Raw genomic sequence first — 71,076 nt, 5'->3', positions numbered from 1 at the left:
GGAGCATGCCTTTTCAACAATAAACAGCCTACATACCATAGCATAGGACACAACACATACTCATGTCTTGACTTGGCGATTGGCTCCGCAGTTCTCTTTCCTCTCCTCGAGTGGGCTGTGGGCACTGACCCATACGGTAGTGACCACTTCCCCACCTCACTCACATACATAGGTAAAGGCCCATGCAGTCCATCTTCCCATAATAGGTTCAATGAAGCACGAGCTAACTGGAATACATTTACAGAGACATCCAAACTACACCACACATCCATAGGACACCTACACGTCGAAGAAACTACCCAACTCCTCACGGCGCACATCCTCGACGCCGCCGAAAAGTCTATTCCCCACGTCTCTGGTGCCCCGCGCAACCAGAGGAGGCCGTGGTGGAATGAGGACTGTAGGCGGGCGCGAGAGGCCCAGAACAAGGCGTGGGGTATCCTGCGCCGGTACCCCACGTCGGGAAACCTTTTATTGTTCAAAAGGGCTAAGGCGATGGGAAAACGTGTGCGCCGTGAGGCAAAACGAGAGAGTTGGCGCTCATTCGTAATATCCATAAACTCTTACACTGACTCTCGCAAAGTCTGGACACGAATACGCAAACTAAAAGGACAACAGACACACAGCCTGCCCCTGGTTAGTACAACAGGGGACAAACTGGAAGACCAGGCTAACACACTCGCACAACACTTCCAACACGTGTCCAGTTCAGCACACTACACTAGAACTTTCGTTAAACACAAACAATTGGCTGAAAAGAAGTCTTTACTTGATAATGATAGGTCAACCTCCTCTTATAACTCGGAGTTTTCACTTCACGAGCTGAGGACCGCTTTGAGCACTTGTAAACCCTCAGCTCCAGGCCCAGACAACATCACATATACAATGATACAGCACCTACACTGAGACACTCTTCTAACACTCCTCCACCTATATAACAAGATTTGGCTTTCGGGGCACATTCCTCGCTCTTGGAGGGAGGCCATAGTAGTGGCTTTCCTAAAAGAAGGGAAGGACTCTTCCTCTCCTTCCAGTTACCGGCCCATTGCTTTGACAAGCTGCCTGTGCAAGCTCCTCGAGAAGATGATAAACCGTAGGCTCGTGTACTTTCTTGAGTACAATGGTCTTCTCGAGAGCTGCCAGGCAGGCTTCCGGGCGGGGCGATGCACAAATGATCAACTGGTTTCTCTAGAGGCCTACATAAAGGATGCATTCATTCATAAGCAATACTGTATGACAGTATTTTTTGACATTGAAAAGGCATATGATACAGCATGGCGCTACGGCATTCTTAGAGACCTAAAAGCTTTTGGTATCTCGGGTAACATGCTGAACACTCTTTGTAGTTACATGTCTTCACGAACATTTCGTGTCAGGGTCGGTTCGGCACTTTCAAATGTTCACGTGCAGGAGAATGGCGTGCGTCAAGGTGGCGTATTGAGCTGCACCTTGTTTATAGCTAAGATGAACTCTCTCCGAAAGGCACTGCCGCCAACCATATCCTGCTTGATGTATGTAGATGACGTTCAAATATCTTTCAAATCATGTAACATATCCATTTGTGAACGTCAGGTCCAGCTTGGGGTAAATAAACTTTCTCGCTGGGCAGATGAAATGGATTTAAACTTAATCCTTCTAAAAGTACCTGCGTTGTATTCTCAAAAAGGCGGGGCATCCTGCCCGATCCCGACGTAAAACTCTTTGGTGACTCGATTCCAGTAAAAAGAGAACACAAGTTTTTGGGTGTGGTGTTTGACGAGAAACTCTCATTCATACCCCACATAAAACGACTTAAACAAAAATGCCTAAAAACAATGAATATTCTAAAAGTCTTGTCTCACCAATCGTACGGTGCAGACAAACAACTCCTGCTTAGACTTTATACCGCGTTGGTAGGGTCACGGTTGGACTACGGAAGCGTTGTGTATGGTTCAGCCACAAAAACAGCACTTAGAATGCTCGACCCAGTGCTTCACTTAGGGCTTCGCCTGTCTTGTGGGGCGTTCCGTACCAGTCCTGTCCACAGTCTTTATGCAGAGTGCGACAAATGGTGCTTAGCGTACCAGCGAACTTATGTTGACGTCCTATATGCCTCCAAAATCTCATCAATGAATAACCATCCCTTTAAACCGGTTTTTAATGATACGTCCACAACTAAACTCTTTTTAAACTGCCCATCCATTGCTGCTCCTTTCTCGCAGAGAGTGAGGGACGAGGTGACTATTCATAAGGTCTCCTTCTTAGACACATTCAAATCATCTCACACTGATCTTGTAGCGCCATGGCATCTTCGTCCTGTAGCATGTGACTTGTCTTTTGTACAATACACTAAGAACAGGACACCAAGAAGTGGGATTTTGCAGCATTTCATGCATCTGCAGAATAAATACAGGGCTGCAGAGTTCTTCAGTGATGCATCTAAAACGTTCACTGCAGTGTCGTGTGCTGCGCATGGTCCCAATTTCGAAGCATGTAGGACAATGAATGCCAATACAAGTATTTTTACGGCAGAGGCATATGGCATATTTCTGGTTGTAAGTCACATAGTTGAACATCATATTCCTACATCTGTCATTTATACAGATTCGTTGAGCGTCGTCCGTGCATTATCATCCGGAAAGTCATCAAAAAACCATGTCATTAATCTTGTCTTCAAAACGATTATGGTAGCTTATTCTTCAAACCTTGGGGTGACTGTGTGTTGGGTGCCAGGCCACTCTGGCATTGGCGGTAATGAAGTGGCGGATGAAATGGCCGCCAATGCTGCACTCCGAAACACAGTCGACATGTCAACACTACCTTACACAGACCTCAAGCCACACATTAGACAACAACTCCGTAAAACTTGGCAAGCAGACTGGAGCGAACAGACAGACAACAAACTACATGTAATAAAACCACACTTGGGACAATACACTACTGACTCACACAACAGGCACATTGAAGTTACCTTAGCTAGGTTACGGATAGGCCATACGCATGTAACGCACTCGCACCTGCTCACGGGATCTCCAAGACCCCTGTGTAGCAGGTGTGGGGAGGGCCTATCCGTAGTCCACATACTCATACAATGCAAGGCACTTGACACAACACGACACAAACACTTCAGAGAACTCTACAGACAACATATTCCCCTACACCCATCGCTGTTTCTAGGTGACGATGCCATGGTTTCTGTGAAACGCGTTTTTAAATATTTGTCAGATGTTAAGTTTTTAAACCTCATTTCCTATCATGCGTAATCACATCTGGCCCTTTACACCAGCCATCACCATTATCTTTATTGATCTTATGTACAGTTTACACATTTTATACCTACCTTTTGTGGTAACCACTTGTTTTCATTAAATAACTTCTCTGGCGCTCTTTGCCCTCGTCGGCCTTGCGCCATTAAACACCAACCATCATCATCATCAACTCTCCACGAGGGGGGACTCGAGTCGCAAAATCACGAAAGTAATAATTAATATATGAAAGAAATAATAATTAATAGTAATAAGCAATAATAGTTAACACATTCACTACCACCCCCCCACCACCCCCAAACACTAATGTTAACGCAATACACCCACCGCCTACGCGACGCATTTACTCGAGTCCCCCTCGTGGGGAGATGGGCCGAATTTTTTTTTTCGAAAGTTTGCCCTGCGGCATAACGGTGCGCGATTCACAGGTAAACGCTTATTATGATCATTGTTGTTGTCATTATTGATGACGAAGAGCAGGAGGATGAGGCTTCTTCCTTTATTACATAAAAAAACGAGAGGTCCACGGCAGATATCAGCGCCGGCTACTCCTTCTCACGTAAGGTGAATGTTCTTATGAAGACATTGCAACGCGCCCATAGTCATTGCACGGTTGTGCAAAGGTGAACGCTCCTTAAAAAGTCTTTGCAAAGTTCAAAGAGTTTTAAAAAGTCTTGGATAGGGGAACAAGGCACTGCAAAGTGCACACAAGACGCTGAATACACCAATTTGTCCCTTGAAGCAAGTGAGAGGATATAAGTTTGAAGTGTAAGAGGAAGGAACGGGTCAGACGGAGTTCGTATAATAACAGATCACAAATGGATTCAAAGTAAAAAGAACACACAAGATACGATACGATATACCAACGATATACCATGAAGGTTGAAAAGGGAAAGAGACTGCGCAATCGCAAACACAACAAAAAGTAATGGTAACTAGTAGTGTTTGTAGAGGAAGCTTTTACGCTTACACCTTAAGCCACACAAACGTAGATGTCCTCTGCAACTCGAATCAAGCTCTCCGGGAATAGCAAATACCTACAGAGGTGTATTAATTGGACAACGGTTTAAAGAGGCCACGACGACAAAATAACGGTTTGAGTAACTGAAAAGACTGATTTTTCCCGATAACAATGACACCAACTTCATCACGATATTTTAACAAAGGGTCGAGACACTAAAGAAAGCATGCGAAGCAGTGGCAACTCCCCAGCATCTTCCCGGCGATTTCTATATGACGTCACGGAATCTTGATTGTGCTACTGGCGGCAGCCGACCGAAGCCACCGCCAAGAAACATGTCCGGGCGATTGTAGCGGGGCCTCGATTTGCATTTGATCGTATCACTTGAATGCCATAGTGCAGTTAAAACAGTGATGACTATTTTAAGCGGTGGTCCATATTACGCTCCTGCTCCTTTTAGGTCACCGTGGCTCAAACTTTGAAAGTTTTTTTTTTATTTATCAATACTGTAGGTCTTCTGAAGACCCATACAGGAAGCGGGCATACAACATCCCAGGTATCTAATTAGATACAAAGTCAAGAAAATACAATATTTTGAGGGACGATGAGCGGAACACTTACAATAGCGAGTACATCAATAGTACATTGGTGCTCTTCCCATACACGAGAAGAAGAAAAAAAAAAAATAGAAACCACGTGCTACGCATGAAAAACAATAAATGTACAAAAAAGAACAATACACCACTGCAAAACACGTTTTTCGCCATCACAACAAGAACAACAACAAAAAATAACTATACAGGCTTTGTTACCTGCTCCACAAATGAACAAAATTGATCAATATTTGTAATATTAACATCTTCAATTGGTAGCGCGTTCCAAGCATTCACAGGGCGAGGGAAAAAGGAATATAATTCAACACATTGCTATGCGCACTGAAGGGACGTATGCATTTATCGTGGTTCGTCAACGGCGGCAAGGCATGTGAATATACTGTAGTCGTCTTTACGGATTATAAGGTGACTGTGAAAATGGAGATAAAAAAACTTCATGGAAGCAAATGACGCCGGCAAGACAGAGTTGTTAGGTGCGCTTGATTGCGCATGTCTGTTGCACTGTCGCGCCAAGAGTATTTTGAATAGATAAACCTCAGGGCCCTGTCTGCAGTCTTTCAAGTTTGTCGCGAAAGTAGTTTTGATGAGTGTCCCACACTATACTTCCGTATTCTAGAATGGGCCTGACCACGGTTTTTTAGGCGGTTAATTAACTGCTGAAGGCGCTTTGCTCAATTTTCTACGCAGAAATCCCAGTTGTTTAAATGCCTTGGCGCATGTATTGGTAATGTGCTGTTCCCATTTTAAGTCTTGCGAGAATGTTACGCCCAGATATTTTACTCTGTCAACTTTACTAATATTAAAACCATTAAGATGGTACACAGACAAAGGTCGTTTTTTCTTAGTTAGGCTTATGAACGCGGTTTTAAACACACTTATTTCCATTCCCCATATCTTGCACCATTAGGAAATGTTTAGTAAAGAAGAATTGAGCTTTAATTTGACATCAATACTGCGTATTGTAGTGTAAATGACGCAGTCATCTGCGAAAAGTCGCAATGTTACACCTGGTTCCGCACAAGAAGAGATGTCATTAACGTAAATAAGAAATAATGTTGGCCCCAGAACAGGCCCTTGGGGTACACTGGACAAAACACTGAGGAAGTCAGAATCTACGTTGTCTAATGTACATAATGGGAGCGATTGGTTACGTAAGTCGAGATCCATGCAATTGCTTCGCTATTAATTCCAAAGGATTCAATCTTGGCTATTAATTTGGAATGAGGCACATGATCGAAAGCTTTCTCAAAGTCTATGAATGTTGCGTCAGCGTGAAGTTTGAAGTCAATTATGCCAGAGAAGTCATGCGTTATTTCTGCAAGTTGCGTTACCGTGGACAGACATCTACGGAATCCGTGTTGCTTCGAGTACAGCATATTATTAGACTCTAAGTAATTTATAATGGCTTTGTTTACGATATGCTCCATTAATTTACAACAGTATGTCGTTAGCGATATGGGTTGATCTGTTACCACTTTTATGGATCGGAATTATTCTTGCACGTAGCCAGTTTCTTGGAAGTGCACCAGTTTTCAGTGAAAGCATAAATATTTTAAACAAAACAAATTGGCGACAATCCACCCTGTGAACGTGGTTGGTAAGCAAAGCTGTAAATGGCCCCCACAAACATTACCCATGTGACTCCCTTAAATTCACTCACGAAGCTCTACAAGTAGTGAAACCGGAAAGAAGTGAACTGCACTTAACCACACCCTTTATTACTTCAAAGAGATATTTTTGGTAATTTTAAATTAATGCATGATGCGTGAACGGTGCTTGGTTGAATTGTATTGGTGTAGCACATGAGTGGAAACTTTTATAAAATTAAAGCTCAAGACCAGTGTTAGACGATCTCGATTGTCTGTCTCTGCCGTGGCGGGCGGAGGCGACGAGGTAGGTGGCAGAGACGAAGGAGGAGCAGGAGCAGGAGGACGAGTAGGAGCCGGAGGAGTAGCAGGACGAGGAACTAGAGGGGGGGGAGCAGGAGGAAATACTTCTATTCAGATTTCTGAACGGCCCACAGTGGGGCCCAGGGGAGTGGTTGCTTCTTCACTGTAGCCCATATTCAGTCCGTGGCGCCTGTGCTCTGGCTACCAGCTCAAGCTGGGTAGGCAGAGAAGGGATGGATAGCAGCATCTCCCACTGCTCTTGTTGGGTAGTTGACGGAAAGAGAGAAGTGTGCTCATGGCTACAGTCGCACAGCCCGATTATGTGGCACAGTGTTCCTACCTTTGAACAAAATTTACATTCATCGTCGTAGGGATTCGGGTGCATTAAGTGAAGACGCGTAGGGCATGGGATGGAGCCGGATTGTATGAGCAGTAGCCGGAGCCAGATTGTAGCAGTAGCAGTAGCAGTAGCAGTAGCAGTAGCAGTAGCCGGATTGTATGAGCAGGACCCGGATTGTATCAGCGCTTTGTTGTTCTATGCAAAGGTCAGGGTAAGGTGAAGGTAGTGTCTGTCTCGGAAGGCGATAATGCTGGGTTGTGTCCTTGAACGAGACAAGCGGGTTACTGTCCTCGTGCAGCTCCGTAGCACGCGGGGTAAAAGTGCAGGCTTGGTGGGCGCAATCGTTTCCCTTCATGGAAGCGTGAGCGGGTTTCCAGATGAGCTGAGCAGAACCATGTGAGGAGTTGTTTTTAAGCACACGCAGTGCAGATCGGGACATCAATCCCGACTGGTAATCCCGGTAGGCTTGTTGGGAATCGGTTACTACCTTACGTACTCCTGATTGAGTGAGAGCCAAGGCGATGGCTGCCTCTTCTGCTGCCGTCATATCTTCGGTCTTGAGTGAGGAACAAGCAAGGAGGTTGGTTCTGGAGGTAGCCACGATGTTGACGTACTGCTGCTGTCAATGTTGGGAGGCGTCTGCATAGAAAACTTCATGATTCCCACCGAGGATGGGGTCCAGCGCTTGAGCCCGTCCTAGTCGGCGACCCCCGTCATGCGAGGGGTTCATATATTTAAGCAAATCGAGAATCTTTAGTTCTTGTCGCCAAGAGTCCGGGAGTAGATCAAGCGGATGTACATTCAGTGCTGGGCATCAAGGGGTATTTGAATGTGTTCATTGATGTGTCGTTTGGTGTGAAGGCGGATGACAAGGAGCTCTGATTTTTTTAAGTGACCACTGGAGATCACAGGATTTAGGACATTGGCGGACTAGAAGGGAGATGCCTTCAGTTGGTGTGAGCGTCCTTTAATTTTCGTAAATTCTATCACACCCGCAAGGCGCGCGCAGGGCCGCTAGACGTGCCGTGGGCGGAGCGCACATCGGCGCGAGAGGTAGCGTGACGCTATCACGTGGCATTCAGCGAGATTGCAGGGGGCGATGCTAACATGCACTGTACATGGACTCTCGCTATCACCTGCTTGTCACCACCGAGCAAAAAAGCCAGGCAAGGCTGCACCTCGCAAAAACCTGGCAACGGACTGTAGGCCTTCAGCGTAAGCAGCAGGATGAAAGCGTCAACCAACCTGGCGCAATCACCGCAGTACCAGAAGGACCCGAAGACGCCTTGGAAGCATTTCTAAGGGAAAGGGAAGCAGAGGTCGGTGTGCACCGCATTGCTTCAAGTGAGCTAGGCACACTCGACATTGCGGGCGCACTTGAAAGGCTAGAAAAGGAACCACATCTTCCGAGAACCGCAAATGTATTGGCATTTTGGGAACAGCGCAGAGAACGCCAACATGAACTGCACGGTTTAGCGCAGGTAGCTCTTGGCATTCCAGCCACCCAAGTCAGCATGGAGCAAGCATTCCTGTTGCTAAATTTTATTTTATCTGACCAGCGGTCTCGCTTTTCACCTAGTACACTTGAGGACGTGCTGCTTCCGAGGTCATATTCAGTTCCGTAAGATGTGTCTGAAGAAGTGCTTCAATTTTTGTGTGCACTTGTGAGTGACATTTGAGGACGTGCAGCTTCTGAGGTAATGTTCAGTGCCATAAGATGTGTCTGAAGAAGTGCTGCAGTTTTTGTGTGCAGTTGTGAGTGCTCTTTAACCACTTTAATTTTTACCAAAAATCAATAAACATCGCTTTTTGTTTTTCTTTTTAATTTTTGTTCTCATTTTGTTTTGCGTTAAAATGAACCGTTATAAACCGTTACGAGCCGTTGTATTTTTCGTTCCGGAACTTAAACGAAACGGAACTTTTCTCCATGGAATGAAACAAAAAACAGAACGAAAAACATTTCATTCCGACACTGTCAGGAACAGACAAGGAAAGGCTTATTAAAAGTTCTGCACAACGATTCTGGCACTATTTTTTATGATGCTGGCATAAGTACGGAACTTTTGGTTCGCTAATTGGGCTTGGTGCAAGCTCACTGCTGTACAAGGGCAAATTTAAACGAGTGAACATCACCTTGATCACCTTCGCCCATCTCTCGAAACTTCGCCAAAATTCTGACGGACTTAATGCTAATGAGCCTAAACTTGAGACTGGTCTGACATCTGCTTCAGTTGTACTATTCTCCTCAAGCTTGCCATTAGCAGATCAAGTGATCTGCCCTTTCTCTTTTTGCCTCGATTCTCTCCAACAGAAGCAAGTTGCCGAATATGAGCTTTCAGCTGCTATTCAATACGCGAGGGCTTTGGCATGCGTGGTGCAGTGGCGATTCAAAGAGTGGTGTTGTATTTTGTTCATGTTAGCTAGCTTGAAAGTTTTTGTGGACCATGACAGCATTGATGACCAACACTGCAAGATATTTATGGCTGGTTTATTTAGGTACCAGTGCCTAGTTAGTATATTTAGGTAACCAGCTTGTGTAAACTGCCCTGGTTTGGTGAAGTTAACCACAGAGAATCCTTTTATGAGGTTCTTTATTGGTGCATAGCATTTCATGCCATGTTGAAAGTGGTGTACTGTGACACAAGAGGTGCGCCCACTTGCATTTGCTGTGCCTAAATTTCCCGAAAGTTGCACACATGAAAAAAATTATTGAACTTCATTTTTTAACCTAGAAAAAAAAAGAAACAGCCTCTGAGCAGTTTAGCCACATCTCAATGGTATTGAAGATCGAGTTGCGGCTACCAGCAATAAAAAAAAGATTTTTCAGTAAACCTTTTTTTTTTTTGACGGGACTACTGCAAGACATGGGGTCACACTACACGGCTTATTTTACTAAACCTGGATCTCTTCCCATATTTTTTCCGAACCTCTAGTTTTCTGCTTGTATTTGATGTAAGCTTGCTGAAGCCTGGCTGGAGTTCTGAAAGCTTGAGGTCATACTAGAGCCGAGCGAACGCTGAACTGAGAAGTACTCGACCAGTTGTCGAAAAACTGCGCAATTCAACCCTGTGAACGTGGATATGACCAGCAGAGCTGTTCGTTGGTCCAGAGTTGGTTTTCCCACAGCATGTGTGGAAAAGCCTGTTTACAAAGACCAAGCTTCTACCAATCGCCTTAAAGTCAGCTTCACCTCTAAACACCATTGCATTGCTGGGAAGAGATGATATTTCCAGGGGCAATATACGCCACTTTTGGTCCACGTGCACAACAACAACGAAAAAAAGCGATTTGAATTCTTTTTTTTCCTAGTATTTCATATCTTTTTATTAATCCTGTTCTTACCCCAGAACAGTTGCACTAAGAATGCAGTGCTGCGAATTAAATTTTGCAAGCGTGTTTACCTACTTTCCAGATTTGCAGCAGTCGATTTCACTTCCCACTCCATTCTTTCAAAATGTTTTCCATTCATTTAGTAGCCACAAAACAAGCGGGCTTCTTTCTGCCAATCCAGGATTGTGATTCCATAAGGTGGGCTGGGAAACCAAGCTACCAGCATGCAAAATCCACGTTCTGTGAAAACAGTCAGACAAAAACACCACGCTGCAGTCGACATAAGGTATTTATTATGAATATAGGTTGTTTCTTTTTCTTTTCATAAATACTACTGTTTGGAATTCGGGTTTGCTATATGACTGGCCAAAAGTCGACATGCAATCGTGTTTCACGGCAGCAAACAAAGTTCACAGCAGTGCAAATTCTTTGTTTCAACAGTCAGTTATAGCTGTGTGGGTCAGTTATGGCCGGGAGGACATGCCATAGGCCACTGTTGAGAATACACTTCAAATCAAGCCCAGGCAGTGAAGCCTCTAAGAGATCTAGAGATTCAGTCAAAGCAGTCAAACATTTGTGACCCCTACAAGCGTTTCAACAAGGTTTTGTTGTTCAGTCTTTCATCCACTTTTCTAAAGATGAGAGCTTGGATGCATTTAAATGATTCTTTATTTCCAAAAGGTTCTGATTTATATGGCATTGACCCATAATCTGCTCAACTTATATTCACAGTCAGTAACATCAGTTGCACTTCTCTACCCGCTTCAGTTTGCTGTGAATATGACTAAAGGCAGTCAGGAGCATAAGTTATTTAAAGGGGCCATGCAGACAAAACACAAGTTTGGTTCATTCGAAAGATTGCTTCGTTAGAATCATGCGGAAACCACTTTTAACGCACACTTCGCTCGGAAGGACACAGTTACGAAAGGACACATAAACATAGAAGTACTGATGCGTACTGCGGTTGGTACTGCGCGCACTATGCTTGTTTCAGCTGTACAGCAGTACGGCGCTTTGGGGTTGTCTCAGAGGACACTGGCCGTCTGGCGTAACCAACGGTGTCTTACGTGACAATATTTGTCGAGCGAACATGTTTCGCAAAACGATTATTTTCTGCCTTATCAAAAACAAGCCAGGTGTAAATATGCTTGAAAACAAAAGCAGTCAGAAAGCGGCACGCCGTGGTATGGTGGCGCCATCTAGGTTGACAAACTGTAAACAACGCTTTGCATCAGCTTGTGATGTCATTGCAGACATGAAAATACATGATTTGGCGGGAGAAGCAAAATTTTAACCTAAATTGATTAATTTCTCAGTGAATAAAGCATTGTTTGCTTTTGGACAACCGCTGGGGGCACTATAAAACACGACGTCTTTCGAATAAAACAAACTTGTATTCTGTCTGCATGGCCTCTGTAAGCATAATTTATACACAAAGTACAATTTTGCCCTTTCTTTTTTGGCTTGGTCAGAGATGCACTACAGTTTACGTTTAGCAAATGCAACAGGAAACAGTTGAGTAAGCTGTTATTACTAAATTTTGCAATCGTTTTATGAAGCAATTTGAATGACACGCTTATGATAGCACAACCATATAGTGTTTAAAAAATTCCACAGGTTGACTGCAAATTACATCTCCACAAGAGACAACAAACGTAGCAGCTATGACAACGGGCTTGACCATATACAAAGCATAGAGATTGGATATTTGATACAAGCATGACTTAGAGACTCTGGTGCACTAGCAGCAAGGCCATTGGAGAGGCAATTTCCTAGCCATGCTAGCAAGGCAGCTGCAGTGTAGAAGCAATGGCGCTCGTCTTATTTGGTCAGCAGCGTTGTTTTGTGAGGCTCGGAGTCGTGGAATTCTCTGGTGGGAATCAGAGGAAAAAAGAAAAAAAGAAAGGTGCCCATAACTACCACATATGGCCCTTTAATTCCTGTGATTCTTAGGCAAAAGTGGTGCTAGCTATGTTTCCCACAGAGCACTACGTTCCTGCGTCTAGTTTTTACAAGTAGCAGCAGTATGAACAAAGCTATTTCAGAAAATTATGACACCTACTGATTCGTTTCTAACATACCCAGCACTGATCCAAATTCAAGGAGATAGTTGATACCACTTTCAATTAAAGCTAAACACTTCCCAAAAAGATTGTTAACTTTGTGATTCGAATAGGATTTCTTTGGCATGACTTTGTCAGGCACAAATTGAACATTTCATATTATATTGTTATTGCTAATCGTGCTGGAGTTTATTTTTTACAAGCCTTTGAGGAAGTGGTATCAGTACCACTGTTTTCACAACCACTTGCAATGACAAAGGTGGACACATCAGCAATAATAAGCACAAACAGGGGCTTAGTCAAGCCACAAAAACTTTCACAGTAGATAAAAAGAAACTAGCAGCAGAAAAACTCGAACAAATGACCAAGAAAAATTTTCAGAACCAAGGTTTTTAGCTTGCATCCCATCCACAAGAGGTTTGACCAGCACGCACGCATGCAACCACAAATTTCATATACCCTCGAAACAGGAATACGGCGCGTCACAATCAGCAGATTCAACTTGGGGCCTCTTGTCAGTGTAGAAAGTTGCCTCTGCTGCCTGAAACCCCCAGGAAGCCAGCTGACAAATGAAATTAAAAGCTCCAAACGTTGCAACCCAAAAAATTCACGGAAATTTTCTCAGTTGCGCTGAAATGTGAAACGGCATCACACTAGTACCCCTTTCGAAAGCCCTTACAAGCATAAATTCATACCCACACATCTTCAGGAGAATAAAAAGATAAAATCGCTGCCCAAATATTCTTCCACTTTCGCCACTCCACCAAAAATTAACAACCAGGTTTTCAAGGACGTATTGCACAGCACTCACTTGAAGCACCGGCGACAGTAGAGGTCATCGGAGCACCCGTGGCAGCGCAGGTATGCATCCTCGTTGCAGATAACACACCACGGGAGCTCCTCAGCTCCCTGCACGCACACAATCAATCAATTAATCACTGCTTTAGTCACAAGCATAAGTACAAGAAGACAGGAAGAGCTCAGTGCGAGAGGTTTTAGCAGACAGCTTCAGCAGAGGTAAACATTTGACGGAGATCTGTCTGGTTGGGAAGTTACGACTCTGAAATATACTAATTAAACACTCCAACCAGAGTACGAAGATGGAGAACCCGACATATTGGAACCAGCTTGGTTCCTTCCTCAGGGGTGACTGGGGCCATGCTGCCGTGGCATATTACAGCTCACAAAGTTATTCACTTTGTAAGTTTCCCTTTGTGGAAATGTAGCAAAGCTATTCACTTTGTGATGCTTCGGAAGCAAGCTGGTTCCAAAACATCGGCTTCTCAATCTATTGTACCTCTGCTTGGAGTGTGTAATTATATTTCTCAGTTTTAGCAAAAAAAAAAAAAAAAAAAAGCGTTGCAGCACAGTTTAAAAATTAAAATCTGTCAGCAAAGCCAACTTTTTTTCTTTGTATTATTTGTAACTTCAAGAAAAATGAAATGTTTTAGAACAGTAATGAGCACTGCGAATAGAATTCAATAGCAAATGCTGTTCACGAAGCATTCACAGCTCCAAACATCCATGCGAAGCCTTGAATTCTTCCTCCCCTAAAGCTTGAGGTATGCGGCCAAAATTGAAGCGAATCGAACCGACCACTCTGGATGTTTGAAAGAAGGAGAACTGCGGCCACATATGGTGCTCCTCACCAACCTCACCATCCTCGTGCAAGCCGAGCTCATGCAGTTCCGCTGTTTCCTCCAACCTGGCCTCCTTGAGAACCTGGGTCAGTCAGGGCAGCAGAGAACGAGAAGAAAAAGAATGCAGGCACAAGCATCGCATTTACAACAGCAACAACAACTAACACGTACACATGGCTCATGAAAAAAATTTCTGAAACTGGGAATTTTATTCTAGTATACACGCCATCTTGCCCACAATCAAATGACAAAAAAAAAAAAAAAAGTCCCGGGCCATCTCCACGAACGTGAAACCTGAGGAGGGGTGAAGCATGCAGTGTATAAGTTCATTCTTGGCGCCTTGGCGTTTTTGCTTCGCTTCGCCCCTAAAACATTCCAAGTTCTCCCATTTTTATTTTGCTTAACAGCAAACTTGAAGAAAAAAAAAGAACAAAATTCCACTTCGAGACATCCAAGGAATGAACAAAAGGCCAACTAACTCCTCCACAACAGTTTCACCTGAAATAGCATGTGGCCCTGTGGCTACGTACAATATAAAGCTGAACTACCTGGTTGGCGTTGTGTTTGTGATGGGGGATTTCAATGATGGTTGGATTTGTATGGCACAAGGCCAGCTGGGGCAAGGAGCACCAAACAGAAACAGAAAGAAAAAAATGAAAAGGTACGTACTAAAGCCCATAAGCTAGAATAACTGTAAAATGAATTAAAGGCAATGTTCGTAGCTGGTGTAGAGAGCCAGTTTTTGATTATGGATGATAAGAAATGAGGTTTAAATATTTCAATTCTGATAAGTACTCAAACACACACTTAATGGACACCATGGGGTTGTCACCCAGAAACAACGAAAGGAAAATGTATTGCCTTTATGTTGGTGAGATAAAGAATTAAAGATGTTAAATGTTACAAAAGGTGGAAGAGTATACCAAAATAAACTAGCTTCCAGCGGAAAGCCAGTTCACTCAGGTTGGACAACAGCCTCTGTTGTGAACCTAGGAAGCAAATTACCTGAACTTTTTATCTCTAGAGTCACTGACTGTCAACTCGCTCTAATATCTCTACTAGACTGTCCAGTTTCTATCAAGCAGCAGCAGCCCGCGTGGCCTACATTGCGTCCAGAAGCGGAATAAGCTGCATTAGCCTAGAATGACCTAAAAAAATTTCTGGGAAGGCAACACTTGGCAAATAACCATAAGCAGAAGCCGGACAGACATAGAAAGTCCCAAACACTGACACTCACGTACACATGATAATATTGGAAAGAAAGAGATAAAGAAAGCAAAGAAGAAAGTGGTGGCTTTCTCACCCAAGCCACAACAGCATCTGCTTCGGCACTCAGAGTCTGAGCCCTCATCCCGAGTCTTTTTGTTTGGAATTAGGAAATAATTTTCATCATTCCCACATTGCCAAAACATACAAGTGAAAGAAACCTCAGTGAATGTGCAAGGAGCCAGCTAGAGAAGCAAGGCAGCAGAACACAGCAAGTAGTAATCTACACACTTACATTCTACAGCGAGTAAGTCACAGCAACAAGTACTATTCCTTTAGGAGTGGTTCCGAAACTGAACGAAAGTTATGGCATGCTCGACAATATTGTAATGATTTGCAGAAATGACAGCTAGTTACAAGTGTAAACTGTGGCCAAATAAGGAATGCAATATTGTGAAAACACTGAAATTTGTAAATTGTCCCGTGCCTCAAACAACCCTTCTGCAAAGGAATAAATTAAAATGTGCTAAAGAACATCATGGCAGGATTGCACATGGGCTGTTCTGAGAGGTGCGTGTCTGTTGAATGCGAAAACAAAGTGTGCAGCAGCGCGAGCATGACGAGAGAGAGAGAGAGAGACTAAACATGTTTATTATTTCTTATTAAAGAGTCCTTAGGGTGGCCTCCTCATTCCAGGAGCCCATTGGCACGGGCCGCGTCTTCTGCCCTCTCCACCAACTTGCGCTGGACGTCGAGGGAAGAGCTGGCCAAGGCGCTCTCCCAAAGCTCATAGGTCTGGAAGGGATTGGGCGGGTCAAGTGGGCTTTGTGTACAGCTGCCGAGCATGTGAAACAGTGTTCCAAACTCCCCGCAGAAGCGGCACAAACGGGGATACAGGGTGGGGGCTATGCAGTGGTTTCTGCTAGGGTGGGGGTAAGTATTAGTTTGCAGGGCATGAAGTATTCTATCGTGACCCTTGGGTAGTTGTTTGTGCGGTGGGGCGTACGCAGGGTGTCTAGCAAATTGCGCAATTCAATTTCCCTGACTTTTCCAGGTTTTCCATGACCATTTTAGTTGAAATTCCCTGACCAATACAACACGCGCCATTTTGTGGAAACGGTCCGTGAAGCATATAAAAAGCGTAGAGAAAACACATTCTATCATACGGAAAAACACATTTGTTGCAAGTGCCCTAATTCTCAAAATCCACTGATTAATTTCAGTTTGTTGTTTGAGGTTTGCTTGCCTTCAGTTACGGCTTCAGATAGTTTATTTCATCTTGCGGGATAGAAGCTTCAAGTTGTGCTTCAGCAAGCACCTTTTGCTTTTTTTCTTGATTGTCCTGGCTTGACATGCGACGTGAACCGCATGGTGCGTTGTGCGTGCGATTTTTTGACGCCCGCGTCGACAATTCGCGCGCGCGGCAGCTTCTGCCTCGCTCAGAAAATGACGCGCGTCGCGCACGGCAGCGGGAGGAGCCTGACGACTTGCGCCAATGGGGAGCCGCGCGCCTCATGGCGGCAGTTTCGAAGCTCTCGAGGCAGCCGGCTGGCTCCGCCAGAGATGTTAAGGCTTACCACGCCGGCAGGTATTGCATGGGCCCTTTCAGTAGCGGCGCGGATGATGTTTTATTGTACCGTTTTCTCCCACATTATAAGCTCTTTTACCTCACAAGCAACTTCGTGCGTGCCTTGTGCGGCATTATAGAGAGCGCTTAGAAGCGGTCGCTCGAACTCCCGTCACCACTTCGCGGTCGAAGCCGCCGCCATGTTGCCGCCGCCGGCAGCACCCCGCGCAGCGTGCAGGCAGTTCCGCGCAGAGTTCCTCTATATAGCTATATATATAAGCTATATATATAGCTATATATAAGCTATATACATAGCTATATATAAAGGAACTCTAGTTCCGCGGCAGCGTCAGCGCGCCTGTGACGTGCGCGGCGCGTTTTCGCGAGCAGAAAACACCCCATGCGGTTCACTGGGTTCGCGCTAAACCATGTTCCTTTTTGATTATGTAATTCTGGCTCCTGATGTCATAAGGAAGTTCTTTCAAGATTAGCTCCCAAAAAGCACTGCCTTTTAAAATTCGCTAAAAAAAAGCCCGTTTTGCGTGCGATTTGGGCACCACCTAGACGTCCCTCTGCCGCAAATGCACCCAGCAACCTAAGCCAGCTGCGTGAACCGCAAGGCGAGTTTCTGCACGCGATTCGTGCGCGGTATTTTCACGGCCGCGTCGACGATTTCGTGCCTGCGGTGGCTCCTTTCCTGCACAAGCAAGTGCGTTTGTGCCTCGAGTAGCATTTTAAAGAGCGGTTAGAAGCGGCCGTTGGAGCTACCGCACGACTCCGCGGCCGGTGCTGCCGCCATGTTGCCAATGCCTACTGCTCGGCACGCACCGTGCGGGTGGTTTGCGCGGCGGCATCAGCGCGCCTCGGGCGTACGCGCCGCGTTTTCCCTTGCACAAAAACCAAAAAGCGTTTCAGGGGGGACACTGCTCTTAAAAAAACTTTTTTAATTTTTAAGTAAACTCTGTGAAACTTGTCAGTCTTGCTGCTTTTCCTCCGCTGATTTCAAATATGGCATTATTTTTTTAGTTGGTCAATTACGTCCCGAGATAATTAGAGGTAATTAACCATTTTTGGAGGAACAATAGACAAAACTGTGTTGGTAAGGAAACTGTAATCTTTACATTTTCTAATACTATGAACACTGGTGAGTGCAATAAGACAATTAGTTTTTTGATGCGTCGCTTGGAACTAATTTTACAGCTCGTTAAACCTTGGTGGCAACACTGGCAAGGAGCCATTTTGAGTGCCAACTTCAAACACTGAAGTTTAATGAGTGGTAAAATCAGTTCCAAGCGATGAATAAAAAAACTGATTGTCTTATTGCACTCACCAGGGTTCATAGTGTTGGAAAATGTAAAGATTACAGTTTTCTGACCAACACAGTTTTATCTATTGTTCCTCCAAAATTGGTTAATTACCTCTAATTATCTCAGGACCTAATTGACCAACTAAAAAAATGATGCCATATTTGAAATCAGTGGGGGGAAAGCAGCAAGACTGACAAGTTTCACAGAGTTTACTTAAAAATTAAAAGAAATAGTTTTAAGAGGAGTGTCCCCCCTTCATGCGGTTCACGCTTTCATCGCGCGCGAACGTGTTGTGTTTGGTAACTTCTTGGGGGCCTCCAACACTGGTTTCCCCTATTGTAAAACTGTGTGGGCTGGCCCCAAAGTGGTTTTCCCTGACTGGTACTACTTCATTAAAAAATTCCCTGACAATTTCCTGACTTTTCCCGGTGGCTCAAAATTCCCTGACTTTTCCCGGTCGCTAGACACCCTGGTTCCCAAGGTTGACTCTGAAGAGCTATTAGGTGCTAAGCGAAATGTCGAACTGCTGTCAGACATGACACCACATTCCGCCATCAACCTGTGCATTTTTATTGTGTTGAACCGCAGCCACCGACAGTGTCGGTTGGACCAACTACTTAAAAAAAAAAAAATGGATGCTGTGCAGCGAAGTCGAAAGATGCATATGCCTTTCAGCAAACCAAGCTTTTAGTTTTGTATTATTTGCAGTAGTTTTTGTAAATACAGAAATGAATAAAATAAAAGAGCATTACTTAGGAACAGTAAGAGTGCACTGTGTAAAAAAAACGTGAGGTTTATAACCTGACTCCAACCACACCTGTAGTGCAGAAATGGCTTTTTTGCATGAAGTTCACCCATAGAATCCTCCTGGGTTGCATGTGTGCAACTTACCGTGACATGGTGTGTGCTCCAACTTTTTATGCACGTCGACAAACGAGGATAAGGAAATGAACTCAACTGTGCCCATGTGAGGCCCTGCTGCAACTAGCTTATAACAGCCGGTATTGCCTCCTGTTCACTCTCTGTGACTTATCAGCCTTTTGCAGTCATGTAAGGCAACTGCGTGACAAGGGAAAAAAAGGTCAAGACCAGCCCAGCCTCACCTTCTTGGCCTTGATCTTGCCGAGCTCCTCCATGAGTTTGTCACCCTGGAGCTCCTGAAGGCCTGTTCTCGCCGCCACCGTTGCTGCCTTGAGCTTCCTGGCCAAGAAGCATTGCCACCTCGTCGACGGGTGGCTCTTCCGTGGCTTTGGCTTCTGGTGCGGATTGGTCGAGCTGGGCCAGCCTCATCACTTCCACCTCACCCAGCTCGTCTGGGCTGGCCTCCTTGTTCCCTCCCTGGGTGCAGAAAGGGGGCAGTGGGAGTTACTGTATTGTTGCGCATATAACCTGCACTAGTCTGAAACATCTTAGATAAAGTTGCCTGCTACACGGGCATTTTGAAGGCCTTTCAAGTGAATGTCATTTGATTCAAAGGCCACCTTCGAGCTGATACACGATGTTTTTCAAAGGCATTGGGTGTAAACGCCTTAAACCAAAGGAGCACCATCAACGACCATTCAGTTTCTCAAATGCCTGTGAAACGAGAAAGTTTGTACTCTTGGACGCAGTTATCTGCGTGCAACATTTACAAAAATAATTACAAGTAAAACTTGGTTTCCAAAGGGCAAGCTATTAATAATTTGTCACTGGTTATTTGATTGATTGTAGGGTTTCACGCGCCGACGCAACGCAGGCGATGAGGCGCGCCATAGTGGAGGGCTCCGGATTAATTTTGACCACCTGGGGATCTTTAACGTGCGCCGAAATCTCGTACACACGGGCATTTTTGCTTTTCGCCTCCATCAGAAAAGCGGCCGCCGCAGCCGGGAATTGAACCCGCGACCTCATGCTCAGTAGCGCAACGCCTTAGCCACTGAGCCACCGCGGCGGGTGTTGTCACTGGTTATTGTTTGCTATCAAACAATCTATGATTACAAGGTAACTTGCTATTCTCGTTACCAGCTGCGAAAAAAAAAAGTCTCATAAAACCCATTTTTGCCCACTCCTTTCTCTGCATGTATCGTACATACTTGTATACATTACAACCAATTTTATCACTCACAGCGAAATTTCCTTTCAAATGTCTGCGTAGCAGGGGTATACGGATACAAGAATTTACCTAAAAGAGCAGCTTCACAGCAATGTTCACATGCCTGGCAGATGTGCCTTTCTGGCAGCTTGGTAGATGTGCCTGCTGCAATCAACTTGGCAGATGTGCCTTTCTGTACAGCAGTACAGTTCTTGGCATTGTCTTCCTTGTTTTTGCTTAAAAGAAGGGGTGAACGCACTCTTTGTGTGTGGGTAAAAAAATGACAGTTGATGACCACTGTCATGTTCATCGTCCAAGTAAAGTGACTATCACACAATTCTCCCTTTTCATGAATACTGAAAGGTCGTACAACAGTCGACACTGAAAGAGCACCCAGTGCGCACTGCGGGGCTTACTATGAGGGTGAGAAACGAAGCAAAAAAGGCAACAATGCCCATGTGTCTAGATTTTGGTGCACGTTAAAGATCCCCAGGTGGCCAAAAATTATTCCGGAGCCCTCCACAATGCCTCATAGCCTTTTCAACTCCTCTCCAACCAGGTTTTTTTTTTGCGCATTTTTCTGCATAAATGGGACCGGTGGGTGCAGCAATGCCCATTGGGCCATTATGCCCATACAGCAGTAATAGCAACTAAGCCACTGTTATCCCATTGACAGTGCTTATTTTGCCCACACAGCTCAACAAATAACAATGTATGCGGCAAGTAATCTAGTTACGCAGTCAGCTAGGCAAGTTCTTTTGCATAAGCAAATGTGTAATGTTGCTTGAGTAGTAGCTTTGGTCCATCCTTTTAGTATATAAAATATGAGGGCAATATGTGGGGATTATAATTTTTTTTATTCGTCGACGGAAAGTGGGGGTGCGAGTTATATGCAGGGGCGGGTTATATGCGCAAAAATACGGTAGATGGAAACCCACCGACCTGTGGGTCGGCACCCTCAGTGGACTCCCTGCTGGTGTTGCGCAGTCGCAGCAGGCGGCGCTCCATCTCGTCGGTGGTGGCCTTGATGACCTGTTCGCGCCGTTTGTCGATGGCCACCTGCTGCATCGTCTGGACAAACAGGTCGTGGGCCGTCTCGACGCTGGCGTACACCTGTCAACGAGAATAGGGCAGTTTACAAAGGGGCTTCAGCAAGTGTGGCACGGGACTTCTTGCAAAGCACTGTCACTTCTCCACTCACAGCAGGGGAGAAAAAAACTTTCCCATCCCTCCCTAAGGAAAGTCGATAGAAGCACAAAAGCTAAAAGTACGACCAACCTTTGTAATTGATCGTCAGACCTTCTAAGGTCAAAATTGCAAACGAACAACGAACTAATGCAACACTTTTTCACACACTATGTACCAAACGCATCTACGAAAGATTTAAATGTACACTGACACGTGGCATATGTGGTAAAGGTGTGCTATTGTACTTCTCCATGATTGGTCCGCGTATTGTCTCATCTAAAACCATTCCTTGTTTGCAATTTTCAAGTAACCAATTTGGCACAATGGAAGTCCAGTTTCACGCATACGCCATGTGTCCAGGGATCTCATCACGGCTTTTCGGTCGACCAACCAGTCTATAGGGAAATGCATCAGTTTTTTGACGGAAGGCCATCGGTCCCACTAAGAAAGCTTCTGCTTTAAAAATTAGGGTAAGTCATCTTTTTGAGAAATTGGTAAGGGTGCAGAATTACGGCAGAGAAGTATGACAAACTCTCCTTACAAAACTCTTCAGCCAAGACCAGCTGTCGCTACTAAAGCGCTAAGTTGGGCGAGTTGGTTACTTTATACCAAGGAATTCATCGTACTAGCGAACATTAAGACAGGGACACAGCTAAAGAGAAGACGAAACACACGCTAGAACTTCAACTCAGTTTATGCCACATTTGCCTCAGTTTATGCCACATAAACTGAGTTGACGTTCTAGCGTGCGTTTCGTCTTCTCTTTAGCTGTGTCCCTGTCTTAATGTTCGCTAGTACGATGAATTCCTTAGTACCAGCTGTCGCTATATAATCCTGATGGCAGCTTCATCAAATGCCACTGTTTTGGCCTATTTGAAGAATTATAAAATGAGATTCAATGGTCTAACAAGATACAATTATCCAACAAAGAGTTCCCACTATCAGCAAGAAGTGCTAGGAGGCATCATTGACAGCTTGTTTTCTAATGCCACAGCACTTACAGTGCTACTGCTCCCACTTAGGATTGTCTGACCCAGCTTATCTGCTCCACAGTTCAGAGCTGGATGGCCGGAATACCACTTTCCTGCCAGTTTCCTGCGGTTCGGAGTAGGATGCAAGCGCAATGAGGGGACTGCTATACTTTACTTTGTGAAGGGGAGTTCTTAGTTACCGTATTTACACGATTGTAAGACGACCCTTTTTTTCAAATTTGTCAATCCAATGTTGGGGGGTCGTCTTAGAATCGAAGTCGAACCATGTGCCGCTTGCAACGACAAGAGAGACAAGAAATCAGGGGTGCTTCGAGGTGTGAACAGCTTTGCACGCTCATTTCCATGGTTACTGTAACCATTTCATACATTCTGGCGTCAATAAAAATGATGCACCTTTTGTAAGTTGGACCTAGAGCGACTAACCTCCCACTATCGCGTTCGGAAGTGTACTAAGCAACGTGATATGATAGTGGCTACGTTTGCACCGTGCATTGAATAAAGGGATTCGCTAATACTCATTTTGTTTATTAGAGACCACGACGATAAAGCCGGTCGTGTTAGAGACGAACAAAATGCTTCGTGAAAGCGAGTAACGTGCTCACGGAAATTGCGAGCGGCTGCTTCCGTCAGCCGCCATGTTGTTTTAATCACGATCGCGCGTGGCTGCTGCCGGTTGCTTCGATTGTCATCTCGAATAGTTTCCCGCTCAACCCAAAGCGCATATTTTCCGCGTGCTTATACAAAAGCTTTTCTTTTTTTAGCATCTACTGCGCGCATTACGAGTGCCTTTATGACGAGCGCACGGCTCTTGAGGGAGCACCGATAATCGATGGAAGAGCCGCCGTAGGGGGGTATTGGTAGTTGACGGAAGAGCTTCTCTTTGTGATACAATTTTCTAAGCGGGCGCGTCATTTCGTCAGGAAGCCGCGAACTTACGCCAAGCGGGCGTGTGAGGAGAGCCTCCCTGGCTACCGTGTGCGGGTGGGTCCTCTCCGCATGGGCGGCCGTACCACGCGATGCCGTGGTGCGGTCGTTCGCGAAGTGTGGACTCACACTTGACGACGACGTGCTGTGGGACTGCAGCAGCACCAGCGAGGACGACTCCAGCGACGATGAGTAATCCTCCGCAAGCACGTGAATAAATTTCCCTTGTGTTGTTGTTGTTGTTCCTTTACGAGTGGCCTTGTGTAAAATGCGCACGTTTTCTTTCTTTCTTTTTTTTTTAGATGCGATTTTGGGGGGGTCGTCTTACATTCGAGTCGTCTTACAATCGTGTAAATACGGTACCACTGGGATGGCTCTAACAAAGTTTCAATGGTCTTTGACAAAGCTACTCCAACCATTGGTCTTTCCAAACACACGAACAACACCATACCTTCACCCAGCGGCATTACCACATCCGCTTGGCAAGAGGCTTCGACTAAACATCGCACAATTCCTTGCCTATGCAGTGACACCTCTAGAATTGATTGTACATTTTGCTCTCATGGGTAAGACTCTTTTGGTGGTGTCCTAGTGCTGCCTCTCAAACCAGCTGCAACAAAACGACCGAGCGGGCCGATGTGACACTTCAGCGCTTACAGTGATTGGCGTCTTCCGGTAGACAGAGACATCGACTTCTTTCAGCTAGGCCAGTCTCTCCTCAATGTCTGCCTGGACGGGAATGGTGTCAGCAAAGCAAGGTTCAGTCACCCCAAAAAAGCGTCTAAACCAAAATTCGAGGCAAATTAAACACACTGTGCGAAAAAGATGATTTGGGAAAGCTCAAAGGGTTGTGTTTTCACTCCCTGACAGAGCCTACAACGGCCCTAAAGCCACAGCACTGGTTCCCCTTCTGTTGCTTTTCACAGAAAACTTTAGGCTTTGGTAACAAATGCACTGTCCCGTTACGAGCCTTCAAACATGTTGCAGTTATCGTCAGCATAAATCGAAAGCACAATAAACCGGGGCAGTGTAAAAATAAAAACGTTCTCACCCTTGCTTTCCTGCCGTAGCTTCTTTAGGCGGCTCTCGATCGCTTCAATTTTGGGAGCGAAGCCATCACCAGGGCCTGCAGGATCCCTGCCCTGCGGCTGCTTGTTCATCCGCCTGCATTGGCCGAAGCGAGAGGACATTTCTCACCATAGTATCACATGTGGTACTAGTAAATGTGTGTGCACTCACAAGTACTTGTACTCAAAGGCGATGTTAACCTTGGCGATGTTAACCTTGCCTTCAAATTTTCCAAGGCTGGTACACGCACACACAACCTAGTGATCTGGAAACTAACTGGAAGGGCCCAGTTCATGTTCCGGGTCCTGTTAAAAACACAAGGAGACACAAAAAACCCATAGCTGTTTCCCCCACCCTTGGGGCACAGCATGCTTCGTACACTGCTCCACAACTAAAGATAACCAGTCGGTCTAACCGTCCAATCCAGCATTATTTCTGTTCTCTGTTACGAGGCAATTACCCGCACAAAATGAAACAGGTGTTTCTTTGATCACTACTGGCAGTATTACTGAAATAAGCAAGCTGTACACTTAACACTCAAGTCTATCGCAACTACTGCTGAGGATAGCTACCGCTTGCAATTGCTGCCCACCATGTTCAAGGGTTAACCACTTTCTTTACACACCAGACACAAAATAGTCCCTGCCGGGAAGACAAAACTTTAAGGGTCCATGAAGATGGAAGACCAGCAAAGCTGTACTGGTGAATAGCTGCACCGAGTTATGTAATGTTATGGTCGTCTTAGCGGCCACTTCTCGCGCAATTTGTTTCGCGACAGTTTGGAAAAACAAGAGTAACCACTCTCCCTGTAATGACAGCGGACGAAAATTCTGTAACGTTTACTACTCCACTGCAAACAAACCATTCAACACAAGTGACAGAAAGTGGGCATAATGAGAGAGTCGTCTTAGCGGCCAATCGGCATGCAATTTGTTTTGGGATAGTTTCAAGAAAACACAGCCGTTTTCCGTAACCATGCTCTTCCCACAGACAGCCATGTTTACAACTTCACTGTGGACTAACTACTAACGACCAGCAAATGAGGTTCAGCATAACGATAGAGTCGTATTAGGCATAGAGTTTCTCACCAGCTCACCTAGAGCGGAATCTGGCGCTAGCGTCAACGTGATTCGGCGAAAGCGCTCTACACCTCCATGGGTGCCGCCACAGTGTGCAGTTCGGCCGGAAGCATGGCCGGCAACGACTTTGTGGCGACGCAAGTTGAGTTTTTGTCTTGAAAAACTGCTGCCAAAAGTGCCGCTGTTAAGAAATTTTATTTTGTGTAAGACACCGTGTTAGACGTCTCATGTTGCGAAACAAACTTGGGGGTTACAAAGAAAAAAAAAAAAAGCAGAAGTCCTGCCTTTGGCTCGGGCCGCCAGATACCGCAGGCCGTTCCGGATATATTTCAAATTATTGCCACCTGTAACTTTTGCCCTGTTGCTGGCACCACGTGGTATGGGAGTGCCAATGGACCCCCACTCTAACCCCAAATACCAACCCTACATATGAGCAGTGGCTGGAGCAGCTGACCAGCGCCGAGCTCTCGGACCAGCGCCGACTGGTGGAACAGGCCCGGACAGCTCCAAGGCATCTTGGAATAAGGATGCCTCTCACTGGCCCTAAGGACATCCTCCTGCTCATCACTAAATGTCTCTCCCTCTCTCAAATTATTACATACTCCAAATTGGGTGAAGTTTTCTATGATTTTTTGCAATGTTTAGCTGAAAAAAAATTTCTTTAGATTGTCTTAAACTGTTTTTGCTTCCTCTCCATACAGTATTATTATTGTAAGCTATGCGCTTTGGCAGGTGAAGCAGATGCAACAGAGATGCAAGAATGATGCAATCACGTCGCATTTATTTGTTTTGTTCAAGCAGATATAAATAAACTTAGAGGAAAGCCTATTACCGCAAGCAAGTCTGCAAGCACGCGCGCAAAGCATTATAAAATTGCATGAATGCTTCAAATGGCAAATAAATGCTGGCTTGTCGAGTAGCTATGTATGTTGCCTCATTGCACCTGCCCAAGGCAGTGCATGCTTCAAGGGGGTAGGTAAACGCAGTGACGGCAACGCGAAAATCGCAACTGAATGTGTGCAGAAAACAGATAGTGTGGACTATCGTAGCTTATTTAGTGGCTGTGGTGCGGGCGACGGCAAGCGGTATGAAGCGGTATAACACGCCGCTGGGACCCTCGCTCGCTTTCTGCCGGCCAGAAGCAGCCCACAAGCGAGCGGCAGCAGCGATGCAGTGAACTGCAGCAAAGAGTGACGACGACAGAGGACACTGGCGGCAGTGCATTAATTTTTTTCGCTCGTCGCTGTCACCCAGTGCGCTCTGCTGTTGTACCTTTTGTATCGTCACTGTTTGCTGTATCGTTTGCTGTTGTATCGTCACTGCATGTGGTCACCCCTCAAGAAACTCGCCGCTAACGCCAGCACATGCGTTAAGCGCTAATCACGTTGTACTTTAGACATCTGTGATAGCTATTGAATGCCAGAAATTGGCATCCCGAAAACGGAAAAGCACACCGAAAACAGAACTAACGAGCTCTTCCGAGCAGAGAAGCCTAATCCATAGCCCTTTGCACTAGCCACTCGCTGCCAATCCAATTCCCACAGTACCCACAATTCCCGTGGCGGCGTGCGCTCGCAGCGACACTTTCCGCTCCAGGCAACATTGAGAAACTCCATGGTATTAGCGGCCCATTGTCGTGTAACTTTGGGGGATAAGTTTTTATAAAGCATGGTTTGCAGCTGTTTTCCTGCCGAGCTTTCACAACAGAGTAGGCCCAGCCGCAAAGCAACTTGCTCTCGAGAGGGGTTTTGACTGACAGAGAACCGAAATTCACGAAATCCCAGCCGTGCACAGCTTAGCTGCAGTGCTGTGCTCTTTAAGAAGAAGCCAGCCACACTGACCTCCCCCAAGAGGTCGGTGGTGGGGTATTGCCGGAGAAGCAGCTCGCCCGCGTTGTACTGCTGCATCAGGCGGCGGCACAGGAAACGGCTGAAGGGCCCACACTTCGCTGGAAGGTTCAGAAGCAGAAAACCAAAGAAGCGGCACTTTTTTCTTCCGGGGAAGCCGTGAACAGACAAAACGTGACCACAAACAAGCCAGGAGAGAAATGTGCGGGCACTCAAACAAGCCACTTTGCCTAGCGCAGTGCACACACTCACAACTAACTGATCCCCGGGCATTGGCACTGGCCACGTGTAGAAAAGATTGTTTTGTATGAGACAATAAAGGGCTCACCCCATTTTCATTCGACTTATTTACTGCAAAGAAAATGCATAAATCGCAGATCTCCATAGCCATATAGACAGAAAATAAAACAGGTAGTGCAAGTTTTATTGCACTTATCAATATGGCGGCTCGTGAGGTCTTCAGGCAGGTAAAAATGTCATTTGCTTGTTTTCCTTAAAATTCACAACCACACAAGCCTGCGCACAAGCATGAAACTAGTAGCGTGTGTATTTATGGATTCACAAGTGCAACACTAAAACTCGGTATTTTCTACCCGCACTGTTTTCTACCCGCACTCTTCACTAGCGCTTAGTCTTTGTAGCATCCAGCTCTTCCAAAACACAACAACGGTCATGTCGACTGCAATGGACATCCTTAAGAGCTGTTTCCCACAAAACTGCAAGCTTTGGCTGCAAGAAGGTTAAAGTTAACATGTGCAAAAACATCACAAACACTGCCACCACTGAAAACAGAGACATTTTAATTCAATTCCGGTTTATTTCCCCCAGAGTCAACTGGCTAAAAGCTGCTTGAAGAGCTTGACAAAGGCAGCGGGAAGCTGTTACGAGGCACAGCAGACAAGGCACACAAATACAGCTGGAATACGTAAAGAAGCAAGTTTGGCGAAGAAAGGAAAAGAAACAAAGTTTACAAACCTCCGTAACATACAGCCTTGGCCACTGAGCCCCCACAGCAAGTAGCCTTTGAAGGAAGGCAGGAACGCCACAGCCCACCAGCAATGTTCCAAGTTTAGCGGCACCAGCAATGCAACACAGCACACTCTGCCACCATGCAGCAAACATCCACCCACCATTGCGGCAGACGCGTAGACCCAGTGCTGCGAGGCGCTTGCTTCGTCGCCGGACCTTCCCAGCCGCCGCGTCCTTCACGGCCTGGTCCGTGCAAGCTGCGGGATGCGCGACAAAGTCTCCCAACATCACGGCAACTTCGAGCAGGTCGCCGGCGAACGTGAAGACTGCCTTGTGTGGCAGGGCTTCGCATATTCACAGCTGCCATTCCTCCCTGCAGATCGAGGAGAGACAGAGAGGAAATACGCAGAAAGCACCAAGTGGGAACGGAAAGGTTGGATTATGTGTACACACACTGTATTCAGCTGTACAGCGAGCCCCTTTAAGGTGAGCTTCGCTACTAACACAAATGGACTGCTGAGAAGACATCTGATCAGGGTCAGTACAGCCAGCATGCTTTGAAGTATGAAGGCCCATGGGCCTTTTAACTCTTTCGCTACCGCGCCTATCAAAATCGATCAATTTGATCGATACTTTTGGGAGCGCCTTTTCATAGCGTTCCAGGCGTTTCTTGAACAAGTAAAGCTGTTCGGAGTTAGATCAGAAAATGGCCTTTCAAAATCAGTTTTGTTTTCATTTTTGCAACGGAAACGTGATTTTTGACACGCTTTTGAATCACCTGGGTGTGGAAAAGGGGCGTGGTCATCACACGTCACGGCTACCAACGAAGAATGCGTGCAACTCGTAATTACTCTGCACCAGCGCTCGTTTTTTGCTATCAGGGCGTGAATGGGGAACTAGCAAACGATTTTCAATCATCAGGTTCGCACTCTGACAGTAATAATCCCAGAAATCGGCTGAAAATGTCAAGCAGTGCCTGGTTGCAAAGCTACTTTATGATTTAGGCAGTTTTATTGCCTTTGCGCACGTTGTTCTAAGTACTGTGGTAGTTCTAATCACCCCAGGACCATTCGCAAACAGTTTACAACAGTTTCGGTTTCGTTTCTGCATCGTAAAATTCATATTTAGCGCTACTACGCAGTTACCCAACTTCAAGGCTACCTGCCATGGCGCCTGAACCGTCCGCGACTGATCCTCGAACAAAGCACGGCGCTCCTGATTTTCCCCCGCCCTAATCCGATTTCTGCGATAAGAACTTCAGATGCAAGTCAAAAGGTCACACCCAGTCGCCAGATATCTATTCCGCCGAGGACAGCGCTTCAAACCGGCCTTACACTGCCAGCTGTTCGCCTTCCAGTTTCGTTTCCATGCGAGGGTATATCCGGGTGTCTAAGGTTGCTGCTTAGTTGAACTGTCTATTCGGACAGAGTCTCTGATAAGTTTTTGTACTCTTTCATTTGAAAAATGTTAGGTGGTGCTGCAAGAGAGGAGGCTCGTTGTGCTGATCTTTGTTAGCGCGCAACTGCTACTCGGCCAAAGATCGCAGGGCACGATTCTAGCTCATCGTACCTCATTTTTGCGAGCAAGGCTACGATTGCGAGTAAGAAGAGGATAATAAAGCTCAGCTTTATGTTTTGAGAGATAACTGACCGTGAACGAACACAAGCGTCGGCCACGGCGTTCCGTTTTCAACTTCATGCATGTTTTTTTCCGCATCGCGTGCTCGTCCCAAATATTGTGCTCGCTGTAAATGCAAACTCAGCCATTGACAAGATGTTTTTACGTTATGTGGGGGCAAATTGGTGCCTCTAATAATGACAAACCGCCAGATGTATTCCAGGAAACCACCCGAAATTGCACATTTTGAATTAGAGGTTGGGCTTCACCACATGACACGAGCACCGTGCATGCTAACATTTTTTTTTTATATCTGACAAACTGTTCCGCGCAAGTCGACATTTTTTCTAGGGAGTGTTTTTGAAACGTTTTCCTACAAAATGTATATTCTAATTTTTTTCTACTACCGGTGGTTTGATATACACAACTCCTTTTTCATCATTGTTTTCGACAACTTTACAAAAATTTTGGTTTTGATATTTTTTTTAGAACTATGATATATAAAAACTTTTAAAAAACTGGTATTATTGGAAATGCCGTTAAATAATCTGCATTTCGTGCTCCTGCAATTATTGCCTAACCAATTTTTTAGCAGGAAAAAAGATGTTTTCTTGAACCCCTAAAATTAGTCAATTTTCCAGCGGTAGCGAACCCTTTGCGGTCTGAAACCTTTACCCACTTTCAGGCCGTCCCGGTACAAAACTATTTCGCCAGCTTCCAGCGCCACAAAGAAAAACACAAACTGTGCAAGAAAAACTCGCAGGGTATTCATTTTTTCTCTTGCACTTTGCACGCAACTCCTTACCGATATTTGAGCAGTCACTTCTGCTGAATCACTGTCACCACTATATGATGGAGGCTCTTCACTATACAGTCACCATCTCTTTCTCTAAATGCACCAACATAAAACGCACGCGCTGAGAAAGGGGTCGTGCTTCTCAGCGAACATTGCCCAACTGACAAGGTTCTGGGGTTCACTTATTCTGCTACAGGTGGCACACATTATGTACACAAAAATAGCACCCACCATCCCTCCAGAGATGGTGCACCACGTTTACAAAGAACATGCACGCATTTCAGTGGAAAAAAAAGATCACAAAATTTGATCCCGAACACCCCTGTCAGGCAGTGTCCGACCACAGACCGCAACCGGCTAGCAGCATTTTCCTACAGGACAAAAAACTGCAGAATTGCTGGATCATGCATAAGCATGCCGTACTCGGCTGTGCAATGGGCCCCTTAAACTACCATAACACAAGTGCAACACTGCCAGGGAGACATGTTCTCTGCGGCAATGTAAGCAGTCCGATAATGATATTTGGAGGCCGTTGGACCTATCATTTTAATAGCATTTCCTTATGGAGCGAAAGTGTGATGCACCAAAAGTTACTGAAGAAAAAGATGCTAAGAAACTTTACAATTCTGCACTACAGTGACGTAAATACAGGCGAGCACTAAAACAGTTAGCAGTGTTTCAACTGCGTGTTAGCACTCAAGCGATATGACCAAGCGGAACTGGAGGCCCCGCTAAAATTGCCCTGTCATCTTCCTTTGAGTTGCTTTTGGTCAGCAAGCAGCAATCAAAGAAGAGCAATTCTGTGACATCGTAGAGACATAGCCAAGCGACTGAAAAGTCACTGCTGCTTCACCTGTTCTAAATATCTCCATCACTTGTTCAAAGTTTGCGACAAACTTGCTGTCATTGTCATCGGGACAAAGCAGTGAGTCTTAATGAACCAAATTTGAGTTTTGCATTCAGGGCCCCTTTCATGCAGCAATTGACGACTCGCTCGCCAGAACAGGCCAAATCATTTCGGCATGACATCCATCAAATTTGTCATCCCCTCTTCTTTCAAACCCCACACACAAATATTTTTACAAGGAACAGTCCCCACGCAAGTACCGAGCGAAACTTTCCCCCTTCAACCCTTCGAGATTCCTCGCTTTACGTCCACGACACTCACTGCAGTGCCCTGGGGAGCTGGTGGACACTCCAGTAGAGGCTCTCCTCGACATTGGCATCGTGCAGGCGCTCCAGAATGGCCTCCATGTCGATGTCGGCGGTGAGGTCCAGCTCGGGGTCAAGGCTGTCAAAAAGCTGCTTGCAAGGGTCCTTGTTGATGAGGCAAACCACAAAGGTGAAGGACCGATTGTAAATCAACCACCCCTCTGTCGAAAAGGGGAAAAAGGGGGGAAAGAGCAAAGCAGCTCTCCAAAATCAAGTCCAACACAAAACAAACCAAACCCTTCTCTGGACAGTTTACCGCCCTGCAATTGTGCTTTAAGGCGTTTCAATTTTTCTTCCCTTCACCCGTGATCATCATCACCATCGCCAGAGAAAGTTGGCTTTCCTGCAGTGCATTTCTGGTGGACTACACACGACATCAGTAGGAGGCTGGAAACTTTGCTTTAAAAACCACGACGTTTAACTGGCAAAGCTACACGTGCAGGCTACGAGGCCTGCGCCGTAGCGAGGGCTCCGAATTAATTTCGACCTCCCGGGGATCTTAACGTGTGCTGAAATTTCGAACACAGGGGCGATCGTGCTTTTCACCTCCGTCTGAAACGCGGCCCCCGCAGCCCAGACCAAACCCTCGTCCTTGGTCTGGGGAATACGGAATCCGCTCTCGGCCAATGAGGTCCCACAGATTCTCCCAGCAATGCACACAGAAGCAAAGGCTGTGGAGGGTCTAGGCAGTGCAAGCGTGGCGCATTGCTTGAGAGTGAACAATAACTATCCGTGGCAGCAACAGGCACATTCAGTGACCTCACTATCCCCTGCTATTTTGACGGGGATCACTTTCTGTTTCCGTACACTGCACAGTCCTGGCATTTCCACTTTTGCACCTTGGTCTGCCACAGCACACGAGCAACTCACAAGGCGTGGAAAAAAAAGGAAAGCTCGTGTTAAAACGTACCACAAAAACACCTGGCTACGAATAAATTGAGAATAAATTGAAAACAAACAGTTTTTTACGCCTGCATCGTTCCAGTTCTCGTTTCCAACTCGGCGCTTAGGAAACATTTAGGGTCCAGCACAGGCTGTCGCCATTGATAACTTTTTCTAGCAACTCGGAGTGAATCAAACTTATTCAATGAAGAGCCTCGATATATAATCATAGCCCCTCGCCATACCCAAGTCCAGACATTTTTTTCCGACTAGCAAAATGCAGGTTTTGCTATCAGCCCTACATTACCAAGAATGGCCACCACAGGTCCTGCCGTTCTCATAGCCCAATGAAACGGCTGCGATTCCTAGACTAACACAGCTTTCGGAAGACCCGCGATCACCGTCAAACAAGAGGGGCCCTCTGCTTGCCTCTGAAGACACACACACACGCACAAGCCGCACTCATGCACGAGAAACAACAACACAAATTCCTGTACTCATTTCTCTCAAACCTCCTGGGAGCCGGCACTTCCGGGGCTGTGTGGCTTCCAGGGTCTGCAAAGAATTTACAAAAAAAAAAAAAAAAAGAGAAGAGAAAAACAGGGGGGGGGGGTCATTTTGATGGAAGCAGCCACTTGAGTGCACCAATGCTGTATCCTAAAGCTACCAAACCATCCTCTCCCAAACTAACTGAACAACCAGATTTTCTCGCTCGAACTTCTTTAAAAGCATTCTTTACAAGTGGGAATAAACTAGCCCGACAATAATGCTCAGATTTCCGCAACATTGAGCACAGATAGGACTAAATTATTGACAGGGCGACACGCAGGACTTCTTTGGACAAGAAATGCTCGTCAAATTACACTGTTCAGGTGAAATGAAATGACTTTCCAGCTGACCATTCGTGCACATTGTCAAATAATCTACGTGCATGCTGTCGCACACCCCCTTCCTCCTCATGAAACAGCCCTGCGTTCTTTTTCCGTCCTGCTCTCTTGCGCGCCAAGAAGTAGTAATGTCTCACAATCGTAACCAACTGGCCCACACCGACGCTCTGACAAGTCACACATGCAAAAACCTTCCGAGAGGTTGAGTCAAAGCAGCCTTCAAGGCAACCCCCTCACACTGATTTCCCATCCAGGCATTCGACTAACCTGGCTGGTTTTGCAAGCACACCAAAGACCCCCCACGTATCCAATGCTCCCAAATGTCTGGCCAAGGTCATCTGGTTAGGCTTACTGGAAGTCTCAGTGGTGTCCACTGTGGCGGGCTTAGGGTTCGCACCGGGCAAGCTGCTTTCAGCCACTGGAGTCCCACTAGCTGCCTGTTCGATCCCTGGTGCAGGAGCGGGCGTCCTCCGGCCTTGCACAGAGGTTCCCTCCCTTTCAGGAGACTCGTCCCACCACGACATACAGGAGTTCTTCAGGGACAACATTTGGAGTATGCTCGGCGGGGGGCCCGTCGGCGATGAAGAGACGGCGTTGTCGCAGGCCGAGACGGCGGCGTTGGCGAGCTCTACGCTTTCGCGTGCCAGCGTGGTTCGGTTCAGACGAATCGGAGGGGAGGTGGGTGGTGAAGCGGTAGCACCATTTACAGTGAGGTCCCTGTTTTCGCGTGCAAGAGACATGAGGCCCGCCAGTGCGTCCTCCAATGGAGCGATTGTGCGCGGAGACCAGTCACTTTCGTCCTCTTCCTATTGGTAGAAGCTCTTGTTGTTGATTGATTGATTGATTGTGGGGTTTAACGCGCCGACGCAACGCAGGCGATGAGGCGCGCCGTAGTGGAGGGCTCCGGATTAATTTTGACCACCTGGGGATCTTTAACGTGCGCCGAAATCTCGAACACGGGCGTTTTTGCTTTTCGCCTCCATCAAAAAAGCGGCCACCGCGGCCGGGAATCGAACCCGCAACCTCGTGCTCAGCAGCGCAACGCCTTAGCCACTGAGCCACCGCGGCGGGTAAGCTCTTGTTGTGGGCGCTGCACTGGAACGGCAGCAGCTCATCGGCCTCTTCGCTTGTCGTGGTGGTGTCGTCAACCGCAGCGACGGGAAGTGCGCTGCATTTGAATGGAGAAGAGATTACAGCACAGTCGCACGTTTTGAGCGGAAAGTGCTGACCAACAAAAAAAGATTTACCTTTGGACGCACTTTTTCTTTTTTTTACACCAAAGCTGTCTTGCACTCAGTTCTGGCCGAAACTGCGTGCATTTATAGAGTCGCTTTGACAAAGAATTGCCCACGTTCGTTCTAGAACCAGTGCGAAATGCTTTGTAGCTCTCAATCTAACGTAGCTATCTCGAAAAAAAAATTACAATGAAATCGGCTGCTAAGACAGCTACCATTCCACAGAGTTGCACTTACTTGTCATAATCAGCTTGTTCCCAGTGAAGTTTAGATGGAGAATTTCGGCTGCGTTCAATATACGTGGCCTTTTACAGAGGGAGTAGCGTTACACATAACAGCTGTAACTATTTTTACCGTAACTATTTTAAAAACAAATTATATGAGAATTTAGAATTGTTCTAAGGAAGTCATGTCTATGTGCCTTTACTCAATCAGTATGCAGTAGGTCACCATTCATAATTCTGTATAGCTATCCACCAATACAGCTTAGCTGGCCTTCCATCAATCACAGTGGAAGAAGGGCTCGAAATGTTTTTCTCAGCTTCCCGTGTTCCACTGAAGTGATGCAAAGGCACTACAACGAAAGCAAACAGCTTTAATTCAGTCAAGATTTCCACAGGGAAGTCGCAAACATTCCAATTTTAACACAGGCTGCATTTAATCTGGCCAGAAGGACTACACAAACAAACCATTACCTCACTTGCTCACACCCAACAAATGATGTCAACTGTGGTGTCGCCCCATCGACAGCAGATGCAATTGAGGCAAAGGCAAAATTTAAATCACTGGAAACTTCTAACTTGAAATAACCGTGCTTGAATTCTGAAACATCAGAACTATTTTAGAACGATAAGGCAGTGAACGAACGTGTACAGCACAAAAACTCGTGTCGGTCAAAAACCCCACAAGCTGTGGATGTAATGATATCTTTATGTGGCTTTTCAACAGTCCACAAACATCTAAACTGCAAGAATGAGGCAACGGGAAGGCTTATGTTCTCACTCGAGCAGTGAGAGTTGAGGCAAGTTGCCCAGTTCCAGCCAAATATACACCTGCATTCAAAGTTCCAAGTCCATCATCTGAAGTAAGCATAGAATCACTGGCCACGCGACTGAACAAGTAAAATTCTCTACCAGGTTTTACCAGGCCACAATGCAATGGCCACATCGCTGGTACTTCAGGCCATGTCCACTGTCAAGTAGTGAGCACATCAACAGCTTGTTTCTGTCCAACCCAAAGCCACTGCCATTATGTTATGTGCAAAGCACAGAATGCAGTGACGACATTCAGAGTTCTGAAATTTTGGGGGCCGAGAAGCTAACTAGATTTGCTCTCACACACACAAAGAAAAAATAATAAAAAATAAAAATAAAGGAAAGGTACCTCGACGTGAGCAAAATTGTGCTCCCACCATCCAAGTGTTTACTACATTTGGGAATTCCAAAATTTACCTGCAAAACATTGAAAACAAATATTGCAGACGTAACCAGAAGTTGCACTCCTATTTCATAGGCGATAACTTTTTTTTCTTCCTAATGCAAACTTCTGTTTGCACGTACCGTGCTGTGGCTACCAGAAACCAACTTCTGCCCTGCAATGCTTTTCCAGGAGTGCACGAGGGAGGTCTAGACTTATCACACGTGGACTGTAAGCAGAGATAGCATACAACACAACCAAATCTAGCTTAACTCTTTCGCTACCGCGCCTATCAAAATCGATCATTTTGATCGATACTTTTGGGAGCGCCTTTTCATAGCGTTCCAGGGATTTTCTCGAACAAGTAAAGCTGTTCAGAGTTAGATCAGAAAATGGCCTTTCAAAATGAGTTTTGTTTTCATTTTTGCAACGGAAACGCGATTTTTGACACGTTTTTGAATCACCTGGGTGTGGAAAAGGGGGCGTGGTCATCACGCGTCACGGCTACCAACGAAGAATGCGTGCAACTCGTAATTACTCTGCACCAGCGCTTGTTTTTTGCTATCAGGGCGTGAATGGGGATATAGCAAACGATTTTCAATCGTCAGGTTCGCGCTCTGACAGTAATAATCCCAGAAATCAGCTGAAAATGTCAAGCAGTGCCTGGTTGCAAAGCTACTTTATGATTTTAGGCAGTTTTATTGCGTTTGCGCACGTTGTTCTAAGTACTGTGGTAGTTCTACTCACCCCAGGACCATTCGCAAACAGTTTACAACAGTTTCGGTTTCGTTTCTGCATCGCAAAATTCATATTTAGCGCTACTAAGCAGTTACCCAACTTCAAGGCTACCTGCCATGGCGCCTGAACCGTCCGCGACTGATCCTCGAACAAAGCACGGCGCTCCTGATTTCCCCCCACCCTAACCCGATTTCTGCGATAAGAACTTCAGATGCAAGTCAAAAGGTCACACCCAGTCGCCAGATATCTGTTCTGCTGAGGACAGCGCTTCAAACCGGCCTTACACTGCCAGCTGTTCGCCTTCCAGTTTAGTTTCTATGCGAGGGTATATCCGGGTATCTAATGTTGATGCTTAGTTGAACTGTCTATTCGGACGGAGTCTCCGATAAGTTTTTGTACTGTTTCATTTGAAAAATGGTAGGTGGCGCTGCAATAGAGGAGGCTCGTTGTGCTGATCTTTTTCAGCGCGCAACTGCTACTCGGCCAAAGATCGCAGAGCACGATTCTAGCTCATCGTACCTCATTTTTGCGAGCAAGTACCTCATTGCGAGTAAGAAGATGATAAAGCTCAGCTTTATGCTTTCAGAGATAACTGACCGTGAACGACAACAAGCATCAGCCACGGCGTTCCGTTTTCTTACTTCATGCATGTTTTTTTCCGCATCGCATGCTTATCCCAAATATTGTGCTCGCTGTAAATGCAAAGTCAGTCATTGAAAAGATGTTTTTACGTTATGTGGGGGCAAATTGGTGCCTCTGATAATGACAAACCGCCAGATTTATTCCATTAAACCTCCGAAATTGCACATTTTGAATTGGAGGTTGGGCTTCACCGCATGACACGAGCACCATGCATGCTAACATTTTGTTTTATATCTGACAAACTGTTCCGCGCAAGTCAACATTTTTTCTAGGGCATGTTTTTGAAATGTTTTCCTACAAAATGTATATTCTAATTTATTTCTACTACCGGTGGTTTGATATACACAACTCCTTCATTTTTTTTCGACAACTTGACAAAAAGTTTGGTTTTGATATTTTTTTTACAACTATGATATACAAAAACCTTTAAGACTGGTATTATTGGAAATGCCGTTAAATTATCTGCATTTTGTGCTCCTGCAATTAGTGCCTACCAATTTTTTAGCCGGAAAAAAAATGTTTTCTTGGACCCCTAAAATTAGTCAATTTTCCGGCGGTAGCGAAAGATTTAAACCAAAAAAGCCTCTTTTTACAGTTATGATGAGGAAAATTGGGGGACACAGTCTGATTGTAGATGTAAAACTTGTTTCTGTGCAAAACGAATATATTCAGATTTATTTAGATTTTTATATTTGATTTTCTGACAACTTTTGTAATAAAACTGCTGTAGGGCGGCAGCTGAACTGGGTACCAGTGAACTGTGCACAAATCAAGGAGTGACCTAAGACTAGCATCATCCTTCTATCTGGTATGTAGCAGAAGTTACGACCATTTTATAGCTTGGGCCTGAAATGTGGGAGCTGGAAAAACCGGTTTTGCCTTCCAGGCCCACACTTAAAAATGGTCGTAACTTCTGCTACTTGCCCAGATAGAAGGATGATGCTAGTCTTGGGGCACTCCTTGATTTGTGCACAGTTCACTGGTACCCAGTTCAGCTGCATCCCAACAGCAGTTTTTTTACAAAAGCTGTAAAAAAAATTAGATTAAAAATCCAAAAAAATTTAAATATATTCTTTCTGCACAAAAACAAATTTTGTATCTACAATCAGAATGAAGAACTACATATATCCCCTAATTTTTCTCACCACAACTGTAAAAAACAAGTTTTTGATCAAAGACCAATGTGCCCCCTTAACCGTGTGCAACACAGTCATAGATGGCAATGTGTTAAGCAAAGCAACTCACCCAAGCAAAACGGGAGCAGCAGCATCGTCTGGAAGAAAAAAGAACACGCATGCAATGCGTATTTACCCACGGCACTTAAAGGGATCCTGCAACACTTACCATCGACTACTCGGAATGTATTTTGGGGCAAAGTCTATTGTCCCAGCAATCTCCTTCCGCAAGAATTATGAAAATCCGTTCGCTATCACCGAAACTACCCGCATCGCGCATAAATGTTCCCTCTCAACTCAACCGCGGACAATGCGACGTGTTCTGTTCGGCGGCCTTCGATATGTCACAGGCCGGGGAGTTTCGTCCTTTTCCCCGCAACGCGGACGGGTCTATTTCCGGTCTGGTGCCACAAAAAAGCAGGCATGGTGACCTGCTCGCAAGCAAGCGCTCAGGCTGGTAGGGCGCTTTTGGAGCAATAAACGTTTGTTGTCGAGTGGTCTCGTTGAAAGTGGAATATTTAGTTTGTCACTCAAACTCCGCGCGCACTCAAAACAAAAGAAACACCAAAAGCATGCGGACAGGTTCAGACATAGAAGAGGTTCATACACATCGCCGACAACGGCTGATCGTCACAGGAAATGCCAGAATTTAGCCGCGAAGTTGACCGGCGACAGCCAATAGGACAGCCAGGACAGCCATGGCCCGATTGACGTCGCAGAGGCCACGCCAGGGGTGCATAATGAGGAGAATCGAAGAGAGAGCGGTTGGTTTTTCCGCGTCTTTCACGGCGATTTGTGCGCTTACCGCTTCACGTGCACATGTAATATTCGGCTCGGGTGTTCCCGGAAGTCTAATCTAAACGGCGCGCAGGTTTACTTGCACTGCACGAAGAGTTGCAGGGTCCCTTTAAAAACGCGACTGCATCCTCACAAAAGAGACACTTTGGTGACCATTCTGGGTGCCCCTCAGGCATGTTTACAACCACAGCAATGGCAGCTTAACTAAAGCTCAAAGCAACCTTCACACTACAACAAAGAGGGAGTACAAGAAAAAGAGAAACAGCCGAGTTTCGAAGCCGTGCGTATTTCATTCCCTTTAGACAACACAGTGAAATGCCGTGCATTACTCCAGAAAACCTGGGAATTCCTATGCGTATCTCACGAACAGCGTTTCCTGGTCCCTGGGCTCTATTAGAAATGGCGGAACTACAAATCTAGGCCACTGCTGAGTGCTCAGTCGCATCTTTCAAGGGCCTTGGAGTCGGGAAAGAGAACGACTTAATTGAGGGGAGACATGCGTCGAAGAATCGCGTTTTCCACGACACTTGTCAGTTTTGAGATTTTGCCCGCAAAATTATCTTTGTACATTCAGCTACAACATCGCAAAAGGTCAAAGCAAAATACGAATGAGAAGTAAAAAAAAAAAATCTATTTTATTCGGTCACAGTGTCATACACGAGCAACTTTCGATCTCAAGAATACAACGTCTTCCGCCCTTGCCGTTTGCTCGACCTAGCCTACAACACCTCCCACAGTTTCGCATTTCGGCCAAAAATAATAAAACAATTCCTGTTTTGAGCGTTTCTAGAGGACATTTAAAAAACCGTACCTGCGCTCCTGCCGGCTTCTCCAGACTAGTCCCACTCGAAGGTCCTGAAAAGAAGCGGAGCATCGCAAGGGTGAGAACAGAGACAACGCCACCGCGTAGATACAGTCCCTTTTGAGAGCAGTGGGACCAAAGCACACTCTGGTCTAGCTGGATGGAAGATAAGGCAGATGTCGGAAGGAGGATGCTGGGGCTTTCGACCTTGCTGATGGCCTACCAATTTCAGTCACTGAGACCGACAAACAACGGATAGCTGAAGGATGCTTGAAGGATAGCGCACTGCTAATAGCAGGCTATTCCAAGCGGCTGAATCGGCTCCCTCCCTTGGCCATTTCAACACCGAGAACATCAGCGATGAGAGCAGTTCGCTTGTTTCCATTGTGGACACTGCAGCACAACGCCAGCATTGCGTCGCACTAACCACTGTCAACCAAACAGCCTTCGCACTTTAACGGTAAATGTCCGCCGGCAAGAGGCCTCCTTGCCCAGTGACATGCATGAAGGAAAAGGCCCTTCCCGAAACATGACTGCCCAGAGGGGGTTAATGGAAAGTGGCGTATGTAGTTATGCCCTCACTCCCACCTGCTCTCAGGCTGTATTGCAGAAAGCTGAACTGGCAAGAATACAGTGCAGTGATACCTGCCATCACAGCGAGCGATCTCTGGGTAGCAAATACTCGCGACCGAAAAAAAAAAGAAAAAAGAAACAAGGCAAGTATACTTGACGCTGGCTTCCCTTTGATTGAAGAACACCCAGTGCACAGCGCTCCCTCCACTGAGGCCTTCCTGGAAGTTGGCGCACGTGTGTGCAACTTGACGCGATGAACGCTGGCTTTCCCCTCTGAGAAGGTCCAGAAATATGTGCCTCAACCAGAAGTTTGCGGGGATAAATTGGTCGCAGTTAGCACAGGACCGGGATAATTGGAGATTAATGGGAGAGGCCCTTGCCCTGCAGTGGGCGTAGATAGGCTGGTGACGACGACATCAGTTCGACATCCACAGGTTAGACTGTGCAAAATACCAGAACGTAGCCAGCAAACCAAGGCCAACAACGCTGCTAGCTAATCTTTTTTTCCTGCAATGCCAGCTTTATGTCAAAAACTTCATGGCGTTTGACTGACCATCCCATGATCAGCTAATAAATATGCAGAGAAGAGAGCAAGGTTTCTGCCTCTAAAAGTTCTTCAGCACCTCAGCACAGCCCTCATCATCACAGCAGTTAAAACTTCTTTCCCCCGCTGTTAGAACGCGAGGCCAGGTGGTAGGAAGGCTAAATGAGGCAGAGGGTGGAGAGAGAGAGAAAGAGACTCACCTAATGTCGATCGTGTCGGAGAAGCTGACACTCTTGGAGGGCCGTTGTCGCCCGGTCAGGTCACCCGTCTACACGGCCGGAACACACGAAGGGGACAGGCCATTACTTTTAGGTGCGAAGTACCTTAGGACCGCCCAATGTCTGTACGTGCACATAGCATTTGCAATTGCAAAAAATCACACAGGCACCGGCAGGATTCGAGCCTGTGTCTGGTAAAGTAGACAGAGTTGGTGCGAGTTGTCTTACCCATTGGGCTACGACTGTGAGTTAGTACCCGAGAGTCAAATGGCTTACTCGCTCGCCTGTAACGGTGCAGAGTGCCTTTAGGACATCTCCCAATGTCCGCCCGCGTCCATCCGTGCGCACACCACCATCGAACGAAATTCAATTCGAGCCGCGAGTTGCAGTTTCATTTGGGGAATAATCAAGGCGCAACTCGCGGCTCAAATCGGATGTCATTTCGAGTCCCCGTACTCCGCATCCTCGCCTGCACTTACTTTTGCTGCACGCCACGGCTTGCCGCAGCTGCTGAGCCAACCCACAATCACGGCTGCACATCCAGAGAGTGTGGAGGGCAGCATCTCGAAGCAGCTGCCACGCTAACGCCTCAAAGCTGGCGTAGCAATAAAACCGGGTGGAGGTGGCACAAACCAGACGGGGCGCTCCCTCACATGCTCAAGCCCCGCCCCGAAAGGTTAGGTTAGACTAGATTTTGGGCCTCTAAAGGGCAAAGCTACACCTGGGCAACGAGGTGTGCCATAGTGGAGAGGTCCGGATTAATTTTGGCCACCGGGGGATTGTTTAACGCGCGCTTAAGTCTCGACACAAGGGGCATTTTCGCTTTCACCCCGGTCGGGGATCAAAGCCAGGTAATACCTTAGCCACTGTGCCACTAAGGCAGTGCAGTCTTTGTCAAAACTTTGTGGGCTTTTTTGCGGAGTGATTTTTTTCTAAAACCACTCCGCAACACAACGCAGCAAATGGAGCCACCGCAAGTTTCGTTTTCGACTTCATGCATGTTTTTCCGCATCGCGTGCTTGTCCCAAATACTGCGCTGGCCATAAATGCAAAGTTGTTCATTGACAAGATATTTTTACGTTACGTGGGGGCAAATTGGGGCCTCCGATAATGTGAAGCCATCAGATTTCTTCCAGGAAACCACCCGAAATCGCACATTTTGAAACGAAGGTTGGGCTTCACCACATGGCACGGGCACCACGCGGGATAACATTTTTCTATACCTGACAAACTGTTTCGCGCAAGTCGACATTTTTTCCAGGGTGTGTTTTTGAAATGTTTCCCTACAAAATGTGTATTCAGACTTTTTTTCTCCTATCACTGGCTTGTTATGCACAACTTTTTTTATCAGTGTCTTCGATAACTTTGGAAAAATTCTCATTGATATTTTTTCCCCAACTAGGATGTATCAAAGCATTTGAAAAAACTGGTGTTATTGGAAAGGCCATTACACAACCTGAATTTTGCGTTACTGTAACTAGTGCCTAACCAATTTCTTAGCAGAAAAAAAGTTTTCTTGGACCCCTAAAAATCGGCCAATTTTCCCGCAGTCACGAAAGCATTCAGGACTTGTGGGACCATTTGGTGGACTTGCATCACACACTTGCGGAAGTTGTAAAGTTTCAGAGACACTGTCATTCTGCAACTGTAAGAAGCACTCGTCACCTCACGCTGACCGCGAAAGAACTTGCGTCGTTGCAATACCTCGCGACGTTAAAAATCCCTAAAGCCAAGCACAGTCCAAAAAGCGCTACACAACATGTTTAATTAATTGCCTTAAAAGCACAGCCTTGTTCTTCCCCGCAGTGCAATGATGCCAGTAAGCAGGCTTACAGGGGCGACAATAACAATATACAACCTGTTCAACTTTAAAGAAGTAACTTAGTAACGCATTCAACTCCATTCCAGCCGCAAGACTTTTTTAACCGCAAGAATGCAAGAAGTACTGGAAAACTTTCAAATTTTGTGCTACAGTGACGACGTAGGGGAAAGTCAGAGGCCCTGCTAGAAAGTGGCTAGAAAGTAGAAAGTCACCCCAGCTTTGCTCAAATTCTAATTTTGTACGTTTTTCGCACCGAAACTACACCTGTGCTGTGAGGCGCACTCTACCAGAGGGCTTGGGGATCTTTAACGCGCGCCGCAATCCAGATACAGGCATTTCTGCTTTTCATTTCCACCGGAAAAGTAAACACTGCAGCTGGGAGTCGAAGCCACGCCTTTGGGCTCAGCGGCACTACACCTCAGCCACTGAGCCACCACACCGATAACCAGTACCAGCACCAGGTACCAGTGCTTCACCCGTTTTGTTTTTTATTTCGATTATTTGTTCACAGTTCGCAATAAAATTGGTGTTGCTATCAGAGCAAGGCAATCATTTCAATGAGCCAAACTGGTACTCTATGTTCATCATGCAGACAAAATACAAGTTTGTTTTATTCGAAATATTCCCTGTTTTATAGTGCCCCCAGTGCTTGTCCGGCAGCAAACGGTGCTATATTCACTGACAAATTAATCGTTTTAGGTTAAAACTTTGATTCTTCCTCCAAATCGTGTGCTTTCGCGACGTCTGCCATAAAGTCACAAGGGCGGGTATTCAAACGAACTTCCAGTCTATCATTAGGCTCTGCAGCCTTGCTTACCGTCAGTCCTCCCGGCTGCCGCTACCATACTCGTCCACGGACCACTGTCCACCTTTGCTTTGTTTTTGACCGTATTTGCTCCTGGCTTGTTTTTGTTACGGTAGGACGTAATCATTTTGTGAAACATGGAGTGTGCTCGACAAACAGGCTCACATCAGGCAACTTTGCTTACGCCAATCAACCAGTCTCCAAAGCGGCGGGCTGCTGTGCAGCTGAAACAAGCGTAGTGCGCCCAGTACCCACAGCAGTGCTACCATTGACACCTGACCGGTTTTGGACCGGCCCGACCGGTTTTTTAGACTGCGGGCCGGTTGCCCGTCTGTACCTAAAACCGGCCGACATTGGCCGGTTTTTTGGGCACCGTGCAGCGGCTCTTTCTTTTTTTGGCCTTTTGCAAGTGTCAATACAGCTACTACGACGATAAATGTGTCGACAAGCTCTGCAAAGACACGCGAGTCGAAAAATATGTGGCCGAGCGCGATTCCTCAGATGGAAGGCGACCAAAGGGAGGAATAACACCACGAAATGCCACCGGCGCGGTCGGCAAGGGCAGTTACTTTTCACTGCCGCACATTCTGAGCAATAACCAAAATATCGATCATGTTGAGTACAAACGTTATGTCGATTTCTCTGTAGGAAAACGCTACAATACCTATATGACATTGTATGTAAAAAAAAAAGTGACGTCTGTTTTTTAACACAGGTTCAACCTTCTAATAGCACATCCCCCCCCCCGAAGGGCCGGTTTTTTCTGTGGGGAAAGGTGGCAACCCTAAGCAGTGCACATCGGTACTTCTATGTTTACGTGTATTTTCATAACTTTCATTGCTTACCCCGCCATTCCCACTGCTGTAAAATGAATATGCATTGCATTTAAGCGCAAATAGCTCCTTTGGCAAGCTTATAAGCCCTGCCTAATTTGTGTTTTCTCTTGCCGGCCTCAGCCAATCGCACCACTGGCTCATATGACATCACAGGTTCTGTTGCAGGAAATGAGCTAGTGGGTCACATGGCCATTCCCTTTTATCCTAATTATGCAGCTTATTTGAGTGACGTGTGCGTTAAAAGTGCTGTTAGCATGATTCCAACGAGGCCATCTTTTAAACGAACCAAACTTGTGCTTTTGTCTGCACGGCCCCTCTAAAGTGGTCCTGAACGCTGTTTCTCAAGCTGTGGTCAGCTCACCTGCAAAGCGCAACGTCCACGTGCATTTAGGCAAGAACAGCCCTCTCAATCAAAGTGCCACAGACATGGTAGGTACCAGTGCATGGTTCGTAAGCACCCACCAATATGGAGAAGCACTCGTCTACTCACAACGTTGGTGTCGGCATCTGTGGCAGCTCTCCGCATCTGTGAGCAAGGAAGCCATTAACACATGGAACCATTGCACTCGTTCTGCATCTGTTTATGACAACTTGTAGCTCACAGCATGAAAGCGCACAAATAGTTCGCTCTCCGGCATTTGTGGAAATCTAACAACAGTACAAAAATTTTAAAAAGGACAAGGATGATAGCTGCAACGCAACATTCATTTAAACTTGGAAAGCAAAAATCCCTTTCCTTGCAGCCAGGCTGCAAATTTTTTCCACTAAATGCTGCTTGTTATGCCCTCCCCCTTTAGTTCACACAAATCATGTCACCCACATGGAACGATTATAAGGAATAAAACTAGGCCCATTGTGTCCTCAGTAGGGCTGTGCAAGAGTACAGTACAGTTAGTAAAACGCTTGTCTAACAGCTGAATTCAACTTCAACTAGTAACATCTGAAAACTTCCAAAACACTCTTTCCAAGCCTGTTGGAGACAAAATGGGTGGGCTTAGACTTCAGAACGCCACAGCAGTTTTCTACGGATCCCACTTGTCAGAGGTGGTGTGCAAGTCAAATAGCACGAAAGCCGAGTCTTAGACAAGCATGCAAGACCAGCTGTGCAAGACAAGGTGGGGCGAGTTGACCCTCTCGTTTCTGTGGCGTAGTTAGTCGTTGAATATAAAAAAAGCAGCAGCCCAGAGAAATGTCTCGGGCTGTGAACATAGCACACCCAAAATAGCAGTGAGCTATAGCATGGTAGTGGAACGCTGAAATTTAGAACAGCCATGCTTTGGTAGTAGCAATCAAAACCTCAGGCATGCAGCAGCACAAAGCAACAGCTACAACACCAACCCAGCACCACGTCAGAGGAAGCAAATGTCCCAATACCAGCCCTGTGAAGGTCAAAGGCCACCAGGAAAGCTTTGAGACCGCACCTTTGAGCTTATTCGCGGAAATGAAACAAAGCCTTCTGCTGTGATGCACGGTCGCGTACCAAACACAGCATAACCAGTGTCAAAAATGCTGAACGAAGAGCGGACCACGGTGTAAGAAAAAAATAAACGGAAATCTACTCTGGCCTCTCTGGAGGCACAAAAAAAAGCGCAAAGCTATCGAAAAAAAAAAACGCTAATTCGCGAGAAAAAATTACAGCGCAGATTACGAGAACAGAAGCCGGTACACATTTTCAACAAAAAAGGCAGTAATTTCTACACAGGGCCACTTCAGATATCAACATTTCGAATTTGCTGGTAATTACCTGAAAGTAAATCCCAACTCTTTCTGACATCAATATAGAAAGACAAAAAATCACGTTTAAAAGTAAACAGATCAAACATCTTTGCGCCCTCTGTTGCGTTCTGTTTACTTGAGTTAGTAACCGTGATTTTAGACCGCAAACAACCCGCCCACCAAGAAGTTTTTTTAAGGTCACAGACGCATGTCATTGAAAATTCTGCCCACAAAAACGCGTCACTAACAAACCTTGACAACGACCTCTCTTGTTACCAAACACAACGGTTTGCATGTCGCGTTTAATTAAGTAATGAAGTTTCGGCCCTCAAAAATGAAATCAGATGGGGTTACGACAAAAGCCACCGCCATAATTTCAACCTCCGCAACAGTCACGCCGCGACGAACCGCAGACAACGAACAGCTGAAGCACAAACAAGCACGGAAACAGCTGAAGCACGACGCGAGATGGTTTGGGCGGCACAGAAAACAGCAAAAAGTGCGCCTTTTTAGCTTGCTTCGAGCAAGGGGGGACACTAATACGGAGGAAATTACGGTAGTTGAAACACGGAGACAGGCCAACAAGAAATGAAACTCGCTGCCTCTATGTGCGAGGGTGTGGTAAAGGCTACTCACCGTCGACCGACGGGGGTATTTCAACGACATGGTGTCCCTGCACGAAACAAACAAGTCGAGTAAGAAAAACCTTGCATTGGCTGGTGCCAATACTTGACAACAGTTTGCCACTTATGAAACCGTCTAGCTATCCGCGTTCCGGTCGAACAAGCTCAAAAACGTAGCCAGGCGCTTACGTTGGGACGTGCTCATTGGACTCGGCCATGGCGAGGGATCCGTCACGCAACCACGACGGTCGCACAGGTCAAAAGGGCTGCCTGAATCGTGGAAATAAATCCGCACGCCTGAAAACATACGTAATCTTGACGCACTGAGCCACAACTGAGCAGCGCACATCTCGAAGTACCCGCGAACGCATGCCATTGTTGACGCTCTGCAAGTCATGTGACCGAAGCGCCAAATTTGTGGTGACGCTAGTGGCGCTAGTGACGTGACTATAAAGATTACACAAACCAGCTCAAAACATCATTACGCTAATTCTATTTAATTCTCAATTTTATCAATTTTAAAGTTAACATAAAGCGCAATAACAGTGTATCTGTATAAGCTGAATGACTTAACTCCGCTACAGCAGGCTACAGCCTCACGTTTTGGCCGAAAGTGCATTAAAGACATGGGGGAAAAAAAAGTTGGCTGCGTCTGCTGCAACCCGGGGCTTCCGAGCCGATTCCCCCCGAACTGGCTGCTGCGCCCCACGGAAGTGACGTACGTCAACAAAAAAATTGCGTAACTGCATTACATTGCAATTACTTCAATAGTATTGCATATATTTTTGGCAGTGACAAACTAGTATTACAGTATCAAGATTTATTTTTAGCCTGAGTTTATTGTCTTTTAATATGACGTCACCTAGTCACCGTGACGTCATGGACATGCTTTGTAGATGTTTGCATTATATTTTTCTCTGCGAAACTCGAGTTTGTTATTGTTTTTGACACTCGCGTAGAAGAAGTTGTGTAAACAAAGCACTTTTTATAGATTTACCACGGGTTTTACGGATGACCTACGGACGAGCGGCATGGAGAAGAGGTCGAATTCTATCGAAGAGCGAAGAGTTCACTCTAGTACGGGCTTGTCTGTTCCGAGTTTGTCCATTCCGGCTTCGCGCGGTGGCGAGGCAAGCGAGAATGTTACGAGCGTCGCCGTTGTGTGGAGTCGCTCACGAGCGGTGCGGTGCTGCGCTGTGTTTTCGTTTCATATGAGGTGTTCAGCTCCAAGCCTGTGTCACCGCGCTTGTATCTTCTGCAGTAATTCACATTCTTCAAAGTCCGATGACTATTCGTGGCAGCAACGCGAAGTGCTGGTCAGCGCTTGCGCAGAGCGCAATGTTTTCATATCAAATACGTGCTACGTATCAGAACCAAACGTTGCCCCAAAATGTGCAGTAAAGTACGAAGCACCGTGTTGCCTTCAAAACGTGACCGATGTGTGTGGTGCGTCATAGTTTTCCAGAGGTTTGTTTGTGTGAAGCTGCTGGCGCCGCAGTCATCGATGCTATCATCACAGTCATTGTTATACACGGTGTTGTGTCGGTATCACAACGCGAGGCAAATACTTTGATACTGCTCCGTACTCGACTTGCAAGTGTCCAGATTCGTGTCGCTGCAGGAGTGTATACGTGAATAATCTAGAGCATCAGCTAGCAATGGTGCGTCGCAGTGACAGCGAGTTCGTTCGCTTCAACTTGCCGTGATCCCTGTCGTTACAAGCGTGGCCAAAAAATGCGCCGGATATATTTTCCGTGTGTGTTGTGTTCGTGTGCTCCAAAATTTACGATGTCGCCAAACGTACGTGATCGTGCCCATTTATGACAGGCTAGGTGATGCGTCAGTGGCTTCAGCAATAACAGATGCTACGTGCTGTGTTGAACTGTTATATCTACATTCTAAGCATACCATCTAGGTGACTCTGCGTAGTTGTTGTTTCTATTTGCTCTAACCTCAGTTGCCTTGTTCATCTTTTTTGCGGGGTATTTTTATTTACGTGTGCACGCAGCATATTAGCACTAAATCAACCTTACACACTTACCTGTACATGCCATAACCCTCTTTGTAATCACGTGTGCATGTGCTACTGTTACCCTGCAGTATTTCGTCAGCTACTGTGCATGCTAGCAAAGATTGTTTGCATGTCATTCTGAACCATTGCTAATAGCCTGAATTTCCTTTAGTATTACTAGCATACCTTTTTCTTTCTCACCTGCTGGCTTCGTGTTGCTTTTAAAAGGAATGGATGATTTAACGCTTATGTCGGACAAACTTGTAAAAAACAATACACGGGATACACCTGCTAAATTTCTCAATGGCACAAAGCACGTACACTGATCGCACAGGCTAAAAGTATGTCTGACGTGCTCCACACTCTTCGTCTGCCCCTCAACGCAGTCATGCTTGATTTTTACCCAACCGGCAAAACCACTTCTGCTCACTGACGAGCCAGGGTCACTGCCACGCCCACTTCACAACATATAGTGAAAGCAGTCTGTTCTGATTTTTACCCAACAAACCAAACCACTTCCACTCACTGACTAGCCATTTAGAGTCACTGTTAATTCAAAAAATCCAGATGTAACTGTAGCGATGGTGAAGGCGGTATTGAAAGTCCGGGGTGGGCGACTTTGACGGCGCTTGCGGGTTTCAGTGCATTTCGACTAAGAACGGCTCTTACGGGGTGGAAGCCCTAACATCCTTCTGCTCACAAATCCATAAAATATTTCTCTGTCTCGTTGTTTAATGCAATGCAAAGTTGAGGCCATATAAAAGCACCATCAGAGAAACATGAGAAAGCGTTGCTTTTGCCTCCGTGGAATGAACCAAGGTGGACCCGCTAGGTATATCTGCATCTAAGCATACATTGGGTGCTACTGCGCAGCTGACTGGTACCCGTTGGCAAACCTGCTTCCCACACAACAACACAAACACATGCCTGTTGCATGCGGCCTGTGAGCATTTTGTTTGTCTGCGTGGAATGGAATGGCTGTGCCAGCAGGAAATAATTCATGAAGCACTGCAGGGCAGTGCAACAGTCACCAGAAAAAATTTCCATCAGCAGACTCGCATACTCGACCGGCAACTGGCAGGCTCCATGGTTCAACACAGTGGTAATTCCAGTGTGCCACCAATGCAACAAGTCTCTCCATAGTATCAGGAGATTCGAATATAGGTTAACAAGGGCGGTGTGACAACTGTCGCCGTGCTGAAAAATGCCACAACAGGGCTGTATTGTGCACAGATTTTTGTTGCCACTCCCATCCCACCTAGTTGTGCCAGCTTCCAAGTTTACCCCGTATCATTTCAAATTAACTGACGTTTGCTGGTGTTTGATTGATAGATGCAAGCACCAGTAAAGTGTGTCTGTCATCTTTAGCACTAAAATCATGTTCTCAAGGGGAAACCGAGTGTAACGAGGTTGCGGACATGAAAGCTGGCAGTGCTCATGGGGGTCGTAGCAGAAAAGTTGCAGCATGGCGTCGTGCTGTTTTTGCTATGTTGATGTTATAAAGCGCATGGTATTTATATGGGTCATACGTTTCAAACAAGGCACTAGCTGGAAGTCGTTGCTGTCCCTTCCCTATGTTACACTTTGTAGTCGTGCTCTTTGTTTGAAAAAATTATTAGAAACTAGCTAGTGTAATTACAATTATAGAACTAATTTTCTGTGAAGGAAATGCTGCCTTGTGCCGGCTAAAGGATATACACTGTTTTGGCTACACATCATAAGACAAGATAGCAATGCAATACTCTACAGAGCCCGTGCACAAGCTGCTGCCTTGCATTGGTCTGACCCACAGAATTGACAGGAACAGCCCCCCAGGACTGATCCCGAGCAAAGGTTCTGGCTCGCTCATGCCCCTCAACTTCACAGAAGTCAATGAAACCTTGTTACACAGGCTGCGGCTTAAAGTAGCATTGACCTGAAAGTATCTGCACACAATCGGACGCGAGAACAGCCCAGACTGCCTTCTGTGTAAGACTGTACAGAGACAATTGATCATTTGCATAGTTTTTGACCAAGGTATACTAGTGGGTGAAAAGACCTTGAAGCAGCCTTACTACGCTTGAATGCTTACCCTCTGTCTGAACGAAAGATTTTTGGCACGTGGGCTGACACGAAGAAGCCTGATCGAGCTGTCAAATCGCTGCTTGTCGTGTCAGGACTCTTGGGTCTATGTGGTGAAATTTCACAAACTGCGGAACTTTTTTTTATGGTCGGTAAATAAGTTATGCGAATTATGCAGTGATTAGTCTGTTTCTGCGCCCCATACATGCTTTAAGTGTACAAAGTTCATTGGTTGATTTCACTGTCATTTCTCATACCCTCAGTATTCAGTACCTTCGTTGCCCCAGTGGGATTTAAGTAGCAGGCCCAAGTTCAGTTTCTCAGGCTGGCCTCTTCTCCTTTCAAAAATCTTTTACTATCTCTACCTCTCTCTTGCCAGCATGCCAGGTGCTTGTAACGGTTTACTAGGATTCGCAACGGTCACCATACGATAAAAATTTCTTATGACTACTTTCATTGCTGAAGTTCACTGCACTCAGTGTACTAGGGTGTTTGGCGCACAATAGTAATTACGACTGCAGACAGCCTACAGTTCTTAAAGCCCACATCGAAATCCTGCCACGGACTCGTTCTTGCCTTCACTTCGATAAGGCTGTCACAAATGGGTTGATCAGCCGAACATGCTGGAAGGGATGTTTTTCTACACTCTGAATTAATGTTTGATAATTGTGCATACATTAAATACATTAAAGCATTTTTGCTGGTTCTTCCTTTTTATCTCTTGACACCCAGTGCAACCAATGGGCTGGTAAAAGCTGTGGCTTGTCATATGTGTTTCCAGTTCATAATGGTGCATTCTGCTTGTTGCCAAAGCCAACTGCAGAAAAGTTCTTCAGCCATAATGCAGTGCTGGCGATGGTCTTTTGTGGGCTATAAAAGCAAAATGTACTGGTTGTTGGTCAAATAAAGTGAGCCAATTTTAAATGTTTCTTCCCAATGCCGGATGTGTTTTCTTGGAGGTTGTGTGTTTGCTTAGTCCTTTTGGGAACAGTTGAGCATGTATGGCTCATGTGTTGGCCATGAGACTAATCAGCATTTGAAGGTTCATAGGGCAGGTACAACTTGTACAGCTGGTGAGCGAAGGGATATAACTATTACATTTCCGATTTTCACTAGCATACAACAATTATGATTTATAATTTAGCTGCAGTTCTTTTTTACGACAATACTGCCATTGTGCCCATTATAAAATTCATAGTAATTACGACCAGCCGCCATACGTTGCTGGCCGTAATGTGCGCGGCGTCATCAGAAAACATAATGTCATAGTTACTCCCGCCGTTTACCCCGCACGTGTGCACGCGTTTTGCGATGAGCGTGCGGCATCAACCTGGCTTGCCCGTGGTGCTCGGAAAAATACCAGGAAAACAGTCACGTACGTCTGCGCCACAAGGATGAGCACAAGACACCTCGCAGACGCCCAGCTCGCGAAGCCGGTTCTACCGCGTGCCGACGCATTTCACTTTAGGAGGAATGGGAAAGCCTGCGGACAAAGCAATCCGGGTCAGCCAGTCATGCATGCGGAAGATGGATATGACGATAATTTTATGGACCTCATGACTACTACTGCCACAGTGAGAAGCGACGACGGAACACGTAAATAAACAAATTTCGCGCAATACGTGGTGGTGTGTCATTCAGTGCTTAGGATCTAAAAAGAAATCCTCCAGCTCGCCTTGCGTCACTTAGTGCAAGTTTCGCCAGTTTTGAAGACGAAGGTGTAACATCAAACGCGAAAACTGACCGTACATATGTGGCGTCGGCGGGGCCACCGACGTGTACTTGAACTCATTTCGCCAGAGCAGCAGCCAAATCCTCTCACTACGGCGCTAAACCGGCACCTTGGCAGAATGGAACCTTGCTGCCAGCTGCAGGTGCACGTGGCAGCACGTATACGCGTAAACGGATGCGCACACACAGCTCTGACTGCTGGGGAACTTCAGCGTGATGCATCCAGTCTGCTTGTCAGAAAACGAAGGCCTGTATGCTTCTTTCTTTTTGGACAACAAACGTCACATGGTTGGCCGGTTCTTCATCACTTGCAGCGTAGTAGGCTGTTGGACAGCTGCTGCTATGACCAGAAGCAACATGCGCACTACTTACTGTCATGACGTTTGTATACAAATTATGTGCAACAACGCTTTTATCAATTTGGTGTTGGCAGGAGCTGTGGGCACAGTATATGTGGGAGACTATATTGGCGCTGCCCTTACCAGCGTGTGGTACAGCGCTGTGCTCACGCTAGCTGTTTATTAGTTACCAGCGCAATTTTTACAACGGTGTGTGAAGTTGGTGAAATGAAGTACAGTGTATCTCCTGGATTGGTCGGTGCTTCCTGCTTCGGCGTGATTCTTTCCAGGCCATCACTAACAAGGGTGGCAAAGTTGTGCTTGTGCCAGAAGCCAAATTTTTTGACACTTTAATTGTGATCAGTACTTGTAGCACTGTACCTTGTAACTTTGGAAGCTCGGAAAAGTTGGTACAACATGACCAAATATAGAGTTGTAGGCACGACGAAAAGAGGCATATTAACACGCGTTTACTCCAAACATCTTTTTGTCACATCTAATATAATTCAGGCCTCTTTTGTCCCAGCTGTGCTGATTTCACTACCCAAAATAAGGCACCTGCTGGTCTTTTTATGCACAGAAAGTATGGTGAGGTTTCAAAACATTTTAGGCTGCTGCGCCAAAACTATACGGACAAAAACGCTGGTGTTCAGCGGCGCGTACTACAGTGCACCAGAGTCGAAGATCAAGTGCACTGGGCACCAGTAATCTAGACCCCAGATAACTCTTGTCAAATGAGGGCCTTCGAAGGTATTCCTTCGGCCTATTCTTCTCCCCACAAAAGCCACAGATTCTATGATCTAAATGGGAGCGCAAGCAGCTTTCGTGCAACACTATTTAGACCTTTGCCGGCAGAGTCCAGTGCCCACGTTTGAGGACACAGACCCATTCTTCCCTATTGAGCCACAGCAGATCAAACCTGATGGCGTGATATGGGGCGCGCACACACCTTCCAAAATAAAAAGAAAGAAGTGCGGTTACAAAAGCCGGCGAATTTAAACGTGCAACACAATCCTCCGAATCCTCCACTCGGAGTGCATGGTTTCGCCTTGCCCGACGGTGCGCCGTAGATACTACAACCTACAACACGTACCGAACGACAGCCGATGTACCAAGGAGAAGAGTTATCAGCCTGCGCTTACGGCGCGTACAAAAAGCGCGTGGTTTTCATCGTAAACAATGAAAAGCACAGCCGACCTAAACATGAGTGCCGGCACGGCCGCTTTGCACGGCCGGCATGGTACTTCGTACTAGTTTCGGCGATCAACAACGACGACCAAATCCAAGAAATAATAACAAAAAACAGGTGACGTCACTTCCGTGGGGCGCTCCAGCCAGCCCCGATCGGGCGAGGCTGGAGCACCCCGGGGGAAAGGATCCCCGGGGTGCAGCAGCCTTTGCCAAAAAGGTTTAAGAGGGAGCGTCACGTGACAATCGTGAAGCCTAGTCATAAAAAATAAAAAGGAAAGACTGATGGGAGGTGTTCTATGCATCATCATCACCATCAGGTTTACGTCACAGGCTAGCGGTAGGTCTTACTGCCTCACGTGGTCACCCACCCGCGCTGCAGCTGCTGCAGCCGCTGTAGCGTGCGTGCATCGTCGTTGTCGTGCGTGAGCTCGCGCGCATCATCCGCAATTATCGTGTTGGCAGCGGCATTTCTTTGTGTTGCGCATGGGCCCGCGGCGATTTCGTCCACGTGTAAAGAAATCGAACTTCTGTTATTAGTCACGCAGGCGTAATTATTATAAACATCGAAAAATTACGTCCAATAAATATAAATACAGTAGTCACTCGATCGTTATAACGAAATCTCTTTATTCGAAATATGGCTTTGTTCGAAATTTATTCTGGTCCCAACCCAAACGGATGCATTTTAGGCCGCATTACTCGAAGCGCCAGAAGAGCTTGACGAGCGGAGGCGTCGCCGTGCCGCGGTGACCCAGCGGCGAGTCAGCACAACATGGCAGGTCAACACAAGCTGGTACTTTGCCGGCGGTTTTCTCGAGCCGGCCAAGCTCTATTCGGGCGATCCCCATTTTGGGCAAACGGTCCAAATGCGTGGTAGGGTCATTGAACTTCGTCGCAACACATTGGTCAATTGTGGACACGACGGTGCGCGAGCACTGGCAATCGAACCGTAGAATTGGCAGTGTCGTCGACAACGAGGCGCCGAACTCTTGTGTTGCAAACTTCACGGCGGCACAACTCGGGAAAAAAATTCCCAGTGATCATGCGAAACCGATCAGTTTTCATGATTGTGCTTTGTACGCCCAATGAGCGGTTAAACTTTTTATTATTTCTTTTTGAGCTCAACAAACAATCTCCGTCTCGAGCCACAGCATCTGCGGCGCTCGCCCCCCTATAAAAGGGGCACTTCCGCTGCCAATTTTTGTGGGCGGCGACCACAGCCTCCTGCATTGCTTGGTCAAATTGTAGCAGGGGTTGCTCTCGCCCGGCAAGAACATGAAACAGCCACCACAGATTACTGCCTTTTTTGCATCTGAATAACGTTTTGCTTCAGTGAATGCATTATGGTTTGATTCCTCGCAGCTGTGGCGTATGATAAGCTAAACTGGTTTAGCTTTTCTCGAGTGGTCGCTTATATCAATATAATGCTTATAACGAAATTTTTCGCCGTCTCGCTGACTTCGCTGTAACGAGGGATTACTGTATCTGTATTCTACATGTTTCCTCTTAGTTTTACGGAATAGCAAGCTCAGTTTAAGCCAATCTTTGCAGCGCGTTATTTGTTTTCATCAGTAAACAATAATGAGAAGTTTGCGTTCCCCCTCGCCCCCTACTTGTCGCTTACCCCTGCTTCATTTATATATCCCATTTGAACTTCAGCCTTCGTAATATCGCTAAAAAACAGTCACTTTCAAAAGCAATCATGACTTCTCTATACTCGTCGTGCTAGTCGCACTTCTCTTATGCAGTTGCTGAACAAATCTGTACTTTTTTACGGTGAGGTGCCCGCAATAATTTGAAGATGTACGTACCTTATTTCTATACCCGTTTTTTTTTTAATTCACTTTCCCTAAAGGTATATACGCGTACGACGTATACACGCAAAAATTTCTTGGCGGCGTGCATCTGACACATGAATTTCTTGAGGACAGATTGGACTTACAAAAACTGTAAGCGGTCGCTTTTGTTGGCTATCGACGCGTTTCCGTGAAGTCCAGTCCCCGTGAAATTTGTGAACGTGTACAATGAAGCGTCGCTGTGCCACACCTAGATGAAAGCCAATCAAATTATATAGGCACGACAGTCACGCTCTGAAAAATCAATACCTGCAGTGTAAATCAACTTAGATCCGTGTAAATGACACCCAAATAATGGCGTGTTTTAAGCAGAATTTCACTGATGTACGCAACCAACTTCGCCATTCTGCGAATGCGCTCTTGGAACATCCGTGCGCTCAACGGTTCGCACCAGCCCCTGCAGGCCGTATCGCTCATGCAAACGGTATACCGATTGTCTCATCTTATAGTGTGACTTAGTTATTCTAGAAACCCACCACGGTGGCTGTTGTGCTAGCGCTGAGTTTGAGGATTGAGCCCGAGGACGCGGGTTCGATTGCAGGCCGCGGCAGCCGCTTTTTGTGTGTGTGTGTGGAGGCGAGAAGCGGAAATGCCCACGTGTTCGCGATTTCGGCGCACGTTAATTAGATCCCCAGGTGGTCAAAATTAATCCGGAGCCCTCTACTACGGCGCGCCTCATCGCCTGTGTAGCGTCGGCGCGTGAAACCTCATAATCAGTCAAATAAGATATTTTAGGGCGATTTTAACACATCATTAAACTGAAAGAGCAAAACACAGCTGCTGAGCACCGATAAAGCCGCGCAGCTTTCACCCTCAACTGTGCGTTGGCCAGCTATCGGGCTGTTTGCGTGAGTCTTTTACAAATGCCACTCGGGTGTGTTTTTGTCCATGTGCAGGCCGCATATATCCAGGAAACTGACCAAATTCACAGCGCCTGCTAATTAACCCAACGCGCGCGTGAAACGGACGGCGCAGCATTCCGACGTCGTGAGGCACGAATGAGAACTTGGGTTTCATTGCCGTGTGTTATTTTGCACTCATTATTTGCTGAATAAATAAATAAACTGGAATTACAACAAGAAAATAGCTTTTTATGCCGTCGTCAAATGGTATCTACTCCGACTTGGCTTCAGGAGCCGCTCACTTCACCATGACATCATACCGAAATTTAACGCGGCCTCTTTACAATGGAGATGTGTTCTTTTGAGAAACGTGCACCATATGGAAAGACAAAGTGATCGGGTATACGCCGTGTTTTTCATTCGACGTGCTGGCCGTATATTTAAGAAGTTCGCGCAGATACACCTTAATACAGCTTTCTTTCATAACTGCCTGAAAACAGCATCCAGAAATGACTTCCCAACTTTCCTTTTCTATTGTTAAAACATTGCGCGCCTTCCTTTGGTAGTAGATTACGGTTGTATTATAAAAAGGTAATCGTGAATCGACAAGGAAAATTTCCAGTTCCATTTTGCTAAGTTTTCACAAGCGACTCGCACTGTTAACTTTCTCCCTTAAGGAGTACTGACACCAAATTTTTGCTTCATGTTTTTATTGGTTAGGTGTAATAGGTGTAATATTTGGTAAATGCTGCCGTGAATGGGTATTGTAGCGATTGCGCGATTACAATGGCGACCTTCGGAAGTAAGTAACGCTGTAGACTGGGCTAGTTGGTAATTCACAGTGAACAAATGTAGCGCAGCAGAACACAAGGGAGCCTATTTATGGCCCCTTTAAAGCATGCATGGCCGGGTTGTTTTATGTTGCCGCCTGTATACATCCTTCGACAAAAAATAATCTAGATAGGAGGCTCAAACATTGCCTTGTTGCTGGATCCTCATAATTGCTCGAAAAAAATTAATTCACTGGAGAAATTCTATATGCAAGATATATAAACTTCTGTGCATCATATGGGTGTGCGAGCCGTATACATGTCGCCATCTAATTACACTCGTGTGTTTTCCCATCATATATACATTGCCGCAGTAATTACGGTTGATTTATGAAACGTATTGAAACCCAAAGTTCATGTTCTTTAAATTGCCCCCTTCATGTAAAATTTAATCACTGTTATAGCCCCTCTGATCAGCGAACGTTCCAAATAGTCCCCACCTTGCACCTTTGTTTGAAATAGACAACATAACTTCCCCATAGACATTTCACCTACCTCGAGCGCCAAAGTCAGAGCACCATGATATTGTAACACATGAAAAAAAAAAAAAAAAAAGACCTAACCCTGGTGTGACACCAATTTTCCAGCCGATACTGCCTGTACGAAAGCTCATTGGCCTATTTCAAGGATCTTTTCTCATTATACAAACGAACCTTCCAAGTAACCTGAAAATTTTTGCTTTTGTTCCCTTCCAATAGCATTGCGCAGACTATCTTCAGATTTTTCCTGGTGTAATTTTTATTCGTAAGAGGTTCTAATGCATCGAACACTTGTCGCGTTCTGCTTGGCGCGAAACGAAATACAGGGCGCCAGGCGTTCTCGGAAAAAGGCGGGGTGCTGGGAATCAGGCACGCCGTCTCGCGCATTCCTTTCTTCCTGCATGCCTTATTTTTTTGTTTTCGTCGACGCTCCGTCCCTTCTGTGTGTCGCGAAGGAAGTTTCAGCAGCCGAGCGCGAAGTTGGGGATGGCCGAAAAAAAAAAAATTGGCCGCGTATCTGCTACTTTCGTTGCAAATGTCGTCAAAAGACGATAGTCTTTATCGGCTTTTGCGAAGTAAATGCCTCCCTTCGCTTTCCCGCTCACACCTCATGTTGTTTCTCTTGCGTGGCACTCCTCCCAAGGTAAAGACGCCAAAGGTTTGCTTAAATCGTTTTAAATTTCCCGCGTTCCACTGCTCCAAACCGGCCGTGTCTCGATGCGAACGCTGCCGTACGCCGAAGACGCGCGTTAATCAAGGCGCCCTACTTCAGCGTTTATAGAACCGCATTTCCCTACTCCACGTGCGTTGCAAGCAGAACGTGAAACCTATCTAGTGGAACCTTGCGTAACTGTTGCCGGTTGATTTCTTAAAATGGCGCCAGAAGCTATAGTGGCGCGGGCGACAGCAGGCGACGGCGGAGTGAATTTTTTTCTGCAGTTGATGAAGTATTTAATTTCGCAAAAGTCAAGCATGTTTGATTTTTTATAAAGGAACACTGCAAATATCACTTCTGTATTGATTGGTTGTCTCATATTTGCGTAATGTCTTGTTCTTCTTCAACAATGTTGACAAGTATGAACCTTACACCGGACATAAACGGGTAGATTTAGCTGTGACTATATAAGACTATTGCGGAGGCATAGGTTTGCTTTGGCCGGTTGGCTGAATCGAGTCACAGACAGACAGACGGACAGACATACAGACAGACCAAAATTTCTGGGTTTAAGTAGCCCAAGAAAGACTATCGTCTTTAAAAAAGACGAAAAGAAAAGGCTTTCGTCCTTGGCCAACGTACTACCCTCCTCTCACACGTGCACACGTGCGCGCCCCTTGCAGAGGGGTCCTCCCCTCCTGCTCCTTTGCGCCTGGCAGCCGGCGTTGGGTTGGGAAGAGTGGACGAAATGCGCGCGCTTTTTGCAGAAACGAGCAGCCATCCTGACAATCAAACGGAACGGAGAAGGAACCATGTCATACGATATTTTGTTGTGTGGCTGCATGATACGGCGAATATTTGCGGACCGGAAAGTTCATAGCAACCGACCAGTGAAGGTAAGCGCTCGATTTTCTGAGCTCGCCTCGTTCTTTCGAATGCAGTTTACTTCGTAAAAGAGCGGGAACAAGACTGCCCTCCCGTTTCTAGCTTCTAAGCATATCCTTGCTTTTGTGAATGCGTACGGCTGTAAAAGGAGAACACATATTCAACGCTTAAATTTTATGGAAAGAGTATAATGAGAAATCAGGTCGGCGCTCAGAAGTAGATTTTTTGTTATGATGCTGAAATCGAGTGCGTACATGTTCTGCAAGAACCTTGATATGTACGATTGGCTTTTAATTTACTTCTCGCCGCAGCTGCTCACGCACGCGAAAAATACAACTAATAAATTTAACTTTGTTATGTTTAATTTTACGCGAGTTCCAGCGGCATGCTGTAGCGTTTCAGTTTAGCCATATGTTATCAGCTGCTTATGCTAACCATCTTACGATGTAAAACAACGCCTGACGTCTTTGTAGTATTCACAAATTTTCCATGTGAAAGGCTGGTCTACGTCGGATGCTTATAATTATAAAGAAAATAAAGGACAAATAAAAATAAATAAATAAAATGATCAAAAATAAATAAAAATAAGAAAATAAAACAGCTCAAGCCAGTTTTTAGTACATTTTTCGGGAGCAAAAGGTAAAATTAGGCAACCAAGAAAATACGCGGTTGTAGGTTGTAATTTCGTTTAGTTGTACGTGTAATATGTTTCCCTTCTAAGCCTTCTTTACAATTGCCTGTTTTCTCATTTTTGTTCGTTGCGTTTTTATGTTCATGGGCATTGAGGTAATTATCGTCCTCTTTCAACGAATATTGCCGACGTACCACGTTGTCATCAGTTGGTCGGCTTCTCTTGTTAATTGAAAATTATCTTGCAAGCTGTCTGAAGCCTTTTCACTTAATTACTCAATGGCCTGCAAAGAAAGCTGTAAGGTATTTTATATAATTCAGTATTTTGTCATTTTCTGTTTTCCAGGGATGCTTGAGAAACCAACTCAAGCGATGTGCATCATAAAGTTGGCACGGGCATTAGAAAAAGTTAAACAAGCAAGACAAAGGAAAAAGTGAAGAGGCCTGTTTTGCTATAATATTCCTTCCTAAAGGTGAGGTTTTCTCCATTAGCTAAAATTTGCTTCACTTCAGTTTTCTGAACCACTTCTATACACTCTGTTTTGTATCAGAAATACCTTAAGATTTACCAGCACCACAACATTGACACACGAATAAGCTCATCTGGCAGCAAGCGTCATCCAAAGTGCAGGTGAGCTTCTGAGCACCCTGTGTGTTACAGCAATGCCCTTTTGTTTGTTTTCCAGGAATGGCAGTCAAATCTCATTTGAAGTGCCAGTACAAGAAAATCGATGAGGCCATATTGTATGCCGGTGTTCTGAGATGTGAGACATTGTCTATGCTGTAACAACTTTGCAGCTTCTCCTAAACTACAGCTTTTGTTTTTTTTTCATTTCGCAGAAGCGTGGCAGTAACAACCCCATGTTACTGGGTTCATGGCCGTCAAGTATGTCATCAAACTGACTTGTCAAGGCAGAAGAACAAGCAAGCCCAGGAGGAGAAAAACGAAGACGGCTGAAACAGCGTACTTGCGAAATTCAATTGCTTTAACAGAATACGTATTGGGATCGATTGTTAATGGTAAAATAAAACGCACATGTTCTTTCATCTTAAAGAGTGCCAGTGTTGTTATTTACGCTAGCTGGCATGTTCCTTGCTTTAAAATTCCGCCATTTCTTAGTTTGTTATTTTGCCGGACTGCCTTAATTGTGTGTGTTGGTCAGTGTAGGGATCAAATGTATGAACATGCAGTCTAAAATGCCAGTTTATACCTTTCAGGAGTTTATGCGGACGAGGTTTGAAGTGCTCGCTTATCATGCAGTCAACAATCGTCTATCTAGGAAAAAGTTAACTTCTGATATTTTCATCTAGTTATTGTTGCATGTATATTAGATACATGTAACTGTAAGTTACCTGTACATTGCTGCAATAATATCGCTTCGTAAGAGAAACGTTGCTTGAACGTCATCTCAATTCTCAACAGTGCGCGGATGCGGCCCTCATGGTGAAAAAACGTATCTGTAAAGTCGCGGTAACGTTGTAGGAAGCATCGCTTGAACATGATAGCGACGTTTTCTAAATGTTACCCGCACGTTTGAAAAATATAGCGGGAAAGTTACCGCAAAATTGTAGGAATGTTATTGCAACTTCATAAAAACATTGCTTGGACGTTGAAGCAACGTTCTTTGTATGCGAACTGAATGTTAAAAGTGTGGATCTAAAGTTGCTGCAAGATTGTAGCAATGTTATTACAATGTCTGAATGGTACAGGGATATGCTTAAATGTGGTATGCACGTTGCGAAAATGTAGCTGAAAAGTTGCTGCGATGTCATCAGAAAACGTCAAATGTGTCAAATGCGTCAAATTCAAATGTATCCCGCACGTGGCTGAAACGTTGCTCCAAGAGTGTAGCAACGTTGGCGAACGTCAGAAACAACGTTATCCAAACATTAAAACTTTAAACGTTGCTCCCATGTTGGAGCAATACAATATCATGTTGACGCAATGTTTCTGGGAAACATTGCACTAACATTAAGAAAAAGCGGACATTAGCCACGTTTTGGCAACGTTAAGGGGAAACGTTGTGGAAATGTTCGGGCAACATTCTGTGCTACCAGGGACACTCTGAGGCTGGTCCAAGTCTTTGTGGGGTCAAGAATAACGTACGCCACACCGTAGCTCCTGATGTACAAGGGGGAAGGGAGCCAGGTGGACATAATAATACGCAAGGCAGTCAAACAAGCCATCGGAGTTCCCATGAGTGCGTCGACAGACAAGCTCCTGCAGATGGCTCTACACAACACAGTGGACAAGCTGTTTGAGGGCCACCTATCCAGCCAAAAATAGAGGCTGAGTCAGACTAAGACGGGTCGCGTGTCCTGGGAAGAATCGGCTGGAGCGCGGCAGAGCTGACCGCTCGAGAACAGCTTGCGGACAAATAGATTACACGCAACCAAGACCAAGCCTCTCCCAAAGAACATGAATCCGGCTCACCATGGCGGCGGGCGTGAGGCCAGGGCTCGTGCTCACAACAGGCTACTGGAGAGCGAAGACTGTGTCGTCGTCACGGACGCCTCCAAAAACAAGGGGACGACCAGAGCAGTGGCGGTGGTGACAACTAGGGGCGTGCTGCTGACAATTAAGCGCATCGTTTCAAATCAGAGACGTGGAAGAAGCGGAAGAGTTGGCAATGGCCCTAGCCCTCACCCTTCCAGGCATTACCGAGGTTGTCACCTACTCACAGCAGGCGTACAGGACTTTCCAATCAGGCTGGGTGTCCCGTGGGTGCTTTGCCTCCAGAGAGCCAGGTTGAATTATTACGGGTCCCAGCCCACTCCTCAATGGAGGGCAATAATCGTTCGCCCACCGACAGGCCCGCGAGTTAACATCCCGGGTAATGGCTGAGGCGGAGGCCAGAAGTCAACCTATGGTCACCTACAGGGAAATAGAGCGGTGCTATCCAGCGGATAGGCAAAGACTTATTTCCTACGCCGCACCCAGAACTCACACGGGAACAGCAAGTATTGTATCTACAGATACAATCAGGATCCTTCCCTCACCCTCGCTTACTGAATGACATGTTTCCCAGTCAGTACGACAAGACCTGCCTATTATGTAAACAGCTCGGTACTCTTCGCCACATGATAGGAGAGTGCGACTTCAGCCCAAAACAACCACCACCCCTCCGCATTAGCTCCCCTAAAAACCCCACCCTTACCCCGGGCGAGCGATGGGAGACCTTGCTGTCCAGTCCCGCCTTGGAGGATCAGCCACGGCTGGTTACCAAGGGCCATGTGGCAAAGGCAGCATATAGAATCCAATGAAGAGGGACCCACTCTCATTCAGCGCGTTTCCCGCTGACATGCTCTGGATTAAAATTTTTCCTCCTCTTCCTCAGAAATATGTGTAGGGAAGAAGCCATTGATCTAAGATTTTAGTTCAGAACAGAGCAGTCACAAGTTCTGGTTTTAACGATGATGCACGTACGTAACAAATCGGTATTGGTTCAACAAGCAACAATACTGCAGCTAACAATTAAAATGCAAATATCTGGCTATATATATAAACGAAGGCCAGGCCTACGTAAAAACGCAGGATGAAAATGGAAGGAAATTGAAGGAAAAAGAAACTTCTCTATTATGAAACACAGAGCACTATAGGGATACAGCAAATATGTGAGACAAATCTGGAATGATGCAATGGCACCGGCCATCACTCTTTCAAACGCACTAGTGGGTTTCAAATACAATATTTAGTCAGGGCTTTAAGGGAACCAGAAGGCGGTAGGGCGCTTGACTTTAGTAGCCGAGAGTAAAACCACTAATGAGGCAGTGCAGAAAGAGATGAGATGGGCCTGCTTTGAAAAGGGAGAAGCGCAGAACAGAATGTGTCATGAAGAACGGCTCAGAAACATTGATAACCAGATATTGCCGGTGTCGGGCGCTTCGACGCACGAACTGGCGCGGGCCCTGGGACGAGCAGCACAGAAATTGAACGCACGTGTCGCGCGGCGCCTTGAAACTCCAGGAAGGTCGCGCCTGCTCGCACCGGATGCGCTAATGGCGCATCCGGTGCGCCATTGCGCCCCCACGAAGGACTCGCTTTTCCCTCTTGCCTGGCCCCCAGCGTCAGGGTGGAGGGAAGATGAAGACAAGGAGACGACATCGAGAGACGCGGTCCGGGCGCACGAGAGCTCGGCCCGTCGTCTTCGAGCTCCGCCTGAGTACTGTTTTTTAGCCGCCCGCCGGGCTGTAAATAAATGTATTCGCACTTTCCAGCAACGGTGGCGCCGCCGCGCGCCTTTTTCCCGAAGCTGTTTGTAGATGATCGGGGTCCCGGGCAACGTTTTTAGATTATGGTCCCGGGCGAAGGCAGCCGAAGCGTTCGGAAACGCGGGGATTGAGAACGCAAAACCAAAAAGCAATCGAATGTGCTGTGTACCGCAGTATAGAAATCGCTCAGTGCCGGGAAAAGCCACCATTCATGCCTTTACTAGAGATAAAAAAGCCCGGAAGGCTTGGATAAGTATGCTTCGCATTGGAAAAGGTGTCAGCAAAGCAAAGGGGTTTGCAGTAGTCACTTCACGAAAGCTGATTCTTCTGGAGCAGTATCCGTAAGTTTAGTTCGCTCTCTCGTTATTGATGGTGTGTTTTTCGTGCAAGTTAAGCATGTCGTTTATTAATAGATGGTCTGCAGCGACTGAAACCGCGGTTGAAGAAAGGCGCCGTGCCGCCACATAACATTTCTCTGCGCACGCACCAGAAGAAAGTGAAGCCAAGAACCAACAGGAGGACGTCATTGTTCTTTTATTAACGGGCTGGTTTCTTTTAATAAATGCATCATTCCAGTTGCATTTTGTGCCTTGTTGGATTGTTTGTGCTTCATTCTCTTTTTGCATTATGTGTGATTACAGTTTGGAACTTGCTGCTTTTTTTTTCTTTCTCAACCTTCTCCCTTCCCCCAGGAATGGGCGATGTAGGTATTGGTAACAAATAAACTTGTTACTGCGGCACCGTCGTTTCCGACAACGCGCTGAAAGCACAGCACAGCTGATGTAACTGGCCCTGCCGCAGAGGCTTCAGCGTTTGATATTTAGTTTGAAGATTTTTATTATTACCTGCAACCAGCATAAACGCCATTAGATCTTTCCTTGTAAAAACCACCCACAAAATTATAATTTACTCGCATTATTCGCACTTAACCCGACACAAATGCGCAAGTGGCAATAACAAAACGCTGTGCTCGGTTGCGTCTACCGAGCTCTGCTTGGCGCTTAATAAATATTCGTGAAGTGTGCTTGAACGAGTTTACGAGCATGGATGAAAGTGTAGCATCCTTTATAGAACCTGCAGTGCAAACAAACGTTCACGCAGTGCGTTTGGCGGGTGACGCAGTTCGGTTGCAGGCACAATCCCTCGATGCTCAGCATGTCGTCGGTGGCCGCCCTGATGCCGCAAAACAGTGTGTGACTGACGATATAAACTGCTTCGCCTTCGACAAAGCACTTTCGTGTCTCATCGGCAAGGGAAAAGATGGTCTGAAGAGACACTAAAGGGCCCGGGTCGGCTTTTTCCTCTAGACGCGCGCGCTTACGCGACGTCCCGATCATCGTCCCGCCCTCCATTTTGGATGCGCCGTCGCGCCACCTATATTCGCTGGAAAGTGCGAATAGTTTTTGCAACGGAAGCCGAGTTTGTCGGTTGAAGATACCCGGGGTGAGATCCTCAGCGCTACTGCGACTTGGAGGAGAAGCCCCGGGGAAAGAACACCACGAAGATAACTGCCGGCCTAAGTGTAACACTATCTTTAGATAAGTGTAACACTATCTTTATATAAGGAGGCTTAGGACGAAGTATAGGAAACCGGGCAGCGCAGGGGAAACGAGTAAGACACTAAAAGAGAAACAGATAGGATTGGAGGCTACGTGATAGGATAAAAATGATGCAAGCAAAGAAATGCCTTTAAATATCATAATTTATGGCCCATTTTGGCTAAAAACAACACAGGCTAGAGCAATCTCTTCCCTCCTTTACAACCAACTACCAACCATCTTTTTAGCTCTGCACGGCACCGGCTTAGTTAGTTTTTTCTTGTACATACAGAAAATAAAAAAAGGCTTTTCCGCACCCATAGATCAAATAGGCTTTTATTTGATAGCAAAACAACCACAGAAAACAACCCAGGGTTCTGCTTCACCTTGAAAAGAAGAAGAAAAATTACAAGTTGATCCGCTCCCGCAAAGCTCGAGCCCAGTCCAGTCAGCCATTTCCCGACAAGCGTAGTTAAACCCTGCTTATCGGGAAGCCTCCAAGACGCGCAGCTCATTCGTCAAGGCGGTAAGGTCGCATTGCCTTGCTTCGCTGTCTTCGTCGCCTCCGGGCGGGCACATGTACAGTCAACGCGTTACACTCCCGTGTCCCCTCGTCCCCGAATGACTCCGTTCGCTGATTGCCGATAAGTGGGGTGATGGCTCTCCGCGCTCTTCTTGAGCTCACTTGGTCCGCGGGTTTCTTACATCGGCCAGGGTGCCTTGTTTGCTTCCTTATGTCGATACGATTGCTGTACCAAGCTGCGCAGGCGTCGCGTGAGCAAGGTTACGAAGTACAGAAAGCGCTTAAAGCATTCTCGCTCCCCTCTTCCAACTCTCAGTGAACAAAGAAGAAAAAGTTAAAAGGAGGCAGCAGTTCCTCCCGGAAGACAATAATAACGTTAGGTATAACCGGCGGCGATGCGTCGCCGACGGGGAGATTATTACTGCGTCTGAGAGCGGTTTCTTGGGCGAGTTGGTCAGAGTTCGAACGTTCGTTATCTTCACGAAGCGAGTTTAATTCTGCTTTTAATGCGAAAGCATAAATGTCTCACTGATAAGAAAATCCGCCGTACGGCCTCTGCAGGAGTGAAGCGGCCGGAGAAAGTGCCCGATGGCGCCAAGAGGATAAAACGTCCCAGGACACCAAATACATTTGATCACTTGTGAATGCGAAAGCAAAAAGGCTCAATTGAACGCCGCAGAATGCTCCTCCGGATGGGCATACGTTGACGTACGTCGCAGCCAATCGTATTCGCCGAATCGGCCGGGAGCTTCTGACGACAGTTGTAGCCCTATCCCACCGAGTGCAGGGCATGTTATCAGGCTTATATTCAGCCTTCACGTGTGGTCACCGCCGAGCCTAACGACGTGCGAAGAAACATCAGCTCATCGTACGTCGTGCTAGGACCGCCAATTTCCGACGCTTTCGAAGTCGAAGGCCGCAACGTGATTAGAATGTCTACCCTTAGTCAGCTAAAATAACGAAGTCTATAGCTGTAATGGCGTCGGGGATGCGCGTTCGACATATATCCGGGGGCCCTGGGTTTCATTTCCGTCAAGTCTTAAAATTCCCGTCCCAGGCTTACCCTGCCATATTACTCCTGTAGACCTCACTAAATGTCTCCAAAACACGCTTCGAATTCGAAGGCCACAGCACATTCATGAAGTCCCCCTTTATTTACCTAGATGCGACGGTCGGCCGTGGTGTGGGGGGTTCCGGGCAGGACTTGCATTCCGAGGCCCCGGGCTCGAATCCCAGGCCCCAAATCATCCCATTTTCTTTTCTTTACTTTCATTCTTTTTGCTCCTCCGGCAGTTTTTGGAACAATCGCTAGGTCACGCTGACTCGGGACTTTCAAAAAATTTGCTACTTAGACCTTTCGCAATAAAAGGTGCCCATGCGCACGGGGCGTTACACTGCGGTAAATTTTGCCTTCGTATAAACTCCATTCTATAGTATACGTGAAGACGGTCTCACGGGGGGCTTCGCCCCAACGCACACGAATTATCAACGCCATTGCACAACTGCACACCACGCGTTTCACGTAACCTGGTTCAAGAATCCGAAGAAATACTGTGTTGCCGCGAACGAACAAATTATTTTTCCAGCAGTGTGGACCACCACGCCGTATTTTTACATTTTCATTGATTAAGATATTAGCAAACTTGTACGCCTAAACAAGGCAAATTTTTAATTACAAAAGTTGTAGACCGACATTGTAAACATCTAATGCACTATTTTCGCGAAAATCACATTCGCTTAGAATATTTTCTCTGCGCTTTAAAGAAAGCACGAAATTACAAACCATGCATCGGCAGGTGGGGCACCTCATTTAAAGGGGCCATGCAGACAAAATACAAGATTGTTTTATTCGAAAGATTTCGGGTTTGATAGTGCTCCCAGCACTTGTCCGGAAGCAAACGATGCTTTATTCAGTTTAGGTTAAAATTTTGATTCTTCCCGTCATATCGTGTTTTCATGACGTCTGCAATGACATCACAAGAACAGGTCTTCAAGCTAAACTTGGCGTGTTGCACAGCCTTGTTTAGCGTTAGTCAATCTAGATGGCGCCACCATATATACCTCGGCACGCCGTTTTCTGCCTTTGCTTTGTTTTTGACCGTATTTGTTCCTGGCTTGTTTTTGTTCGGGTAGAAAATAATCGTTTCGTGAAAGATTGCGTTCGCTCGATAGATATGGTCACGTAAGACACCGTCGCTTACGCCAATCGGCCAGTGTCATCTGAGACAACCCCAAGCGCAGCAGTGCCATAGCAGTGCTGTGCAGCTAAAACAAGCATAGTGCACACACCAGCAGCAGTACGCATCGGTACTTCTGTGTTTACGTGTACTTTCGTAATTTACACTGTTTATCCAACCATTGTTACTGCTATAAAACGAATGTGGCCTATATTTAAGCGGAAATAGCTCATTCGGCAAGCTTATAAGCCCTGACTAATTTGCGTTTGCTTTTACCGGCCTCAGCCAATCGCAGAGCTGCCACATATGACTTCATAGGTTCTGTTGCGGGAAATGAGTTAGTGGGTTGCATGGCCATTCCCTTTTTTGCTAATTATATAGCATCTTTGAGCAAAGTTCGCGTAAAAGTATTGTCAGCATGATTCTAACGAGGCAATCTTTCGAATGAACCACACTTGTGTTTTGTCTGCATGCCCCCTTTATAAGTGTAGCGCACCTTAATATGTCCCCACTTCTTTTCATTATCACTGTCCGCGTGATGTGCGACGGTGATTTTTCTTCTAATCAAGAAATTCTCGCCGAAACTCTAGTATATTTCGTAGTTCCCGAAAGATTGAAACAAAAATTGCAAGACTTATTTACTTAAAAAGGAATGATTTCTTCGTCGCTAATTTGTAATTAACTAAAAACCTCGTTTAGGATAACATAGCCCAAACAAGCCGAACGAAGTGCTGTCCTTTTTGTAGCTGAACATTTCAATATTTCTCATTTTAGCGCTGGCTGGAAGTTACATGAAATACGCTGCATAGCGAGAGCGCACCGTTCCTGTATTCCAGGTGCGCTGGCATTGGGTGAAGGACATTGGGCGCCGCCATCCACCGAATTCGCAGAAACGCCTATACCCACAGTTTCGGTCGATCAGCCAATCAGCGTCACCCATTTTTCACCCGAGACTACGAATATACGCTTACCTGCATTTGACCATTCTCATTGTATTACTTGCGGGTTACACGATTGAAAATACCGCATCTTTTAAAAGAAAAGAAAAACAAAAAAGGGGCAAAAGGACTGTTTTATTACCGCGCTGATCATATTCGACTTTGACGAATGAGTGAATCGGTGGTACTAGTACGCTTTGCCATTACTAGGCATAGCGCTTCGCTCTCCTCACAGCATCCCAGAAGCGATAGTCCCGGCCTTCTTCTGTGGTTACGGCATAGAGTTCTCGTAGTAAAGCAGCAGACGATATGGTGACGGCGGTGACGGCCAGGAAGGGGATAACACAGAACACAGCTTTGAAGTCAGTACTTAAACATTGAGATCAATTATTAAAAGTCAATATATGGGGAGAAATATTCGCATTTCGCTCGCACTCGAATCGACGTCACGTGATCGCTTTAGGGTGTGGACGCTAATTTGAAGATCAAAAATTGTGTTTCTTTTGCCAGCCTCAGTGTGTATTTTTAGAATACAGTTTTTA

At 46.1% G+C, this 71,076-nt stretch overlaps 1 protein-coding gene and 2 long non-coding RNA genes across 3 annotated transcripts; all 3 read right to left on the bottom strand.

Moving 5' to 3' along the window:
* Positions 1-11,030: 11,030 nt before the first annotated feature.
* LOC144146120 (uncharacterized) lies at positions 11,031-23,804 on the bottom strand. The gene is made up of 7 exons (XM_077678109.1): positions 23,789-23,804; positions 23,467-23,561; positions 21,168-21,346; positions 19,266-19,437; positions 14,096-14,164; positions 13,254-13,351; positions 11,031-12,249 (listed from the first exon to the last, which is right to left on the bottom strand). The coding sequence occupies exons 1-7, from the start codon at positions 23,802-23,804 to the stop codon at positions 12,201-12,203; spliced, it is 678 nt and encodes a 225-aa protein (XP_077534235.1). The 3' UTR covers positions 11,031-12,200.
* A 188-nt stretch (positions 23,805-23,992) lies between these two features.
* LOC144179146 (uncharacterized) lies at positions 23,993-28,639 on the bottom strand. The gene is made up of 4 exons (XR_013324162.1): positions 28,462-28,639; positions 27,326-27,432; positions 24,389-24,501; positions 23,993-24,066 (listed from the first exon to the last, which is right to left on the bottom strand). It is a non-coding gene; the product is annotated as an uncharacterized LOC144179146 (long non-coding RNA).
* Positions 28,640-31,963: 3,324 nt separating this feature from the next.
* LOC144179153 (uncharacterized) lies at positions 31,964-47,955 on the bottom strand. Its single transcript, XR_013324163.1, has 8 exons — positions 47,827-47,955; positions 47,651-47,687; positions 45,789-45,824; positions 41,818-41,885; positions 40,510-40,553; positions 38,971-38,998; positions 34,047-34,862; positions 31,964-33,362 (listed from the first exon to the last, which is right to left on the bottom strand). It is a non-coding gene; the product is annotated as an uncharacterized LOC144179153 (long non-coding RNA).
* Positions 47,956-71,076: the final 23,121 nt, after the last annotated feature.

Source organism: Haemaphysalis longicornis, unplaced genomic scaffold (genome assembly GCF_048455015.1).
Source record: "Haemaphysalis longicornis isolate Haplotype H1 unplaced genomic scaffold, Haemaphysalis longicornis Haplotype H1 scaffold_1, whole genome shotgun sequence".
Lineage (NCBI taxonomy): Eukaryota > Metazoa > Arthropoda > Arachnida > Ixodida > Ixodidae > Haemaphysalis > Haemaphysalis longicornis.
The sequence above is the reverse complement of the archived record's forward strand: the minus strand, read 5'-3'. Positions and strand labels throughout refer to the sequence as shown.

Bases quoted from the DNA above. Each gene is read 5' to 3' on its own strand.
- LOC144146120 (XM_077678109.1), bottom strand. The intron at 21,347-23,466 runs GTGAGTCCACAC...TCTCGTTGACAG, and splicing joins ACAGCACGTCGTCGTCAAGT to GTGTACGCCAGCGTCGAGAC. The intron at 13,352-14,095 runs GTTGGTGAGGAG...GTGTGCGTGCAG, and splicing joins GCTTGCACGAGGATGGTGAG to GGAGCTGAGGAGCTCCCGTG.